The sequence below is a fragment of the Hylobates moloch genome, unplaced genomic scaffold (assembly GCF_009828535.3).
Source record: "Hylobates moloch isolate HMO894 unplaced genomic scaffold, HMol_V3 SCAFFOLD_9, whole genome shotgun sequence".
NCBI classification, from domain to species: Eukaryota; Metazoa; Chordata; class Mammalia; order Primates; family Hylobatidae; genus Hylobates; species Hylobates moloch.
Window position 1 is genome coordinate 96,994,125 of NW_026652284.1, and position 62,812 is coordinate 97,056,936.

Genomic DNA, 62,812 nt, shown 5'->3' on the forward strand with positions numbered 1-62,812 from the left:
ACAGCCTGGGGCCTAGGCCTGTGGCCCATTGCTCTTCCCACTGTACCACTCTGGTAACTCCAAGTTTCAGGACAGTCAAGAGACTGGATTCTACTGTCTACACCTAGGCCTTTGAATTCAAACACGCATGGTTCCGCTCTAGCTAAACATCATTTCACTTTACTCACTATGCCAAGCCATCTTTTAAATTTTAGCAAAAGCTCTTTATCATCTGAGAATCTTTTCTTTCTGAATTTCTCCCAGGTATGTGGCATGCTGTATTCTAGGCTCTCAGCACTTTCACATTAATCATAATTCTTTACTAGAGGCATCTATGGCAGTGAGCCCCAAATTCAAGCTGCTTTGGGTTTCAGGATAATTGGTGCTTAGTAAAATCCGATTTTTTTCTATTAAAAACAGCAACAAACTTACACTCAAATCAGGGTTTAAACCATAAAATCTCAGGGCTTTAAAGCTCATAGTGGGGGCTGGGGGGGGGGCAGGGGCAACAGGCCTAGTCAGAAGCTAGAATGTAAAAGTGGGTACATGTCAGGTTACTGAACGTCCTGGTTTTCAGTTAGGCTTCTCAGATTGACCCAGGTTATTTCTAGTACCTGCCTCCCCACCTAGCTTGTTTGGAGCACCAAGGATGTACACACATAGCATGTCAGTTTGTATGTACTTAGCAGTTAGATATATTTATGTCCCAAAGCTTCCTCTGTACCAGCCATTTGTTGGTTTCATTTTTACTCTTAATACCTTCACACATAACAATTATATATTTATTAAAATTTCAGATCACCTAGTTCTGTTAACAAACAAGGTTGGAGACAAACTAGTCTGTCTTCCATTTTTTAGTCTAAGACCTCTTTTGAAAAATTCATTTGGTTTGTATGGATAACTATTCTAGATAAGGCAAACAAATGAGGTGTTTGGCTCTACTAACTTTTTCAGCCAACTTTCCCTTGGGGACCACCACCAACTAAATAATGAATACTCAAAAAAGTACAGCTTATAACACAACTTTTATTAGAAAAGTTATACATAACATAGCATCAACTATTTTCAAGAACAATATTAAACCCGATAAGCAACAAAAACCAGACTAACAAAATGTGTAACAAGAAACTAATGACCTTTCTAAAATCAAACATTCAATTATCTACAATGTCTTTTTACAAACGGGGAAAACTCCTTGGTTTACAGGCACATCATATTGAATATAAAGCTGCAATAGCAATTTTATACAATTACCACTCTCAAGAAACTGAATCATTAAAACAGTAATTATGAGTTCACAAATTTAAAACATTTCACATAATTTTAAATTATTGGGTATACACTGAAGTCTGAGTTTCAAAAGTGATTTTTTTTCCCACAAAAGTTTCAACACTTAAGCTAGAACTTTCAGTGTTAACTTTGCCCTAAAAAGTTAAGACATATTCTGATAATCATAACAGTCACATGATTTCTGATGCTATCTGGTCTGTTAATAATAAAGTCTTTATTTGGATGTATTTTTCTTCAATTAAATTACAGGAAACTGGATACAGGATTTCGTTGCAACGCTATTAAAGTTCCAAACACAGGAGTGTGCAGCACTGGAAAAGGAGATCAGTACTAAAACTTATAATAAATATCAGAGAAGCCATTAGTTTTTACAGCATCGTCTGCTTAAAAGCTAAGTTGATCAGGTGCATAATTTCCCATCAGTCTGTCCTTGTAGTAGGCAGGGCAATTTCTGTTTTCATGATCTGAATACTCAAATATCTCCAAACATCTTTTTAAAACTTTGATTTATAGCTCCTAGAAAGTTATGTTTTTTAATAGTCACTCTACTCTAATCAGGCCTAGCTTTGCTTATTTTGGAGCCTCACTAAAATAACAGATTTCAGGATAGCCAAGTTCATCAGAAAGACTCAAATGGAATGATTTACAAAATAGAACACTTTAAACCAGGTCAGTCCTATCTTTTTGTAGCTGAAGGTTATCAGTCCTAACACAATCTCGCATACACCTCTGCTCATTATGGAATTACACTTAAAACGAATCTCAAGAGGGTGACCTTTGTTGTTTCAGATACCATCCCTAAGGAGAGCGGTTAACAAGAAGATTGCCAGTGTTACTGATGGAAAGACGTGTTTTTTTTTTTTTTTTTTTTCTTTTCTTGTCAAAGACTCACACCACAGTTTTAAATTAAACTGTCAGGCATTTTCTCAGACAGGTTTTCCTTTTCAATGCAGTAATGAAGAACTAAGATAAAAATCATGACTTTTGACTGCCACTCAACATTATTACACGCACCAATATTGCACACATCTGTTCTGAACTGTTAAAATCATCTTCTGAGTCCTTGCGGTGCTGTTTTCTCCTCAGAACACAAACACAACCCATCTAATCAGTTTCCCTCAAAGATGAAATTGACAAATTTGATGTACTGGAAAAAAATGAAGGAAAAAGGCAAAGACTTTGTACAGACAAAAATCTAAGTTTTCTCAAAGGGTTCTGTGTCCCCTACACATGGGGGCAATTTGTAAGCACTCTAGTGAATCAAACACTAGCTATAATGCTTCTAGCTCCTCATATAATATGGAACCTTGGTCCAGGTGTTGCGACGATGTCACTGTACGGTTCTTCCTGTGTCAGCTCAATAGCTTGCTGCTTTTTAAGAACCAAGAAGCTGTAGAACTTTGCGGCAGCTTGTTTTCTGTTCGTATTTCGACATAACTCAAGCAAACTGATAGATTCAGCTCCAGTTTTAGCAAGAGCACGCTGAAATAAAACCAAAAAAGGGTAACTTAATCTGTATAATAAAGTAGTAATTCAGTGAGGATGCTGATACAGTTTGAGAATTTCTCCCCTCCAAATCTCATGCTGAAATACTGATTTCCCAGTGTTAGAGATGGAGCCTAGTGAGGTGTTTGTGTCACAGGGTGGGGATGGGGGTGGTGGTGGATCCCTTATGAATGGCTCCCTGTGGCAATCAGTGAATTTTTGCTCATTAGTTAACACCACAGCTGGTTGTTTAAGAGCCTAGCCATCTCTCTCGTGCCCTCTCTTGCCATGTGACACACCTGCTCCCCCTTTGCCTTCCACCATGACTCTAAGCTTTCTGAGGCCTCACCAGAAGCAGATGCTGGTACTTCGCTTCTTGTATAGTCTGCAGAACTGTGAGCCAAATAAACTTCATTTCTTTATAAATTACCCAGACTCAGGTATTCCTTTAGAGCAACACAAAACAGACTAACACAGATGCTAATTTTGGTTACTGGAAAAAAACAAACTACATATTCTGCTCAGGACAAAGATTGCACTTTTTTAAATAGTATGTGATTCTTATGTTAATCAAGAGGGTAAAAGGCCAAAGTATGTTATGGTACATCTAAAATCCAAATAAGTCCAAGAAACCAGCACAATTGTTCTGACATGTATTATTAAAATAACCAATTTCTTTAGACAGCTAACGTAATATAGTAGTAAAATCTAGCCCTTATAGTTTTTAAAGTAAAATAAATAAATGTCAACTGTCCTATTTTAAGAAACCTTGAGCAACTTGCTTGGCATTTTGCAGACGTTCAAGATACCCTGTCTATGTCTAGGACATTAAAGCACGAGGAAAAGTAACGTCTGATGCTACACAATGACCCAATAAATTTAATGATTCAGCACATTAGATTTACTCAACGAATAACAAGAAGGTGCAGGCATACAAAGGAGTTGTGTAGTATGTCACCATGGTTCTGCTTTTCAGGAAAACCACAAGCATTCTCCTGCATGCTTTTCAGGCTTACTCTTGGCCTAACAGTTTATGTATTTAATTAAACATTTAAAAATAATGTAGTTTTGGAAAAAGTTTGACAAAGGTATGCTTTCTGTTTCCAGCATCTAACTTTTTTTTTTCAGGGAACAATGCCAAAAGCCTTTGATGAAGCATTTTCCTCTAAGACAACAGCAGCAATACCTGAAGACCATGAAGCATCTGCTGAGTCCTTTTGTTCCATCTTCTTTCTTCCTGATCTTGATCACCCCCTGATGCATCTTCATCCTGAATAAAAATGACCCCCAAAAAGCTGACAAAACAAGTCCAATGCAAAATGAAGTATTTCTACATCTCCTAAAAGCTCCTAAATTACCTTGAGATTGTATATTTTGAACTAATAGAAAACTGTACTTAATGCTGCTGAGCAATCAACTTAGCATCTAGAGTACAAACTGAAGAGTTTGTTTTTCTTAAATTACAAGGCAAAGTCCTCTGTTTACGTGCATGCAAACATTTGGCTGAAAGTATGCTTCTATATTGCGCTATAAGGATGCTATCTACACACACTATGTGGTCTGTGGACTGCTGCTGATCATGGAGCTTTTGGTTACTGGCCCCTCTTGAACCTCAGGATATAAATCAACTGTACCACTAAATATACTGTTTATTTCAACTAAATATACATACATAAATATTGCAACATGATTTTCTAGACGACTTATGTTCTGGCAGATTCCTAATCTCACTGTGGAGCAGTACCAAAGAGCATGCAGACTACCTAAGTTGAGGATTTATTATTGGTCTATATGGTGTTTTAAATTCAATGGGCTATAATCCTTATTATACATTTCACTTGAGCAACCTAGTTCTCAGCCACATGATGCCTAAATGACTTTTTAAAGTCCAAGGTGGGTACAAGGCAGCAGCTGTGATGTTCCCAGGCTATGGTGAAACTACATACCAGCCATAACGGAAACCACAACTATTTTAATACTCATTTACAACTAAGTCTGAGAAAATGGCACATCCTCACACATAGGTAGGAGAAGCTCTGAAGCTAATTTTGGCTTTAAAATAAGGTATTCATATTAAAGATAAGCACTATTATTAGAATTAAGAACAGATGCTAATGAAAATTTATCCAATCCATAACCTTTTTTGGTCTTGAAGAAATTTAAACAGCTTCAATGCTACCTAAAGGACACCTTATTTTAAATTTAAAGGTTTAAGTAACATATCCGATAGAGTATCAAACAGAAGAATAAGTTCTAAGTCTTAAACAACCACCTCAATGACCCAGAAATAAGGAAGAAGAAGAAAAAAGACCTTCAACAGTGTAAACATGCCCCAGGAAAAACAAATTGGTTCCTAAAACACCTCTTACTTTGTAAAAAGAAAAAGTCATTTAAGCCTTCACTCAGTCTAAGTGTTTTAGCAAAGTTATGCTTTACCCTGGTCCAAGTAAAAGAAAAACAAAAACAAAACCCAGACAAGTGGAAAACATATGGTTATCTGATTTCCAGGCCACCACAGATACAGAAAAGGTTATTATCAGAAGCAGATGATAACAGCAGTAAGAATCGACCACTGACCACAAGATAGTAAAAGCAGCTACAAGCAATTTAGAAGCCAAGCAAGAAATCAGTGTAAGGGCAATTCCATGTCCTTCAAAAGCCCAAAAGGGAGCCACTGAGTTACAGCACAGTGTAAAATTTGATGTTCCTAATGATGATCGATACTACAAAGAATTTGGTAAAATTTTTCTTATATTCTAACATTTTTAAATAACTCTGATGCTCAACATCAATTAAGTTAGCCCCAATATGAAAAATAAAAAAGCTGGTTGGAGGTTTTTGCTAAATCTGGAATGAAAATTATTAATTAGTTTACCTCTTCCTCTTCATCATCTTCTTTTTCCTTCTCTTTCTCCTTCTCTTTTTCTGGCAGAAGTTCTAACTCTGGTATTAGCTGACAGATATTTGGAGGTTCTTCTGGGGGAAGCTCTACAGGTGGTATTTCCATCTGCTCTACCTGCTGAGGCTTAAAGCAATACAAATAAGTCCATTTAAGATGTATGCTTTTAAAGTAGCTTATTTTAAATACGAAAATACACAGTGGCTGAAGTTTTCTAGTCGAAAAGAAATACTGAGATTGTGTCTCCATACTTCCCCACAGCAAAAATTTATTACAGTATATATCTTTTTTGATTTAAAAAACTACATTGAAGTAGCTTACCAAAGAAACTGACTGCTTATCCTAAACCACGTTTCATTTTCATACTTACTTTTTAGGAGTCAAATGCTTTTTAACTACTAAAGCTTCTGTAAGGTTATCATATTGTAACTTAAAAATCATAAGCTTTCACTCTGAGAGTCTTGAATGTCTCATGGCGGCAAATAATAGGAGTGAGGACATTGCTTTTCTGAGTCCACTTTCTATATTTATTTTCTCTCAGGCTTTATATAAAGAGTTAAGAACACTAAAACCAAAGTCTTTAAAAGAAACCAAAGAATTACCAGAAGGAGGGTGGTTATGAAAGTCACCTACTCATTACTGTGTTCCTATTCCTGAGCTCATAGAGAAAAATGCTCTTATTGACAACTCTTACCACCAGAGGGCACAGAAAACTAGTTCTTCAAATTGGCAGAGTATTCTTGATGGAGGCTGAACAAGAAGCCTAAGGTTATCTAAAAGCCTCCCTTTGCTCAAATTCATTTATTCTATGGACTTAAGATTGGAAAGCCCTAAACCAAACCCTATTTCCTCCTTCATAGTTGCCTAGCTTTCCTATCCTAGCTGAACTCAATGGTAGTCAAAGTTCGAATGAAGCAGACAGACACTGCTTTACATTTCCTCAGGTATTTGAAGTTTATTCTGATTACTTAATAAGATGACCTAAAACCGCCTAGTACTGAAGGTATGCAGGAATGTTTGCCAAATAATTAATCAGAACCAACTTCAGAGTCAAGGATGCTCCCTCTGGAGCACTCTAAAGCAATACTATTCAAAAAGAGTCAGGAAAGACTGCACCGACTCCCAGAACATATTCTCTCACTCGGAGTGGACTGTCTATATCCTGTTGCTCTTCTTCCTCTGGACTCATTCCTTACCATTTTCTGTCAAAACCAAGATACTTTAAAAGGCCTCCCTAAATACCACTTGCTACTGACTGTATGAATACCTTCAAATGACTTAATGGATAGATTTGCTTACTTACAGGCATCACAGGCTCTGGGTCAATTTGTCCAGCTTTTCGCTTAACTCCCTGAGGTGGTGGTGGAGGCATAGCTGACTCATCTACGTTTGTTCTGCTGGCCTCCATCACTGACTCCTGGAGGCGGCTTGGCTCTTCAATAATGGGCTCATCTGCAATTGGTCATACGAAGAGAAAACAGGTCATACAGTTTTGAACAGTATTATAGAACTATTTATTTTTTAAACTAGTACACTAAGACATACATAATGCTTTCTTTAATGAAGAAGGCCAGATAAAATTTTAGCTCCATAAAGATTTACTCAATTTTTAGCAATATACGTAAAGGGGAAGGGGATCTTAAAAGGACAAGTCCTACCCCCAGTACAATGTAGGACAATTCTTTAGCAGACTATCTACCCTGCCAGTTCTGAACCTTAAACCTCTGGAAAGACAGGAAGCTTCATATTTAAATAAGGCAATCAGATCCAATGCATTTCCCTGCCCAAACATTTGAGTATATCTTTGATTCCTCATTTCTTTCACTCTGACAGTATAAAGGTAAATTTTAAGCCAAATACTCATGTGAACTTCATCAAGGAACTATTCCAACAGAACAAACCGATAACATCACGCTGCTGATGCTGCTGTTGCTGGTCCTCTCTAGGAACCTCTGGATTTTCAAATTCTTTGAGGAATTCATCCAGATTATCTGCCTCTCCTCCTTTCCTCCTTTTTCTAAGGTCTTCTGGTACAAGCGGTGTAAGACAGCGTGTAAAGAGCTTTAAAAAAAAAAAAAGGAAAAATTTCAATTATAAAATCTAATTAAAAAGTCACCACTGATTTCTATCTTCCAAAGGTATGTTCTAATAAATGTAAGCGTATAATTTAGCATGGCTTTTATCATATTCACATTTCATTCCATCTGAAAACGATTTTCAATGAGTTTTCAAATTATAACTGCAGACATTTTAGATAAACTAAAAAAACTGTATCCATTATCTCACAACCTTAAGGGGTTTTCTATTTATCTGCCTGCAGTTTATTTTCATATTCATCAATTAAAACTCATCCTAACTGGTCTCATACAAAATAGCTTTAAATAGTGTTTTCTTCCCTTATATATGGTAACCTTATTAGCTATCATTTAAACTATTTTTTTTTTTTTTTTTGAGATGGAGTCTCGCACTGTCGCCCAGGCTGGAGTGCAGTGGCACAATCTCAGCTCATTGCAACCTCCGCCCCCCGGGTTCAAGTGATTCTTGTGCCTCAGCCTCCTGAGTAGCTGGGATTACAGGCGTGTACCACCACACACAGCTAATTTTTATATTATTAGTACAGACGGGATTTTACCATGTTGGCCGGGCTGGTCTCAAACTCCTGACCTCAAGTGATCCACTCGCCTCGGCCTCCCAAAGTGCTTGGATTACCGGCATGAGCCACTGCTCCTGGTCTCATTTAAACTACTTGTAATGGCTACATAATATTTCATTTTGAACCATTCCTCTACTTTTAAAATTATTTCAGGCTTCTCTCAAACTGTAAACAAAAATGTAATCAACATTTTCACAGAGATAGCTTTTCCACACTTTGAATTACATCCTTAGGAAAAATTTCTAATAATGAAATTACTGAGTCAAAGAATAAATAGTTTAAGGACCTTCTTAAAAATAATTATATGATAGTGCTTACAACAAAGAGCACAACTCTGTTGCTCTGGGATACTTTAGATTTAGAATACGTTACTATATTCTAAATACAAGGTAAAATCAATAGGTTCTGTGCATATCTCAACTTCAGACAGAATAGCCTAACAGCACTGCTTCATTCACCAGACACCTGTGAGTCTTATTTTGGAATACTGTGGAATGTGGGCAGAAAAGAGCCTATAAATGGAAAACAACAACAAAAAACAACCAAAAAACCTCCTGAAGCCAGAATTCTTTACTGTGGAAAAAGGAGAACCACTCATGTTTCATTCAGAAAACATTAAGAATTCAGATGTAAAACACACTAAGACGATATAACTAATAATTTATTACAGAGAGAAGTATTATTAAACACGTCAGTGGCTTTTTAATGTAAGGAAAATTCATTTTACATCTTTTAGAAATGCAGGTCTCACTTATCCATATATTTCAGATGAAGTTATGCCCAGTACGCTGTGATTTAAGGGAGAAAAAAGAAAATGTGCCATACAGTTGCAAAATACTTGATCAAAAATGATTCAAAGGTTTTAGAATCTTTTTTTTTAGATGCTCAAAATGTATATGAAGTAAAAATTTTGCAAACTGTATTACCTTCAGTAGTCTGTTATTCCACAAAGGCTGAGCAGGTAAAGAAAACAGTTTTTCTACTCCTCCTGTCTCTTTCCACATCATCAATTTCTTGGTGGGCGGTGCCAGATCCAAAGTAGTAACAATATCAGAATAATCACTAAGTTGGGCTCTAATTGTCTTGCTATCCAACTCTTTGACACTGTCAACAATTAGCTTCCTCTTCCTCTTGGCTTTTGTTTCTTTAACTGGAATGGTAATAAAAAATAAGATCATTTTCCTGAGAGGCCAGCATGGAACGCACAGCTACAAGATCTGGACTGACTATATTCCCCTGCTTTTCCACACACAGACTCTAGCAGAAAAGTTAAACTTCATGAGGACAGAATGTTTTAACTGATGTTTTCCAACCACCATTCAGAAGAGAGGCTGGAACACAACAGGCATTCAACAAAAATTTGCTGAATGAATGTATAGACTTTTAGCACAAAATAAGCAAAATGATGCAAGGGCCAATACATTTTTGCCTATGTAGTTTTATACTGTAAACAATGAACATATCATGCTCTTCAGAGCTGGGCTCATTTTCTCATTTGAAACAGGGCCCATCACTCAAACTCACAGATTGAGTTTTCTTTAATGATTGTAAATACTGTTATTTTTACTAGAAAAGTTATAATTCACATATGGCAGTTGTGGAAGCTGCTTGATAGAATGAAACAAGCCCAAGCCCAGTCAGACCTGTAACTCCATCCTAGACAATTTAAGAGTCATTTCTAATCCTTACAACTTACAAGTAGGTTGTATTGCCTCACTTGTTTAAAATGCAGAAAATCTCATGGGGTTAAATAAAATCCTCAAGATTTCACCCTGTCAGACATACCCCAAAGGTTTTTGGTTCAACACTTAAAAAAAAAAAAAAATACAAAAAGATGTTACACAGTAAGAGTCTCTCTCTAATCTCACAATCTAATACAGTATATATTTTACTTAATTGCCCATTTCCCTCATCAATGGGAAATCCAAAAGGGTAACCTTCTTCTACGTAAAGGTAAAAACTATGTCTAAATTACACTGTTATCAATTTCAAGTATTCTATCCCTACTGTCCTCATAAACCATCCAGAAATTGTTAAGTTTTATATCCCCATTATCTCCAATTGTCTGTCATTTGGAAGCAGCCTTCCGCAAATTAAATAATGTGTCTTGCAATATTACTTAAAAAAACTACAAGAAAAAGATTACTTATTCTAGAAATTTTGACATTTCCAGTTTTTAAATTAAAAAAAATTTCTTTATTCAGAATGTGTGGAAAAAGGCAAATTCTAAGAGTACATAAAATTTAAAAAAAAATTTCTTTTTGAAGAGACAGGTCTTAGTATATTTACTGCCCAAGCTGGTCTCAAACTCCTGGCCTCAACTGGTTTTCCTGCTTGGGCCTCCCAGAGTACTGGATTACAAGTGTGAGCCACCACTGGTGCCTCCAGTTTTGTTTTTTTAAAAAGAATACTTTTAGTTTTTTCCAGCTCGTAGCCCAACTGCACAGCATTTAGAATTGTACTTTATTGAAAAATGCTTTCCAATGTTTTCCAGTTGTTACACAAGTAAGCTGCTAACTTTTTGGGAACCCAGGAGACTAAGATATGCATTATCAGAAAGCTTGTTCTATACTTTTGTATTTCACAGCAACTTGCACAGACATTCTACAAAATACTCAAAATTATAATTGGATAGAAGAAAGACTATGACAGATGACTGTGACATAAAAGCAAGAAGCCCAGTTAAATAAGCAACAGTAGCAGATCAGTAGACAGGCCAAAAAAAAACAGAAAAAAGCAAAAAGCCTAGTTATCTAATACAACAGTAGCAGATCAGTAGACAGGCAAAAACCAGAAATAGGACCTTATGTTGCATGCTGTATAAATCTAAAGGTTCATATGCTCACCAGTTATATCAATAGGTTCCAATGCAAATGCTTCTTCCTCATTTGGAACAAGTGTTGTTTGATCAGTCATGGTTGGCATTGGTTCAACAGGATCCACTGAATCAGGACTATCAGGCCCACCCACTGTATTTAAAAAAAAAAAAAAAAAAAAAAAAGAGTCACGAAAAGCTTTCGTATATAATATGTATCCCACAAATGGGGAGGAGAAAAATCTTTTCATGAAATGGAAAGAAATCCTGTTATTACTAAGAAAAAATATTTTTCTAGTTAATGGGAAAGCCCTGCCAGACTTGGCCAAAAAAATGGGGAAGGGTGCAAGATTAAACATAGAATCAGAACCAGTAATCATAAGCACTGTACTTAAAGATATTTATAATTCATTAAAAACTACGACTTTTAGTTTGTCATCTTCTTTGTAAGTATCTTTTTGGATGCCATACAATCATCCCCAGAATCACTGAACATGAAATGCTTACTTGATACATTATCATCCTCATCCATATCGTCATGTGCAGGCTGCTCTGGCAACATCACCCCTGCCTCAGAGAGGGCAGGGGGATCATCAAAGATACCGCCATCATTATTACTAATAAGTTTGTCATCTGAAATAGGGAATGTAAGTTAGTTATAATTTGAAAAAGAAATGCCAAACCACAATAGCCAATCAATGGAAAAACAAAATTATGTTAAAAGGGATAAAATTTAAACATATATTCAATTTTTATCTGTTTCTCCTCCAGGTAGTTTATAAAAGTATAAAACACTTAGTTCTGCATTTGTACTTTCTAGTTCATTTATCTATTTTAAAAAATATTTACTTAACACAGCTATCAAACACAAACAGACCAGTTTTAAGTACTAATAAAATTTAGCATTCTGAGATAAGCATATTTAGGTTTTGTTACAACATTTTAAGAGGCTAGTTTTACCGAAATGTCTCATTGAACCAACTGATCACAATTCACTCATATATATCTAAAAGCTGTTCAAGACTCAGAATTAGCAACTGCTTCCAAAACTTTACAACTTAATAAAGAAATTCTGTTTATGTTCAAATAACCATCATTTTCTCACATACCTAATATTCCACCATCATTTCCTTCTCCAAAATTATCATCCTTATATTGATCTTCATATTCTAAATGGTTAATTTTCTCATTCAGATTGCTGGTGCTCTGTTCAGACTCTAATAGGAGGTTAGAAGTAGTAGTGCTTACTAACATGTCGTCATCCTCAAAAGCACTGCCTTCTCTCATTATCTCACGATCATCCATTCCAAAATCACCTAAACAAATTTTAATTTGTCATTAGTTTAGAAAGATTAGAAATAGCACTGTGATAAAAAGAAAACAGCTAATGATTTATTATAATTATGTCACATTTGCTTACTGAAGTCTTATCTTCAAATGTTAAAATATCTAGTTTAAACTTGAAATCTTTAGCATCTAAATTTTTTAAAATGACTCAATTACACACAGCTACAACACTGGGGCATGACTAGCAAATTCAAACTTAGATCTAGATTTAAATGATCCTAAAATATGTTTGATAAACTCTAAATATGTATGTAAGTTACATTAACAGTCACAGCTGAAACTTTCCCGTTATACTGTGTTTTATCAAGAAAAGAATCTGGTTCTGGGCACAGTGGCATGTGCCTGTAGTCCCAGCTACTTGAGGCTGAGGTGGGAGGATCACTTGAATCCAAGAGTTCGAGGCTGTAGTGTACTATAATCCAGCCTGTGAAGAGCCACTGCACTCCAGCCTGGATAACACAGCAGAGACCCTGCCTCTTAAAAAATATGCCTTGCTACTAGTTTTGAATACCTGTTTTTGAATAGCAAGTATAATAGGGAAACTAACTGTTCCAAAATGGTTGGTTTAAACGTGATCACCACTTCAGTGTTGGGACTCCTTGCAGAAATCAATATATAGGTTCTATGATTGTATATAGGAAGAAGAGTAGGTAAACAATTAGCTCTAAGTATGAAAATAATGCTTAATCTACTGGTAGAAAGCCAAATTCTTTTCTTGATGAAAATGCATTACATGAAATTTTAAGTCTTTCTGTCTATAGTCTGGTTTTCTTTTGAAATTGCTATTAGCAACACAATATAACATTACAATTAATGGCTAGTAATTTGTTTCTCTTTTACCAAAATCATTTTCTTGTAAAATACTGATGTTCCCAACTTCTTCTCTCATGGTTATCTCTTCCACTCTACTCTGATTCAAGCTGAACTGCTGGGCCACATCGATGTCACTTTAAAAGAAGGTCAAATACATTTTAGTTTCAAGTCTATTTATAAGAAAAAAAAAAATCCCAATTCTCTCTATAAGAGAAATTAAAAAAATATATATGTATAACCCACCAAGTTTTAGAAGCCTTAATATTTAATACTTTCATACATTCCAGTACAATCCAAGAATGTAAGTGATTTGGAAATTAACTTGTATTTAAATTTGAAAAGCATCAATAATCAGCAAATACAATGTAATATGCAGAAGTCACTAAATCAAGTACAGAGGGAAAAATTAGAAATGATGGGCTAGATAGGCATGGGTTTTCATTAGGACCCTGCAACTTACAGCCGGTGTAAACTCTAAAGTTCCCTGACTTCCCTGAGACTCAGTTTCTTTCTCTAATAAAGAATAATCTCTCATATAGTTTAAAAATACTAAATAAAAGTGTGTAATGCTAAACACCAATCTAAACACTATCAGCCATATCCAGAACATTAATACCTCAAAACAACTGACCAAGTCTGTACAAAAAATAGATGGCAAGGAAAAAAAATAGGAGGTGGCAAAGCTGTAATAGATTCTTAGGAGACCCATAAGCTATATCAACCAGATGCGGTTTGTAGACTTTGTTTAGCCTCAACTCAAACTGGGGGAGAGAAAAAAAAAAAAAAAAAAAAAAAAAAAAAAGCCGACATGTCAATTGGGGACATTTGAATGCTGACTGGCTATCATACAGGCATACCTTGTTTTACTGCACTTTGTTTTACTGAGTATCACAGATGCTGAGTTTTTAACAAACCAAAGGTTTGTGGTAACACTGCCTTAAGCAAGTCTGTTGGTGCCATTTTCCAATAGCACAAGCTTACTTCAGGCCTCTGTGTCACATTTTGGTAATTCTCATGCTATTTAAAATTTTTTCATTATTATATTTGTTATGGTGATCTTGATTAGTGATCTTTAAAATTTTTTTCCTTATTTTTTAGTAGAGATAGGGGGGCAGGATCTTACTATATTGCCCAGGCTAGTCTCAAACTCCTGGCCTCAAGCGATTCTCCCACCTCAGCCTCCCAAAGCACTGGGATCACAGGTGTGAACCACCACACCTGGCCCAGTGATCTTTGATGCTACTATTTTAATTATTTTGGAGTGCCACAAAGGATGCCCAAATAATATGGGCAAACTTAAGAAATGTTCTGTGTGTTCTGACTGCTCCCACCCTCCCCGACCCCTGCAATGTTTCTCCCTCTTCTTGGGCCTCCCTGTTCCTTAAGACACAACTACATTGAAATAAGGCCAATTAATAACCCTAAAATGGCTACTATTTGTTCAAGTAAAATGAAGAGTCACATGTATCTCACTTTAAATCAAAAGCTAGAAATGAATAAGCTCGGTGAAGAAGGCATGTCTAAAGCTGATTTAGGCTAAAAGCTAGGCCTCTTGCACCAAACAGCCAAGTTGTGAATGCAAAGGAAAAGTTCTTGAAGGAAATGAAAAATGCTACTCTAGTGAACATGAATAAGAAAACAAAACTACCTTATTGTTCATATGGAGAAAGTTTCAGTGGTATAGACAGACAGTTTGGAAGAAATTAACATTAACCCTGATGCATGACTTTGAGGGGTTCAAGACTTCAGTGGAGGCAGTAACTGCAGATATGGTGGAAAAAGCAAGAGAACTAGAATTAGAAGTGGAGCCTGAAGGTGTAACTAAATGGATGCAATCTTGGAATAAAACTTTAACAAATGAGGAGTTACTTCTTATGGATGAGCAAAGAAAGTGGTTTCTTGAGATGGAATCTACTCCTAATGAAGATACTGTGAATATTGCTGAAACAACTACAAAGGGTTTAGAATATTCCATAAACTTGGTGGATAAAGCAGTGGTAGGGTTTCAGATGATTGGCTCTAATTCTGAAAGAAGTTCTACCGCGGGTAAAACGCTATCGGGTAGCACTGTATGCTACAAAGAAATCTCCCATGAAAGAGTCAATTGATGCAGCAAACTTCACTGTTGTCTTATTTTAAGAAATTGCCGCAGTTACCTCAAACTTCAGCAACCACCACCTGTATCAGTCAGCAGCCATCAACACGGAGGCAAATCCTCCATCAGCAAAAGAACTGCAACTTGCTGAAGACTCAGATGATCACTAGCATTTTTTTGCAGTATTTTTAAGATAAGCTCACTGCTTTTTTAAACATAATGCTATTACTGCACACTTAATAGACTACAGTACAGTGTGAACATAACTTTTATAGGCACCGTGAAACCCAAAAATTTGTGTAACTTGCTTTACTGCGGTGGAACCAAACTCACAGTATCTCCAAGGTATGTCTACATTAAGGAATAACTGATAATTTTTTTAAAGGTGTGATGTGTCATGGAGACTTTAAAAATTCTTTACCTCTAAGAGACAAATATCGAACTACATACAGATGAAGTAAGATTATTGTTACTTGATTTAAAATAATCTGGTGGGGGTTGTGAGGTAAGCTGGGGAAACATAGATGTAATAAGACTGGCAATATACTTGTAACTTAAAAAGCTGAATAACTGACATATAAGGTTCATAATCCTAATTTCTCTAGTTATTAGCTATGTTTAAAAATTTCCATAATAAAAAATTTTCAAATAAAATGTCAAAAAGAGAGAAAAAAGTAAAATAGCTAGATAGAGCCTACAGCTAATCAACACACATGCAATAACAAAATAGGTCATAACAGTCTAATTAGAAGCCACAGATCATTTCAAAAAGCAGAGAAATCTGTAATGGTGTAGAGTTTCTTGGTTGTCAGTTATGCTAATAAGTCACTTGGAAAGCTATAGTCAAGTTCCAACATCATGGCATGATAGCTGGATTGTAAGGACTTGAGAAAAGGGAAACATACTACAGTACTCTGCTATAACAGCCATCTCTGTGTAACTCTCTCCTCTCAAATGTGTGTCATGGCAATGACCCTTTGTTGCTCTTCATAAAAAGTTATCTCGCATGTTCATTTACAACAAAAATAAAAACAAACCAGAACAGAATTATGGCTCTGAGTGTAGCCTGGCCAAACCAGTAGCTGACTTTAATATATAACTCTGAAAAATATCATGAAGCAACAGTTTACATTCCCTGCTATCATTATGTAACTAGCATATCTGACTGTTTCAGTTTACGTAAGCTTTGGCCTAAGCTTGTCAAAACTCTCACATCTTAGCTGTGTTAAAGCTGACATCCACATGATTTTCTTACAGAAGAACCACTTTCTAGGTTTTATGTTCCATATTTATATACTATCCTAAATAAACATATATATGCATTTTAGCTACCTGTTAATGTAAAACATTCCAAGGAAAACTATACATTTGGAAGCTAATACTACTGCTTATTGTAGACCAAGTCAACAATTTTTTTTAAAAGAAGACACATACTCTAAGTCAGGCAGTGGCTGATCAAAGTCATGAAATTCTTCAGGTAAAGTAATGGCATTGTAAGCTGCTTCCCGATTTTCCTCAGGCAGGTCAACCACACCTAGAAAAGAAATGCTAAGCTTAAATATCTAGCTACCCATAAATTATCTAGGGATCAGAGGGAGATAAGTAGGTATAATTTCCTAAGTTTATATTCTAATAGAAAGGTTGATAACATATGCAAAATACCTTGAAGCGCAAGTACTTCTCTTTTTCCATGATCATAAATCGTATTCCTTGCTTTAGGAAAAAGTCAAAGCACTAATTATGCATTAAGCTCATAAATGTTTAAACGGACATATCAACAAATAACTATTAATAGTTTCCTAATTAAACATATTGGGGGGGAAGAATGACTGCAAAAGAGTACCTTAAATGTTAAAAAGAGCTGGTTATTTTGGAGAAAGAATTATACAATTTTAATTTTCTTTGTATTTTTCCCGTACTTTTCAAGTTGTCTATAATAAATATGCCTTACTTTGAAAGACAAACAAAAAGCATGTTATTTAGATAAAATGTGCTTATTGGTCACATGTTAAGTATTGTAGTCTTTTTCTAAATATTTTACTTTTAAATAAAATCTTAGATCTCAGACATTTTACTGTTCACATATTGACATAAACTGAAGTACTAGAACGTATCCTCAGTAGAAACTGTTGTTTAAGGCATTTCTTAATAAAATACACATTATTTTAATTAGAATAAAAATTTCATCAGTGCTTTTAAAAATTATAGAAAGTATGTGAATTTAAATATTAATTATCTACTTAGATGGTGGTGTGGTTGGCAGACTCCAGTTTTATAACCAATCATTACCTAAAACAAAATAACAAAAAACTACAAAGAATATTTACTTAGGAAAAAAAGTTTAAAATCCTAAAATTGTCTTTTCTGAGGTATATTTTAAAAAATCATTACATAACAATTAGTTTTCAACATTTCAACCTCTTGATGACTCAGCCTATGTAAGCTGCTGAAAAAAGTATTAAAAAGGCAGCTCCAAAGGAAGAACAAAAGGGGGTGAGCTCCATTACTTCACAGGGAGAATAGACGCAAGCAGGTTTCCTCCCTTGAAGCACTGCCTCCCCAAGCCTTGCTCTATCTTTGAAGGGTTCCTTGTATTTCAATTATAACAAAGCATGTAGATTTAGAAAATGTGTTTGGCTACAGTAACACAAAAAACATGAGAAACTCCAAAGTAAAAAACAACAACAACAACAAAAACCAAACAAGTTCAACAATACCTGGCCGAAAAGCCATCTTTATCTTAATGAATGCTTCATTACAGTCTGCAAGAAGGTATTTGGCTTTCCTGTGATAGATTCGAACTACTCCCAGTAAGAGATGTCCTGATGTCCGTAATGCCATTTTCACCTATGAATAAAACATTAATCATATTCCAAAACCTGCATTTCGTGCCATTCATAGTCTTTATTTTTTTATCTTTTTCCTTTAAAGTTGCATTATGATCACATACATTTCTCACTGTCCTTACCTATAAATTGCCTGAATATCAAATATCCTGAAAAGACAGAGTGAGTGGTAATTCACGAATTAACACAAACATGAAGGAAGCTAGGAAGCAAGCACTAAACCATTCCATGAATTGTGTCATTAGCACATTAAGGAGCACGTAACACTTTTGGTTGCCAATCCAGAGCCATTGTTTCTTGCTGGCTGAGTCAATTCTGATTTTGTTTGAGAAGCAAACGTCCCCCACATTGACAGATGTCTCATTCCTCTCTGCTAATACCTGTTCTTCAGTGGGCATGAAACACAGTTCAGCCAATTGAGTAACAAGTGAAGTATGCCAGAGAGTTTCTGAGAAAGATTTTCCCCCCAAAAGAACAACGTCTCTCTCTTCCTTCCCTCTTTCCTGCTTTGATAGGTAGGGCTTGCTTGGTGCTTCATGCAGTCACCCTGTAAACCACAATGCTAAAGTATGAGGACAGGAAGCCAACACACTAAGGATGGAGAGTCCTTGGATGACATAATCAAGCTGCTGGACCAATCTCAGATCTCCCTGTTTCCAAAATTTTAGTTAATTAAGCCTGTTATTTCCCTTATTGTTTAAGCTACTTTTTACTAAGTTTCCATTAATTGGAAAGCATACTGATTTTAAAAAAAAGTTTGGAAAGCATACTAATTGATAAAGAACAATAGTATCCATAGCTTTTTTTCACCAGAAAATATACTCCCAACCTTTTTTCAAGGCAGATCTTGATCAACATTAATATGGGATACAGTATGTGGAAAAGCAGTAGTTGATAAAACAATGAGATAAGACTCCATCTAAACACAAGTATGCAAAATTCCTCTAGCCATAAGGAAAATTTACTGAAAGAACGAGGCAACATGAACTCAAACATCCCCAGATACTTTCCCAAACCACGCCATAAAACACAACTTCTAAGGTAACAAAAAAAGCTTTTAAACATTTGCTTAATGTTTAAATTATGATTAGTATATTGTTATTTGTAGAAGAAAATGTTGTATTTTAAATTTTACGTGTATTCTCTACAGCACTCTAGGACCCTACTTATGACTCTCAGGTTCTGTATTTATGAGCATTTTATGTGACTTACAGCATAAATGAGGAGTCTGTGGCCATACATTTTTAGACATCCGAAATTATACCAAATTCGTGATCAAATTCAGAATTTATCAGACAATGAATCCCTAATCTTAAAAAAACTCAAAGTAAAATGTTGCTCCTAATGGAAAAACAGAATCTATTTTTATGTGGTGTTATAAAATTTAAAATTTATATTGACTGAACCTGCACCTAAGAACAAAGGAGGGAAAAAAACCTCTGCTAACTATTATCTAGAACTAGCAACTTTCGAAAAGTGGTGTTTGGGCAAAAGCTTTCTTTCTGGATTAGTCTGGTTCAGAGTTTAGCCTAGGAGTAGGTAAAATGAGGTATGGCATATGTTTTTGAGCTAGTGTGTATTAAAGTGTAAACATAAATATAATGAAGATTCCAGGCTACATATTCTGGGAAAGCTCTGCAAATAGGGCCAGTGGTTCTTCCAATGGGGGCGTGGAAGAGAGAAGAGAAAAAGTATGCAAGCTTGCAGTTGCAAATGAGCCACGTGTGACACTTACGCTAAACAACTAAACTGACATTTTCACAAGAACTGCACACCAAAGCAAACATTAGAAATTTCAGGCCAGTTCACTCTGGAAATATCTTTGCATCCTGTTACCAAATAGATAAAAAGCTCAGTTAGAAATGGTTTAAAAAATTTGAAGAGAAATCACTTTCTCTCATAAACACATTACAATCTTTTACATTATTCCTGAACTGTCTGCTTTCCTTTGTGGCTGCTCGTGTATATGTTCAATTACCAGATTGTCTCATACTCTTTTGTAGTGTCCCTAAAGTGGCACAAAGTACTCGGTACGTATCATGAAGAAAATCCGTCATCCTTTTAAGCCACTCAATATTTGCTTACAGATGTTAAAGATTAGCCAGCCACACATATACTTTCCAGAAAAGAGTACAATTTCTACGTTTGCCATTAACTTATCCCAGTAAGCATATCTATAAAAAAAATTGAAAATACCAATGTTCTCATACAATTTGATCAGCAGTGCAAACTGGTATGATCTCACCAGAACAAACTGTTAGTGCATATCACAAATCTCAAATACATGCACATCACTTGGCCTATCAATTATAATTCTAAAAATAAATCTTAAGAAACACTTAAGGGCGTGAACAAACATTTAACAAGAAATGTTTACTAAATGGCTAGTCTTTAAAAAGAAAATAAAACAACCTGTAATCCTACCACCTACAGAAATCTGTAATAATCTTTTGGTATGCCTTCTAGGCTTTCCTGTGTACATGTACACAAGTTTTCTTTGTGTATATACATAAAAACTAACATAATGATTGTTAGAAGGCTACATCCAGGAAATAGAGCAAAACTTAGGAAAAGGCACAGATTTCTCATAAACACCCCCTTCCTCACACACAGATAATCTTCCCCACAATTGACACCTCCCATCAGTGTTTCATTTATTAAAATCGATAAACTTATATTAACACATCATTACCAAAAGTCTCTAGTTTACATCAGGGTTCACACTTGGTGTTATACATTCTATTAGTTTGGACAAATGTAAATGGCATTTGTTAACTATTATACTATCATGCAAAACAGTTTGACTGCTATAAAAAGAATAGTCTGTGCTCTGCCTACTCAACCCTACATTCTCTCCCCAACCTCCCATCTTTTTACTGTCTCATTTGTATAGTTTTGGCTTTTCCAGAATGTCCTATAGCTGCAATCATATAATATGTAGCCTTTTTAGATTGGCTTATTTTACTAAGTAATATGCATTTACAGCACTTTCACGTCGTTTTTTTTTTTTGAGACAGGGTCTCAAACAAAAGCTCCTCTAAGGAACAGATCAGTAAACAATATTTGGGCACTGCCCTGACTGATGCTTATTTGCCATTAAAAAATAGGCAAATCAAAATATATGCACTTAGAGATTTTTTTTTAAAGAAAAAGAGAATCATACCGTAATGATATCAAGTGTATCTACAGGTGATAAGGACTTCACATAATAAAGAAACACTTCTAAGGATTTTCCTTGCGCTCCAATGCCCCTACCTAAAAAAACTGTTTTAGAAGTTCTATTTCACATATCAATAATCAATCAACAAAGTGAATAAAAATGTCAACATCAAACATACCTTTGGTGAGATGATACTCTCCACGCTGCTCTCTAAATTACACTCGAACACATGGGCTTTGGTTAGCTTCTTATCCCAATGGGCCGCTAGCCAAATTTTGGCCAGAGGCCCTCTTTTACTGAGAACAAAATGTGCGTAGAACATTGTTCTGGCTGGCTATGAAAATAGAAGAAAACCTAAGAGGGGAAAAAAAGTTAATGTAAATATTATCTGACAATTTAAATACTTATCAAGACATAAGAAATTTAAAATTTTTGTTCTCTTTAATATAAAAACCATAAAATGCTTGAGTAAATGTTTAATATGTATTTTAAAAACAACAGATTTAAAACAAATCTATTGTTTTAATTTTGAGAGAGGAAAAAAAAAATAGACCCCAAAATACTACGAGCTGAAAGTAAAAGGGACAAGAGTCAAATTGCTTTCATGCCTTGTTTCATTTCTATCTTGACTGACAGTAGAAATAGTCTGTTTACTGGCCAAAAGCTAGAGAATATATTTTTCATGGCAAGAAAAGAAAATCTATGAAGAAAGATACTCAGGCACAGATAAAAATCTGTGGAAATTTCCATTTTTAGAATCCCATTAAAAATCACGATTCTGGGATAAATTATCTGTAAAATTGCTACTACACGAAAAGTACTGTACTAATAAGCATTTCATATTCCACCACGCAAAGCTAAGCAGGTGGGCTGGCCCCATTTTACAGGTGGGTAGTTTAGAAAAATCGACATTCGGCCGGGCGCGGTGGCTCACGCTTGTAATCCCAGCACTTTGGGAGGCCGAGGCGGGCGGATCACGAGGTCAGGAGATCGAGACCACGGTGAAACCCCGTCTCTACTAAAAATACAAAAAATTAGCCGGGCGTGGTGGCAGGCGCCTGTAGTCCCAGCTACTCAGAGAGGCTGAGGCAGGAGAATGGTGTGAACCCGGGAGGCGGAGCTTGCAGTGAGCCGAGATTGCGCCACTGCACTCCAGCCTGGGCGACAGAGCGAGACTCCGTCTCAAAAAAAAAAAAAAAAAAAAGAAAAATCGACATTCAAAAAAGGTAAAGAATTACATATATAGTTTTCTTAACTTAAGAACTTACAAAGCATTTATCTACTTATAATTTAAATATTAAATCAGTGACAATGGTACAGCAGATTTATCTTATGACTGAAAGTCTTGGAATCACAAATATGTTACTGACATTTTACTTTCTTTCAGCACTCTAATGTATTAAGAAAGGCCGCTTGAAAACCCCAGTTCAGAAGAGTATATTAACTGCAGGATATTTCCTTTATATCATTTAATTTCCCTCTTTCACAGATTTAAAACAAATCTACTTCAGCGAATGAATTTCCAGATTTAAAACAAATCTATTGTTTTAATTTTTTTCTAAAATGTCCATGACTAGAAAATGATATATGCCTTGCTTTACAGAAATAAAATCAAATACATGTACAATACATAAAAAGCACTTTAAAATTTTAATTTGAAATAGAGTCACAGGGAGTCATACAGATAGTAGGTCTCATGTACTTTTTTAAACCTAGTTTCTCCCAATGGTGACATCTTAAATAACTACAATATAGTATCAAAACCAGGGCACTGACATTGATTCAATGTGTCTACAGACTTTTATACCATTTTATCACATATGCAGATTTGTATAATCACCACTGCAAAAAGATACACAGCTATTCCATCACTACAAAACTCATCACATTCATCCCTCTCTCTCTGCCATTCCTAAGTCTTGACAAGCACCACCTGTTCTACATTTCTGATTTTGTCATTTTTTTTCTTTTAAGAGATGGGGTCTCATTCTGTCTCCCAGGCTGGAGTGCAGTGATGTGATCATAGCTCACTGCAGCCTTGAACTCCTAGGCTCAAGCAATCCTCCTGCCTCAGCCTCTCAAGTAGTTGGAACTACAGGCGTTGAGTCACCACACTGGACTTAATTTTGTTGTTTTGAGAAAATTATATAAATGAATCATATAGTATATGACTTCTTGAAATGGCTTTTTGCATCTAGCACAATGCTTCTGTGATCCAAGTTGTTATGTTTATCAATAGTATATTCCCTTTTACTGTTGGACAGCATTCCGTGAGATTCATATACCACCATATGCTTGAACATTCACCTACTGAAGGACATTTAGTTGTTTCCAGTTTTTGGCTATTACAAATAAAGCTGCTATAAATATTCATGTACAGACTTTTGGTGAACATTAAGTTTTCATTTCTCTAGGACAACTGTCCCGAAGTGTGACTACTGACAAATATTGTTAAGTATATGTTTAGTTTTTAAAGAAACTTTAATACAATTATCAAAATAAGTGAGTTTTTTTTACATTTATAGGCTTATCAAATTTATATGGAAAAGCAAATAAACTAAAAAAGCTAAAACTATTTTGGAAAAAAGTGAGAAAACCTAGTCTATTTGATTTCAAGACTTACTATATAGCCATAATACTCAAGATTGGTATTGGCAGAGGAAACACAGTCAATGTAACAGAACTGAGAACCCAGAAATAGCCCGCACAACTAAGTTCGACTAATTTTTTTTTTTTTTTTACAAAGATGCAAAAGCTATCTAATGGAGAAATGATAGATTTTTCAACAAATGGTGCTGGAGTGATTAAACACGATCTGAAGACCAGAAAACATGCACGCACGCACACCCCCCCTCCACAAAACAAAAAAGGCAAGGAAAAAACCCTCCACCTAAAATCTCACACATTATATAAAAATTCAAAATAGACAAAACTTTTTAAAAATGGCAGAGGGGAACCTTCAGTACCTAAAGCTTGGTAAAAATTTTGACACATCAAAAACACAACCCATGAAGGCAAAGTTCTTGCTCAATAAACTCGCCTTTATCAAATTAAACTTCTGCTCTACGGAAGAAATGCAAAGACAAGCTATAGACTGGGGAAAAAATATTTGTAAACCACACATCTGACTAGAACTCAGATATAGAATATGTAAAGAATTCTCAAAACTTCAGGGGTAAGAAGAAAAAAAAACTCCAATTAGAAAATAAGCAAAAGAGGCCAGGCATGCTGGCTCATGCCTGTAATCCCAGCACTTTGACAGGCCGAGACAGGCAGATCACTTGAGGCCAGGAGTTCAAGACCAGTCAGGGCAATTTTGCAAAACCCCGTCTCTACTAAAAAACACAGAAATTGCTACGTGTGGTAGCATGTGCCCGTAATCCCAGCTACTCAGGTGGCTGACGCAGGAGGATTGCTGGAACCTAGGCTGTGGAAGTTGCAGCGAGCTGAGATCGCGACACTGCCTTCTAGCCTGAGTGACACAGCAAGACTGTCTAAAAAGACAAAAAAAAAAGTGAGCCAAAGAACAGAAATTTCACAGAAGAGGTTTACTGATGACAAATAAGAACATGAGATGTTCAATTATCCTAGGCATTTGAGAAATACAAATTAAGGCCAAAAACATTATCACCACACACTTAATATAAGAGCTAAATTAAAAAATAGTGGCAACGTCAAATGCTGAAAAAGACACAGAGAAGCTGGATCTCTTACACCGCAGGTGGGACTGAAATCTCTTGAATTAGCTTTTTTCTGAAAGACAGAGTAATTGTTTTTCATTTTTTCACAGTCTGTAAATCTTAGAATGAGAATTTTGCTTACTGTACTTTCAATTAAAAATGTGCCAATTCTTTCCAATGATGTAGAGAAAATATATTTTAGTTAAGCGTATCACAGGCAACAGATTTCCTACATGTCAAAAATATTCGGGAGGGTGGGGGGCTGTGGTGCAAGAATACTGCAGTCAGGTTTGCCTTATTTCCATTTCCATCACTTAACAGTAAAGAGTCTTGAAATTCTCATTCTCTGAATCTAATGTTCCCAAAGGATTATTAATTCATACTAAAAAAACTTTTTCTCAAAAGAAAAAAAACCAGGCTTTGTCAACTGTCTAATGTTGTAAACTCTTCCTCCTAAATTTGGAGTTAAGGAAGGAAGAAATTGGCTAGCCGTGGTGGCTCACGCCTGTCATCCCAGCACTTTGGGAGGCCAAGGTAAGAGAAATGCTTGAGGATAGGAGTTCCAGACCACCCTGGTCAATATAGCAAGACCCTGTGTTTATTTTTTTAAAAAAAAGAAATTAAAGAATGAAGAAATACTATATTCTATACTAAGAACTCAGACAAAATATTCCTAAGGTACGAGCATTAAATAACACCTCAAAGGTGCTTTATTTGCCCTTTGGTATTTTATAGATTAAAACATGCTTCCCATACTGGAAGAGAGCCTCCTATGTTTCAAATCAGTGCCTACTTCAAGCCTTAAAATGTTATCACAAAACTTAAGCTGCTCCTACTATGTTATAAATAAAATCTAGAGAACTTTACAGAAATCCAACATAGCAGCATGTTCTGAGAAATATAATCGCTGTTGTACAGGACAAGCCCCAAGTTCCACTATGGAAGCAAGCAACTGTATCCTAAACAAAAAACTCCTTAATATTAAGCTTCTAGAATACTATCCGTCACATGACAATTACTAAATATGTGCTTAATGAATAAGTAAATAAGATCTACCAAATGATCTCATAATTGGCATATGTAAAAAATTTTAGACGTTTTAAAAATTAAAACTACTGACATTTTTCAACAGGTGTCAGTAGCTCTTGGCCAGCACTTCAGCTGCTGGTCAGAGCACCGTGCCTAAAATATCCCAGCTATGCAGAGGCAGAGATTCCTAAACAGAAGCCTGTTTGGCATAGGATGGGGCTAAGGAAGGCAGAGTGATGCTAAAATTAATGTGGGAAACAATTAGCAAGAGGAAATCACTCTAATAACTAAAGGAAGCCAAAGGAGCAGTGGTGGATTGACTCCTGGTGTATATCTGAATGAGGAGAAAGTGTAATTATAATTGCCTTTTAAGACACTTTTTTTTCCTTGATAATACCAAACTTTATCCAATCTTTAAAAAAGTCGATTAATCTCTTTAGGTTTTGAAGATTCTATATTCTGCTAAATCCTCTATGAAAACCCTGTGCAGAAAATCTGCATCTGATACCAGAGCACAACTTAGCATTTCATGATTTGAGAATCATTTTTTTCTAAAGCGGCAAGCAATTTTTTTCAATTGATCCTAAAAAATTAAAGTCTGATGTGAAACAGCAGAAAGATTGCTATTTTAGAACATATTCAAGAATACAAAAAATGGCAATTTAAGACTGTTTCAAAGAATCAAACTGAGGCTCATGCTTCTAGGATAGTATCAGTCATTACCAATATTTCACTCATTAGAAAGCATAGCAGGACAGTGGTTGGGTAAACTGGTGCTGTCTTCTCTGAAGGACAATATGATAACATTTTATAAAAATTTCACTTACACTTTCTAGCCAGAAATTGCACTTTCAGTAACCAATACAAAAGATATACTTGGAGATGCATATTACTAAAGACAAAACCAAAAAACCAAACACGAAAAAACCCAAAGAAAACTTACTAAGCACTACGTGTTTTATGTACCCAACCTCTTCATGACTGTCCTACAGAAGTAAATTACTGGCCCATTTTACAGATGGAGAAAACAGATGAAGATAAGTAAATGTCACTAGTATGTAATGGAAATGGAACTTGAACTTCAGAATCCACACTTCTAACTACACCACTATGCTGCCTTGCCAGAGCAGAACAGAACATTCTAAATAACCTACTTGGCTATCAATAAGTGATATGAAAAATTAATATACCCAAACAACGGAATATAGTCGGTCCTCCTTATCCATGGCTTCTGCATCCATGGACTAAACCAACCCAGGATCAAAAATTGTTGGAGGGGGAGACAAAAAAAACACAACAATAAAAAATAATGCTAATAAAAAACTATAACAACTATATTAACTATTAACATAGCATTTACATTGTAATATTATAAATAGAGATGATTTGAAGTATATGGGATGTTAGTAGGTTATATGCAAATACTACACTATTTCATATAAGCGACTTGAGCATTCGTGGTTTTGGTCCTGGAACCAATTCCCCTTTAATATCAAGGGACAATTGTACAGTACAGCTTTAAACAAGAATACAACATTTGTACTAACATGGAAAATCTACAGGTTAAGTGCAGAAAAGTTGGAGTTTTAAAAAAGAATGCTCTTTCTCTATATATTTACGAGTTCTTGAATAAGCTTAAAATACCTGTGGCGTACACATGAAACTGGTGATATTGGTTACCTCTAGAAAGTAGGTTTGCAGGGCAAGTGAGGCCTACTTTTTTGTACCGTTTGTGTATATACACACACACACACACACACAATTTTAACTCGGGACATACATGTACACCACCTATTCAAAGTAAAAACTACTATCTCAGAAGTAAAGACATAATCCTGTTATTGTCATTAACTAGCAGGTTAAGCTGCCTAACCTTTATGCAGTTCAGTTTCCCTACTATGAAAACCTGAAAGGTTGAAATCTGGTGGTTTACCTAACCTTTGAAAACATCAATACCTAACTCAGATCAGAATGGAGCTACCTCTTCAGGGGCGTGGGGTGAAGGATCTCCGAAGATATTTCTAATCCTGCACACTAGAAATCTCCTCTGTTTTGGTTCTAACATCCTTTGACCAAGAGTTTTACAATCAGACAGTCGTAGGTTCTAATTCAGCTCCCTCTTTGCTCAGTTGTTTTGTAACGGTGAATAAGTTTTTTCTCAACTATAAAGTGGGACAATATTCACCAAAAAAGATTATGAAAATTAAATACAAGGTCACACCTAACATAGTGCCACTGCTGATGTGAAGAGTAACTCTGAAGACAATCTTGCAGCAAAACATTAACCAGCCAGTACAATCACACCTAACAACTCTGGTTTGACATTTAAACTAAAAACACAACCTTATTTCTCAAGAATTAGAAAATTTCCATTCTGTACCAAACTGTAAAAGACAGACTTTCTTAGAATTTGTATGTTTCACAAAATAATTCACCAGAAATTCTTTTGTAATTCTGACTTGTGTATAAAAAAAGCACTATGTCTATTAGTTATGCACTGCCGTCACCTCAACTATACAAACTGTTAACTTATTTGAAGATCAGATATGGCGTATGTCCTCATCAATGCTTTTCCAAAAATAATTAGTTGCCTCCGACATTAACAAAGGTATTTAATGACTTCACGATTTCAGAAACCTTCTCCTGCCAGTCTCCAAAATTCTACAGACTCGCACAGCCCGCTGGCATTTACACCCAACTTAAGAAAATAGAAATTTTTGCCTGAAAACCAATTACTCTTCTAACCAGTATAATGACAGCAAAGATTAACTTTCCCTTGCAAAAAGAAGCCGATAAACACAAGCCTTTCCCAGAAACCCTTCACACAAACGCTGTTTTTTTTTTTCACGCTGAAGACACTAACAAATCAGAGTGACCAAGTAAACCCCCCAGCGTTTCCCTCTTACAAATTTGAAGAAGGCCGCTAAGTCTGGCAGCACAACCCGACAGTGTCACCCCACACTATCAGAGCGGATCATTCGCAAAAAGCCTTTTTCAGCGACGAAAAGGGCACCAAGCATTTATCAGAAACACGTACCTCCCCCAGAGCGTCTCTACAACACCCGATATCCTTAATCACTTTAAAGAATGATTGGAAAAGTTGAGGGGAAACCCAATTATGCAAATATCCTTGGAAAAAGAAGCAACTTCCCTCCGTCGCTTTTTCCACGCGTCTGTGCAATATTTAGCATTCCCAACGTAAAAATTATCTTTTTAAAACCGGAGGGCAGCAGCAGTCACTGGCCGAGGGGCACCCGCCGACCCCCCCACCCCCAGCCCAGCCTCACCAGATCCGCACGTTCTTGAGCCCCGCACCCGAGTTCGGCGGAAGGTTGCTGCTCCCGGGGCTGGCACCGCGGGCGGCGGGCCCGCCACCGCCTCCTCCCAGACAGCCATTTTTACCCGCGGAGTAGGCGGCCCGGTCCCCAGAGCGGGCTCGTTCAAACCTCTTCCCCTCCCTCCGCAGCCCAGGGTTTCCCCGGTCTCCTGGGGGACGTGAGATGGACCTGCAGAGTAACAGCCTTTGTAGATCTCAGAATGGATCAGAATCATTTGTTACCGAACAAGCGACGATGCGGGCCCAAGCTGCATGGGTCCGGGCCGAGGGCGGGCCCGGGGCGAAGGGGGCTGGGCGGGTGGCGCCGCCGCTTGGGCGCCGGGAGGGTGGCAGCACGCGTGGGCGCGGCGAGGGCTGCCCTCTCCCTCGCCCTCCTGCCCCCAAGAGTCCGGCTCCCCGACGGCTAAGCGGCGGGGAAAGGGTGGGGGGAGGGAGCTAGAGGAAAAGAAGGGGTCGGCCAAGTCTCTTACCTTGCTCTCCGCTGGGAGTTAGGCGGGCTGGGTGGCCCGGGGAGGGGAAAAGGGTCGGGGGAGGGGGCGGGGAAAGGGGGGAGCCCTTGCAAGGTGTAGCTTCGGAGCAGCTCCCGCCGCCGCCACAGCCGGCGCCTCCTTTCCGATTCACTCAAACAAACAAGATGGCTGCCGTTACGCCGCGGTTCTTCCTGCCGCCCAAATCCTCGGTTCAAATCGGCAGGATGTTTACGGTCAAAATGGTACCTGTGCGCCTGCGCAGCCAGCCCAAGCCCCCCCCCGCCGGAAGGAGCGGCGCAGGCGCAATGACTATTTCCTTTTCTTTGGAACCCGCCCTGTTTGTGGACTTCGCAACTGAGCAAGCGCAAAGGTGATTCTCTTGCGAGAGGGTCTTTGAGAGTTGCGGTGTTAGCCAATAGCGTAGGATAGCGCACGCGCAGTGTTTTCCAGTGCGGTGAATATTTGCATTTAGCTTTATTCTTGTATTTGTTTTGAAGAAAAAAGCTGTCGTGGTGCAATTTTGTGTGCCCCCACCAAAAAATTCATTTTATGGCTCTATGGGGTTGAAGGTGACATAAAAACCTCAAACTAACTCCGTAAAATATAGGGCTTCATTTATTCAGTCAACCTATATTATAGAGGGTCTTCTGTTTGCTACACTTTGGGATCTGGATATAGTGATTAATATAACATAGATAATAACGGTCCTTTGGAAGTTTTCAGTATAACTTGGGAGGAATCTTAAAAGTTCTTATCTTAAAAGACTTACTTGTAACCATGAAGAAATTTACTTCTGTTTTTATTGTAGAGATCTTTACAGTGATGAAAGAAATTGAAGAGGACACACAAAAAATGGAAATATATTCCATGTTCATGGATTGGAAGAATCAATATTGTTAAAATTTCCATACTACCCAGAGCAATCTACAGATTCAATGTAATCCCTATCAAAATATCAATGGCATTCTTCACAGAAAGAGGAAAAAAATCCTAAAATTTATGTGGAACCACAATAAGACCCAGAATAGCCAAAGCAATCCTGAGCAAAAGAATAAAGATGGAGGCATCACATTACCTGACTTCAAATTATACCACAAAGTGATAGTAAATAAAACAGCATGGTGCTGGCATGAAAACAGACACATAGCTAATGGAACAGAATAGAGGACCTATAAATAAATCAATACATATACAGTCAACTAATTTTTGACAAAGAAGCCAAGAACGTGCTTTGAGAAAAGGACGGTCTCTTCCAAAAATTGTTCTGGGAAAACCAGATAACTATATGTAGAAGAATGAAACTAGATCACTATCTTTTGCCATATTAAAAAAAATCAAAACAAAATGGCTTGAAGACTGGAATCTAAGATTTGAAACTACTGAAACTACTAGAAGAAAACGTTAGGGATATGCTCCAGAACCAAATATTTCTTAGTAATACTGACCTTAAAAGCATAGGCAAGCAAAGCAAAAATGGACAAATGGGATCATGCCAAGCTAAGAACCTTCTGCAAAGCAAACAACAAAGTGAAGAGACAACCCATCAAGTGGGGGAAAATACTTGCAAATTACTCATCTATCACAGGATCAATAGCCATAATATATAAGGAGCTCAAACAATATAATAGGAAAATAATCCAATTAAAATTGAGCAAAAGACCTGCATGGATATTTCTCAAAAAAGACATACAAATGGCCAACAGGTATATGAAAAAATGCTTAACATCACTAATCATCAGAGAAATGCAAATCAAAACTGGGATGAGGTATAATCTCATTCCAGTTGAAATGGCTTTTATCCAAAAGACAGGCAATAATGAATGCTGATAAAGATGTGGAGAAAGAGGAACACTCGTACCCTGTTGGTAGGAATGTATGTTAGTACAGCACTGTGAAGAACAGTATAGAGATTCCTTAAAAACCTAAATATAGAGCCACCATATGAGCCAGCAATCCCACTCCTGAGTAAATAACAAAAAAAAAAAAAGAAAAGGGAAATCAGTACAAAATCAGTACATCAGAGTGGTATCTGCCCTCTCACGTTTATTGCAGCAAGATTCACAATTTTCAAGATACGGAATCAACGTAAGTGTCCATCAGTGGATAGATGGGTAAAGAAAATGTGGTACATATACACAAGATAATATTTTTCAGCCATAAAAAAAAGTCCTTTCATTTGCTGCAACATGGATAGAACTGGAAGACATTGAGTGAAATCAACCAGGCACAGAAAGACATTAGTGTGAATGTTCACACTAATATATGGGAGCTTAAAAAAAAAAAAAAAGAACTCATTCAGATAGAAGGAAGAACGATGGTTACCAGAGCCTGGGAAGGGTAGTGGGGAGGGGGCAGATAAGTACAAAATCTGCCCCCTCAAATTTGGTACAAAAATACAGTTAGAAAGAAGGAATAAAATCTAGTGTTTGGTAGCACAATAGGGAAACTATAGTTAATAACTTACTGTATATTTCAAAATAACTAAAAGAGTGGAATTGGAATGTTTCTAACACAAAGAAATGATAAATACTTGAGGTGATGGATACCCCAATTACCATGATTTGTTACACATTCTATGCTTGTATTGAAATGTCAGATGTACCTTATAATTATGTACAACTATTTTGAATCCATAACAGTTAAAATGTTTTTTAAAAAGAAATTTTGTGTCCAGTTTCTGAATGTATTTTCATTTTAAAGTAAAACACACAAGAAACAGACATTTAAGTCCATATATTCCTCATTGTCAGCAACCACTACTTCTGGACCTATTTGTTACACATTGTATGCTTGTATTGAAATGTCAGATGTACCTTATAATTGTGTACAACTATTATGAATCCATAATAATAAAAACGTTTTTTAAAAAGAAATTTTGTGTCCAGTTTCTGAATGTATTTTCATTTTAAAGTAAAACACACAGGAAAAGCAGACATTTAAGTCCATATACTCCTCATTGTCAGCAACCACTACTTCTGGACACTTCCAGGTTTTAATGACACACAGAACAACTCACTTTTACCCTTCTTATGCTGCTATAGGAGGTGGATAAGAAAGTGGACAGTCTTGTGCTCCACTCACTGTGGGTCAACTGTGTTTGGGTTGGGGCAAGGGTCGTCTCACTGGCTGGAGTCCATTAGCTAAGTGGCCATACTGGCCAGAGCTCAAAGCTTCATCAAGTGAATTCCTGTTTTAGTTAGCCAAATATTTTATGTTCTTTTGGTTTGTTTTTAATGGAGACTTTAAGAAGTTGGCATTAAGGATAGTTGTTAAAATCCCAAGCTGGGGAGTGAAGGAGTACAAGCACTTTTAACATTTTAAACATGCTTTCCCTCGACCAATATAGATTAGATGCTCAAAGCACTTAAATCCTTCCTGCTGGTGTGGCTTTAAGCAAACTCAACAGTGGCAGTTGTTGCATCATCTCAAAAAAAAAAAAAAAAAATACACGCTCATTAACAAACTCCTTGCAACAGAAATTAGATTTCTGCCAGTGAACAATTGAATTCTTCACTTCAAAATAATCTAAGTGTATCAGCTGCTAAATGACCTCAAAACTAATCATGTGGGAAAAGTCTGTCAGGTTAAGAATCACACAACAATGTTGCGTGGTGATGATGTTGTCGTTCATATTAAATTTCAGTTTAAATCAATCTCAGCTTCAAACTATGGCCAGGTGAATATGCATTGCCGCTTCCTCTCTTTCTTATATTACATTAGCTTTTAGAGTTTTTGTTCAAGGAACCATATATTTTTCCTCTGTATTTGAATAAAAACAATTCTCTTTTCCTCATTTCTAGCAGCAAGTCTGATTCTAATATTTAAATCAACAGGCTTCCCTTTTTCTTAAGACATTTATTTTTCTACTTTTGGGGGATGGTTATGAACATGGGCTTTGGGTTCAAATTCTTCTCTTCCACCTCCCAGCTGTTTTAACATGTGCAATTAATTTCTGAGCTTTGATTTCTTTATTTATAAAATGAGGATAATACTTGTCATGATGTTTGAAATAATTCAATAGGATCACATATACAAAGTGCTTAGTATAGTGCTTGGAACTGAGTAATTAATAAATGGCAGCTATTACTCTAGTTTTATCTGCTTTCTGAGTAATAAGACATCCAGCAAGGTATGGGAAATATTTATCAGATATTCAATTTATAAGAACATCAGTAAACACCGGGATATTCTGCCCCATTCTGACTATATCCTGTTTTATGTCTATATTTGAAAATTATTCTCTCTCTCTCTCTGTCTTCTCTCTCTCTTTTCTCTCTCTCTGTCTTCTCTCTCTCTCTCTCCTCTCTCTCTCTCCATCTTTCTCTTACATGCTGTTCTCCTACCCCAAGTTACCCCCCAAAGTACTACATTTCTTTTCTCTTGAACTATTTATTCTTACTCAGAGCTCTGAACTCTGAGCCTACCTTCCCATTCGTAGATTTTAATATAATTTCTTCACATACAATCCTAATCCCCTAAACGGCTGGATTTGATTCTTTTGAACAAGGTGTATGTTTTATTCTGGCTTGGAGTCTCCTCTTATCAACATACTCATCCACCTCCTTGTATTAAAATGTCAAGTTAAATTTCTTATTGCAGGATTTAGCTGCAGTATCTCCTCTCCCTGGAAATACTTATCTGATGAATGTGCATTTGTCAAAATTAGTAATTGTGAATTTGTTTGACTAAAACCATAAGAGGACAGATTTCAATTACAGATTTTGTCTTTCTTCAGTTGCAAATGGTATGCTTTCCTTTTCTGATTACTCAGTTGATGACTTGTATGATTTGGGGAAATCACTGAGAAACTGGGTGTTGCCACTGTCTTGAGTATATCTATAAAAACAGCTGTGTTCTGTCTATATCATGTTATTTTATGATGACACCCCCCCACACACACACAACTGAGAGTTTTTTTGTGAGATAAAAACTGTTATAGCAAAAAACAAGAGAAAATATACTGTTATAGAAAAAAATGATAAAACTTACAGTAGCAGATTTGTTTAAGATTTACATATACTGTTGTAGACTTGTTCTTCTGAACTGGCAAACTTTTAAAACAGGATTCTCTATAACATTAAAATAATTATAGAATCCCAGCACTTTTGGAGGCTGAGGTGGGTGGATCACAAGGTCAGGAGATCGAGACCATCCTGGCCAACATGGTGAAACCCCGTCTCTGCTAAAAATACAAAAATTAGCTGGGCATGGTGGCGCATGCCTGTAGTCCCAGCTACTCAGGAGCCTGAGGCAGGAGAATTGCTTGAACCTGGGAGGCAGAGGTTGCAGTGAGCCGAGGTCATGCACTCCAGCCTGGCGACAGAGCAAGACTCTATCTCAAAAAAAAAAAAGTATTATTATTATTATAGTAAGTAGGAGGAATTAGGTGAAGGGAAGAATAAGACAAGAAAATAGATATTTCAATGTTTGGGAGGATGGGTATTATATGGTGCACCAGATTTTTAAAAATTTTTATTTAAATAAAAAAGTATAAAATATGATGATCAAAGAAAAGTTCAGAAACAGTGAATAGTCTCTTTAAGGTTGTGGGCTAAGCAAAGAAAAACGGACTGAAAGTGACTTAAAAAATTGTAGATTCTGGCTTTCCTTCTAGCACCAACAGTATCTTGTCTATCCTTACAAGGGGTTTTGATCAAAAAGGGAATGCATTTTAAGGACAAAATTCAAGGAAGAAATGTCATAATCAGACATAAACATTATATGAGATGTAGAGGAATTAAGGACAAAATGTCATTATTTGAAACAATTCCTAATTCACTAGATATTAATTAAATTAGTGATAATAGTGTGTGCATGTGTGTGAGAGAGAGAGAAAAAGAAAGAGAGAAACCGAGAGAAAGAAAGAGTTTTGTAAGCCTTAGAAAACATAGGTTTCATTCACAGTCACATCCTCAACTTCAAGCAGAAGCTGAGGTTTGAGTTTTAACGTTTGAGTTGAGGTTTGGGGTTTGAGGCAGGACTCCAGAGAGCTGCTGCAAGCATCCCTATTATGGCTGGGCTAAGGGTCTGCTCAGGCAGGTATGTATCAGCAATGGAAAATCACCAGGGGCTAGGAGTGGGCCCAGGGATAATAGGGGGTTGTCTTTGGGCCAGATGGAAATGTGAGTTTATCAAGGACTGAAGTGGAGATGAGGGGAAGCCTCAGAGGCAGAAGCTGGGTCAAGGTCTTATGTTAATCACTTGGACTTCTCTCAGAAAATTTCATTATGCTAATATTTCAATACTGGGAGCATTTTTAACTCTAGCTGGGAATTTTTCTCAGTGACTATTTTGATGCATTCCCTCTATTTTAAAGCCCATCATATCTTCCACAATTGTGCCACATCTTTGAGAATAATGAATATTAGCTAGATAGGTAGTGTGCACCTGTAGTCCTAGCTACTCGGGAGGATGGCTTGAGCCCAGGAGTTCAAGTCCAGCCTGGGCAACATAGCAGACCCCAACTCCAAAAACAGAAAGAAAAAATAATGAGTGCTTTCTAAAAGCAGAAGGTTAGTGTTTATTCTGAAATCCTCTCGCCATTCCAGAATGCAGACATTTTTGTTTTAATACAGTATACATTGTTCCTTTCATTCTGCGAAATTGCTGGGAAAAATTATTGGGAAAACTCAGGAAAAATGGGGTTGAGATAGATTTCTTAAAACCAATGCAACTAACAAAAGTGCTAACAATCCCAATAAAAATTATTTTTTTTTTTTGAGACGGAGTCTCGCTCTTTCACCCAGGCTGGAGTGCAGTGGCGCGATCTCGGCTCACTGCAAGCTCTCCACCTCCCGGGTTCACGCCATTCTCCTGCCTCAGCCTCTCCGAGTAGCTGGGACTACAGGCGCCCGCCACCACGCCCGGCTAATTTTTTTGTATTTTTAGTAGAGACGGGGTTTCACCGTGGTCTCGATCTCCTGACCTCGTGATCCGCCCGCCTCGGCCTCCCAAAGTGCTGGGATTACAAGCGTGAGCCACCGCGCCCGGCCCAATAAAAATTATTAAAGATATGTTAAATTGCCACCAATCAAGGAAATAATATAGCAAATATAGTACTTTTACCACAGAGAAGGTGAAAGTGCTTGGAGAAAGGAGTGTAACAAAAGGTAGAAGTTACTGAGTTATGAGAAAAGAGTCAAATGCAGAGATTAAGTGCTTGCTGCAGTAAGCAGTTCAAAGACACAACATGGAGATAAAGTGAGCCAAAAGCTAACTTGAAGTGAATGGGCACCATGTGCAGTACTTTGTTCTCTGGGGCTAGATATCAGCTGTGTTAATGTGTTTTACAGGAATGTGATGGGATCAAAAAGTTAATGTGCTGGGAAAAAGAGTCACACCTGAGTCAAGGTAGCTTCCATGCCGTTTGGAAATCATTCCCCAATTTGTTAATGACATATGAGGAATTAGTGTTATTATAGAAACTCACACTGCAACTTAGTCCCTTTGACTAAATTGGGGTTTTATTATCAGTGAGATCTGATACATTTATGGTAGGGTGGTAGAGAGTGATATTTCTCCAATTATAATGGGCTATTTACCTTGGGGTCTTGGTTAAATCAGGTTCAAATTTAGTAGTTTGGGGTGGGGCCGGGGAGTCTGCTTTTTTAACAGCTTCAGGTAATTCCAAGGCTGCTGCAATGTGGACCACACTGAGGATTTCTCTTTGATTTAATTTTAAATCATGTTTAATTTATTTTTATTTTGTTTTATTTATTTTATATTAAATTCTTTATTTTTATTTTATATTGTTCTCTAACCCTCATAGATGAAGAGGATTTTTGAAAAATAGACTTTGGAATCAAGTAGAACTGGGTTTACATCATGGCTCTTCTATCTAGTAGCTGTGTAACCTTCAGCAAGTTGCCCAACCTCTCTAAGGCTGAGTTTTCTTATTTGTAAAATCAGGTTAATTGTATCTACCACCTCAGTGCTGTGTTGTTTATGTCATGCAATGAGGTATATAAAGCATCTAGCATAGTGGTTAGCATGTTATGTGATCTCAGTAAATGATGGTTAAAGAGCACCCACTCTTTTGCCCAGGCTGGAGTGCAGTAGCAATCACAGCTGACTCTAGCCTCGACCTCCTGTCTCGAGTAATCTTCTTGCCTCAGCCTCCCAAGTAGCTGGGACTACAGGCATGCACCATCACGCCTGGCTAATTTTTCATAGAGACAAGGTCTCACCATGTTGCCCAGGCTTGTCTCAAACTCCTGAGCTTCAGCAACCCTCCTACCTCTGCCTCCCAAAGTGCTGGGATTATAGGTGTGAGCTACCACGCCCAGCTCTAATCACATACTTATTTTCCTCAACATATTTACTATTTTTTTCGTCCTAAAATGTACTTATTCTCTCTTTTCTGAATCGATCTTTATTCTATACTGAGTTCTATGGCAAAAGCTGAGAATTGTTTCCCAACATCTTTGTCTTTTTTTTTTTGTTTTAGTTTTGCACATGGCACCCAGCTAAATGATTACATTTTCCAGTGTCTCTTGCATCTAGGTGTGGCCAAGAGAATATGTTTTACTCAAATTTTATGTGGCCATTACTAGAAGGTATCTACAAAATGGAGCAAACTTTCTTCTCATTCTTTATTTTGCTGCTTGGAATATAGATGAAATGGCTGGTGCTCCAGCAGCATTTTGGGCAATGAATGAAGGCAAAGGTTAAGCTAAGGATAGTAAATCGATGATATGGACAAATCTGAGTACATAACAACTTTGTAGAGCTGTCTCATAAACCCGCAACTGGCTACCTCCAGACTTATTTTATGTAAATGAGAAATAAAGTCCTGTCTTGATTTTTTTCCTGTTATATGTAGCTTACTCTAATCCTCACTGATACAAGCACTTACCCGGTTCAAAGAAAGATGAAATACAGGGGGCACAAAAGTTAATATCTGATCTCTCCTGGCAAGTAGTTCAACCTTCTATGTCATATCAGTTGTCTTTCATAGAGTACTATTTTATAACTTCATTGAGAGAATTTTCCCTCCTATAAACTTCACTTCCAAATGCTCTTCCTCCCTTATTATTCTTTTATTTTGATCACTCTGGTAAGTCTCCCACAAAATGTGTTCTTCCAAGTCTAATCACACATTCCATTCCTCTTTAAAAACATAAACTACGGGGAAGAAAATCAGGATCTGTAAATCAATACTTGTATGGCCAGTTTATATGATGTCTTTTATTTTCAGAGTCAGTACCTTCACAGTTGAAAAACTGAATTTACGTGTTTAATCTCAAAACTTGCAGTTCCCTAACATCTGGAGACTTTTGGCTTCCTGAAAGTGTGCATTTCCTCTAAAGGCAGCATTTCATTTTATCTGAAATGGTTAGTCTTTGATGAATTTAATGAATCCTGGAAAACTCTCTATTATCTCTCTCCAAGATGCTGCCCTTAAAACCAAAACGCATCTCTCTTTGACCATGTCAAGTCCATATAGGGCAATTGTTGAACATCTCAATGAAATGCTCAGGATATGTGGTGGGTGGATAGAATTTTCTAGCTAGCACCTTTCCTCTTTGATACACTATTGAGTATAGGTAACTATAGCCTTTTTCTCTGAATGTTCCAGAATCAATCACCCTTCATTGGCTAAGTTGCATCTGATATAAAACATTTTTCTTATGAACTGTGCACTTCTTGTCTGAAATTAACTGGATTCAATTTATGTCAGTGTTACTTCAACCACTGATAGAATTTTAAGTTGCAGAATATAAGTTTTCAAACTGGACAAACTTTGTCAACTAGATAGTGGAAGGTCAGGTTAAAAGGGATGATATTTAGCAATTATTATTTATTTTTTATATGAAAATGGTATGGTGGTTTTGTTTCTAAAGAATGGCCTTATGCTTAAAAGATACATACTAACATAGTTACAGGTAAAATGATACATTATCTGAGATTTACTTCAAAATAATCCCCAAGAAGTAGGAAAAGGAGTGGATGTAGTTATAAACAAAACAAGATTGGCTGTGGGTTGATAGTTGTTGAACTTGGGTGATACACATACGGAGGGTCATTTTAATCCTCTTTCTACCTTTGTATATATCTCTGTTTACCTTTGTATCTCCATAAAAAAAGGATTTAGAAAAGTAAGATAATCAGATGGAGATATGAATACTAATTTTAATAATTTAATAATAGGAATCTTCAATAAGCATATTTCTAATGATTCATAGAATATTTTCAATCCACATTTGGAGTTTATCAGAGCATATTTATATGCAACCATCCAGTTCCGTGAGTTATTCATCTGATATATTCACCAACAATGTATCAATAGGAATAGGATTTCTCATTCATACAACTGGCTATTAGCACACATGAGTGAGCTTTAGCCACTATCTCACTAGGGGAAGACAAATCGGGGTGAAATCTAATTGCTTTTCTAAGCAATGCATGAGTTAGTTTCTATGGTCATCTATATTTTATATTGCTTTCCTAGTGCCATAATTCATTTCTTTAGCATAGTGAGGCCATGAGTGTCAGTGGAAAAAGCGGGTCATGATATCATCTGTTACGGCTCTAAAGATTCAATGTCAGTCTTCATCTATTCATCCTGAGGTGAACTCTGACACTCTCTATGCCTGTTTGGTAGCCATACCTCATTTATTCATTCATTCAACAGCATCTACTTAATAATTATAAAATGCACCTATCTTCAATATTTTAAAACCTTTCCCTTTGCTCCATATCCACTGCACCATTTATCAACTCCCCCTTACAGCAAAAGTTCTGAAAGAAATGTCCATGTTTTCCCTCTCTAATTCCTTCCCTCTCATAATCTATCTTTTTATTACAGTACAAAACACATAGTATAAAGATCACCATTTTAACTGTTTTAAATTGTACAATTCAGGGGCACTTAATACATTTACAACTTTGTGTTACAGTCACCAGCATCTAGTTCCAGCACATGTTCCTTACCCCAAAAGGGAACCCTCTACCCATTAAGCAGTCCCTTCCTATTTTCTCCTCCCTGTAGCCCCTGGTGACTACTTTTCTATGGATTGATCTATTGAGTATATTTCATATAAATCGAATCATACAATATGTGGTTTTTTGTGTCTGAATTCTTTCACTTGGTGATATGGTTTGGATCAGCGTCCCTGCCCAAATCCCATGTCGAATTGTAATCCCCAGTATTGGAGGAAGGGCCTGCTGGGGAGTGATTGGATTGTGAGGATGCATTTACCCCTTGCTGTTTTCATGATAGTGAGTGAATTCTCATGAGATCTGGTTGTTTAAAAATGTGTAGCACCTCACCCTTTGCTCTCTTCCTCCTGCTCCAGCCACATAAGATGTGCCTGCTTCCCCATCACCTTCCGCTATGACTGAAAGTTTCCCAAGGCCTCCCCAGAAGCCAAGTAGATGCTGCCATGCTTCCTGTACAGCCTGCAGAACCATGAGCTAATCTTCTTTTCTTTATTAATTACCCAGTTTCAGGGTATTTCTTTATAGCAATGCAAGAGTGGACTAATAGACTTAGTGTAATGTTTTTTAGATTCATCCACATTGTAGCATGTGCAGCATGCTGCTCTAAAATATATAACATTTTAGTTTCATCCACACTGAAGCATTGCTTTTTTATGGCTGAATAATATTCCACTAAATGGATCTACCACATTTTGTTTATGCATTCATTAATTCATGGACATTTGTGTTGTTTCTACTTTTTGTCTAATATGAATAGTGTTGCTAGGAACATTTGTGTGCAAAAATTTTTGTTTGACTATCTGTTTTCAGTTCTTTTTGGTATATGTCTGGGAGTAAAATTGCTGTATCATATGCCAATTCTATGTTTAACTTATTGTGGAACAGCCAAACTCTTTTCCACAGCGCTGCACCATTTTACATTCCTATTAATAATGTATCAGGCTCCAGTTTTTCACATGCTCACCAACTCTTATTACTTTCTGTTTTTTAAAATTAAATCCATCTCAGGCCAGGTGTGGTGGCTCACGCCTGTAATCCCAGCACTTTGGGAGGCCGAGGTAGGTGGATCACCTGAGGTCCGGAGTTTGAGACAGCCTGGCCCACATGGTGAAACCCTGTCTCTACTAAAAATACAAAAATTAACCGGGCATGGTGACGCAGCCTGTAGTCCCAGCTATTTGGGAGGCTGAGGCAGGAGAATCGCTTGAACCTGCGAGGCGGAGTTTGCAGCCAGCTGAGATTGAGCCACTGCACTCCAGCCTGGATGACACAGTGAGACTCCATCTCAAAAAAAAAAAAAAATATATATATATATCCATCTCAGTAGATGTAAAATGGTATCTCGTTGTGGTTTTAATGTGCATTTTCCAAATGACTAAATAATGTTGAGCATTTTTTCATGTGCTTGTTGGCTATTTGTATGTCTTCTATAGAAATATGTCTCTGCAAGTCCTTTGCTCATTTTTAATTGGGTTGTCATTTTGTTATTGAGATGTATGAGTTTTTAATATGTTTAAAATGTTAGACCCTTATCAGATTCCTTATCAAATATATTATTTGCAAATATTTTTCTCCACTATTAGTCATTCTTGAGAAAGAATAGCACAAACTTAAAAAATTTAAATATTCTGATATTCAATTGTGTGGGTTGAAAGTATATAGGTTAAAAGAGTAGTTTGTCTATATGCTCACTCTTAGTAGAAGTAAAAAATATTTCAAACTCTTGGGCTGTAAGCAACAGTAGAGTCTACTTCTGGTATCCAAACACTTCCCCAAACATTAAAGCATTTAGATGTACAATTTAATTCTCAGGCTGATCTTCAAAATCATGTCTTAGAGACACAATTAAAATACATGCTAATTGATTTAAGGAAGTCTACCCTAATAGAAGTTCAATTTCTTTGAGACTTTTCTGATTCTTGGATCTTTGCAAAATAGTATATGTTGATTAATTAATGTGCTAGATTATTTGGCCTTACATGCCTGACATAACCACATATAGGTTAATTTAGTTTTAGAATGTGGTAAGCTCCTGACATTTGTGACAAAAAAGAAACCCCATGCAGAATTCCTATGAACCTCCTAGAAATGTTGTGTCAGTCAGGGTACAGTCAAGAGATAGAAACTACTCAGTAACTTGAATGGAACATTTCAAATATAAAGAATTATTATAATGAACTAAGAATTAATTAATATAGGATTAAGTATGAAGCAATAAGGAGAACTCTACAGAATACAATCGTAGCAGATATTGGAAGTAACTATTACCTGTGTAGCTGAGGCCAAGTACCCATGGAGGGAAAAGACTTCCAAGAAGGCCAACATTGAGATCTAAACTCCTATGGAGATGATGTGGCCCACTTCATGGCAGATAAGTTTGCTGAGGTCGCAAAGGTCGGGGTGGCTGGAAACTGCCTGTTGGGGTTACCAGTGAACTAACTGGGAATCAGGCCTCTGGAATGCTGGTGAAACTCACTGGAAAGCCACCCTCTAAGGAGCTAACAAGACTTTTCAAGGGTGCTGGCAAAACTTGCTGGAGGACGATTGCCGCTGGGTGTTCCACACACTGCTTGCTGTCAAGTGCTACGGGGGCAAAAAGGCACACAAAAATCAGGAAAAGTCCCTTCGTCCTGCAATGTCCCTTTTCTGCCCTCTGTTGACAAAGCCTAACATTGCACCCTCTGATAAAAAAAACTTTACATAGTCCAGCTCCTGTATCACAAAGCAAGACAAAGGTGAATTTGGAACTGGGATGCTATAAATTGATAAATGGCACAGATGGCGATTTGTGATTATTTGAGGGAATAATCCAGAAAAAAGATGGTTTATGAGGAAAATTTCAGAAGTGGTTATTTACACAACACAGGGTAGCAGTGTGATTACTTTGAAGACAAAAGCTTAATAATGGCTAAGCCAAAAAACCTGGTTTAAATTAAATAATTAAAATTATTTTAATTTCAATGATCTAATTAAATTAAAAAACAGATATGTTGAGGATAATCTGAATCTATGAGCCAAAAAATTTCCAAATCAGAAAATTCTCTTAAAGCAGATCCCAAAGACAAGGTCAAAGGTAGGTCCTATACTATCAAGTGAGAATTGATACCACAAAGTGATCTATGAAATGACAAATTGCAGATATAAGCAAACAAGTGATTTTATTTGCTTGTTTTGTTTTGGGCTGCTGTGGTGAAGGAGCCATCAAATCAGAGTGGGTATATTTTTGAGGATCTTGAAAAAATAAAAATTCCTCCTTTTAGAAGTACATCAATAGAAGTACATAAGTTAGGTGCTGCATTCACTGCCATTACTAAAAATAAGAAAAGAAGAGAAAAAGAAATATATCTATTAGGAATGCTGTTTGCTGTATATAATAAATGACCTGAATAACAGAGATTTCAGAAATAAAGAATAAAAACTTTTTTTTTCTTTTGAGATGGAGTCTCACTCTGTTGCCCAGGCTAGAGTGCAGTGGCACGATCTTGGCTCACTGCAGCCTCCACCTTATGGGTTCAAGTGATTCTCCTGCCTCAGCCTTCCCAGTAGCTGGGACTATAGGTGCACACCACCACACCCGGCTAATTTTCGTATTTTTAGTAGAGACAAGGTTTCACTATATTGGCCAGGCTTATCTTGAACTCCTGACCTCAGATGATCTGCCGCCTTGTGAAGTGTAATCCCAAAGTGCTGGGATTACAGGTGTGAGCCACTGCATGGACTAAAAACAGTTAATAATCTCATATAACAAACGATCCAGAGGAAGCAGTTCCTTGATTTCTTCAAAGACCCACCTCTTTTGCATCTTTCTGCTCTAGTATGCTTAGACTACTGTCTTGTTGCTTCATGGTCAGAACATGGTGTTTCTTGTTCTTTCACCATTTAGACAAGAAGAAGGAAGAAAGGAGTTAATATGCGCATCTGTGTTTATGAGTATCAAGCTGTTTGACAGATATTAATTGAACCATCATTTTTGTGTGTGTGTGTGTGTGGCAGTGTATCTGGCTGTGGAATTTAATAATTAGTCAAAGCATGTACAATTTTGGCCCTTTAGCAAATCTTACAGATCAAAACATGAGACTTCATCTTAGAAATTTCTTTTTTACCTTATACATGCCTGACTACACAGAGGGCCATTCCCCAACTCCTGCACACTCATAGCAATTCTTCTGCTCTGAATCTTCCTGGTGCATTCTAGGAGTTATCCTACTTATTTATACTTACTACATAATACATTGAGGATGACATTTTATGTAACAGATTTTTTTCTGGTGCTATAATTCTCTAATATAAAATCCTTAAAAATATAATATATAGGTAACAAAGATTTTATTCTCTTTCTCTAGTTTCCCTCTCTGCTAAATCTAATAAATGATTAAATAATAGGAAACTGCAGTTCTTAAAGGGCATTCTCTTTGTTGTTAGGATCTGATTTCCATTTGAGCAGTGGAAAATTTAATGTTGCGATTGCAAAGAGAGAATCTCTCTTTTATTAACTTTTATACAATTTCTCATTATCTAATTTATAACTTTGAAGGGACTATTCATTCCTTCTGTACTTTTTGGACCACTTTTTAAAAACTTATGAGATAACTCTTTAAATAAATAGAAAAAACACAAGGTCAAGTGCAATGGCTCATGCCTGTAATCCCAGCACTTTGAAAGGCTGAGGCTGGTGGATCACTTAAGCTCAGGAGTTCGAGACCAGCCTGGGCAATGTGGCAAAACCCCATCTCCACCAAAAATACAAAACAAACAAACAAATAGCCGGTCATGCTGGTGCATGCCTGTGGTCCCAGCTACTCAGGAGGCTGAGGTGGGAGGATTGCTTGAGCCTGGGAGGCAGAGGCTATAGTGAGCTGAGATTGCACTCACAATGAAACAGTGTGATAAAAGTATAATAAAATTAACCCATGTATTGTTTAATAACTTTGCATTGCTAACTTTCAAATATTTCTGAAAAAAAAAAAAAAAAAAAACCATATCGGGCCTATTCATCCTCTGCTCTCTCCAACTTCATTTTCTTTCTGCATTGTGAAATCTCCTGTTTCCAGATTTAGTTCTTCAGAGAAGCAGCCTGTCCTTGGCTTGTCTGTTTGATGTTATGTAAATAATGGATAGAATTTTCCCTGTCCATGTTTTTTCTGAGATGGTTTTCTCAAAAAAAATTTCCATTTCAAAAGCAAACTCCACAAATACACAAAAAATAACTAAACATGGAAAGAGGTTTAGTTGCCTTAGATTGTACAAAAGACTAGAAGTAACCACCAAATTCTCAGCCCCTGATTGTCCCAAATCACACGTCATCAACTGAATAACCAGAAAAGGAAAACAAGCCAGTTTCAGATGAAAGAAGATTTGATTCTAATATAGATTGTAAACCCACAATGACTGTTTTATAAGCAAAGAGCCACTTTTGTGACTGAATTTGAGTTTTCCACTGCAATGTTTCTTGAAAATTCCTAAAATATCATACTTTATACATTATGCCAAACACTCAACTATTGAGCGGCAAGATTTTATTGTCTTTGGGAGCACTCTTAACAGGCATTGGTAGGAAATGCAAAGAATTCTAGAAACAGAGATGGACTGGAAAGAACATATTTATCATTAGTTCCAAAAATCTATGTTTCTTAGGATTAGAAGAGGAATTTCTTGGACTGAGTAGGTTTTGAATATTCTGAGCCATTGGCAGAGGGAGCTAGGATTGTTCTGTGATGTTGTGAAATACATATTTGATCTTCGTTCCATTTCCTGGCGTACAGCTCCTAAAATCCTTGGAATCTCCTGAGTGATAAGAGTTTTTTTTTTTTTTTTTTTTTTTTGTATGTTACTGAGATAACAGTGGCTAAGAGCACCTAGGCAGTTTCAGGATGGGGGTCACTGGAAAGACCAAGGCATGATTAGAGAGTTGGGAGTTTCAGCCTCCCCAACCCTACTCCCCAATCCCTGCAAGCAGCAGAGAAAGGCTGAAGGTTAAGTTGATCACCAATGGCTAATAATGTAACCAATCATGCCTATGTAATGAAGCCTTCATAAAAACCCAGAAGAACAGTGTTCAGAAAGTCTTCTGGATTGCTGGACATGTGGAGGTGTCTGGAGGGTGATACGCCCACAGAGGGCATGGAAACTTCACTTCCCTTTCCACATACATTGCCCTATGAATGTATTCTGTCTGGCTATTCATCCATAGCTTTGGTAATATCTTACAGTTCATTTTGTTTGTGGGATCATATAAACTTGGGCTTGGCTTATCGTTGTCATTTTATTTTCCTGATACTTTGTTTTCTTGTTGTAAAATGGGGATATAATACTTTATTAGTTGGGGCTTAGTTGTAGGTGACAGGAAACATTAGGATAATCAGAAAAGAAAGAGGTTAATCATGGGGAAGAGCTGGTTTTAGGCTATGTCTCCGGGATTGACTTCCAGAATGTCAACCAAGAACCAGCTCACCAAAGAAAGGGCTACTTCTGCAACCTTCAGAAAGCTGGGGATTCAGGAAGACACTATCCCAAACTCTTGATTCCAGCATCGCACCACCTTAGCTATGAACTGGAGTAAGAAGCTGCCACCAGCAGTATAGACTCAGAGCCACATGGTGCATACAAATCCATTCAAGCAAAATGTATGTCACTGGCATCCTTACTTTCCTTCCTTTTATTTACTGATTAATGCAATACATATTTACTGAATTGTAATAAAGAAGTAAAATATGTAATACATTAGAAAGCGATAAATGTAATACATTAGTAAGGGATAAATGCAATGAAGAAAAGTAGTGTAGGAAATGGGAGTACAGAAAATTGAGGGCATCGGCCTTAGTATGTTTGTGTTGCTATAAAGGAATACCCGAGGCTTGATAATTTATATATTTAAAAAAGAGGTTTATTTGGCTCATGGTTCTGCAGGTTGTACAAGAAGCATGATGTCAGCATTTACTTTTGGTGAGAGTTTCAGAATGCTTCCACTTGTGGCAGAAGGAGAAGTGGAGCTGGCATGTACAGAGATCACATGGTGAGAAAAAAAGTGAAAGAGAAAGAAGGAGGTGTCAGGCTCTTTTTAACAACCAGCTGTTATAGGAACTAATAGAGCGAGAACTCACTCATTACCTCAAAGATGGCACCAAGCCATTCATGATGAATCCACCTCCATGACTCAAACACCTCCCACTAGGCCCCACCCTGAACATTACAATTATATTTCAACATGAGGTTTAGAGAGGTCAAGTATCCAAACCATAGCAGAGTCAAAGAAGACCTCCTTCAGAAGGTGATATGTATGTGAAGATCTGAAGAAGGTGAGAGGATGAACTATGTGAGTCTTTAGGGGAGAAGTGTCCAAGAGAGGGAGGAGAAAATGCAAAGGCTCTGAGACAGGAGATTCCCTGGAAGGCAAACAAAAGCAATGAGGCCAGCATGGAAGGAGTGGAGTGAGTGAGGGAATGAGCCTGCTGTCAGAAATTCACATTTATTTCAAAGTAGAAATTTCCTAAGTAACCTATTGCTTGACTTTCTATATAGACAGTGTATAAGTATTTTAAACTAAAATATTCAAAGATTTTGATATAATTTAAACGAATATATGCTCCTTTAAATGAAAGGACAGAGCTACCAGTATCACTATATTTGAAGCTACTGTTATTTTAAATAATAATCTGTGCTATTAACAATGTCATTATCTGGTTTGGTTTTTCTTTTTCCTCTTTTGGAGACAGGGTCTCACTCTGTTGCCCAGGTTGGAGTGCAGTGGCATAATCACAGCTCACCACAACCTCCACCTCCCTCCCACCTCAGCCTCCCAAACAGCTGGGACTACAGGCACACGTTACCACATCCAGCTAGTATTTTTTGTATTTTTTTAATAGAGACAGGGTTTTACCATGTTACCCAGGCTGGTCTTGAACTCTTGAGCTCAAGCAATCCACCTGCCCTAGCCTCCCAAAGTGCTGGGATTACAGGCATGAGTCACCATGCCTGGCCTCTTTTCCTTTTTTTATAAGACATTTTTTTTATCATTAAAAAAAGTCTGTCTTTGATGTGACTTTTTCATGTAGAATTAATGAGTTACATGATTGACTTCTACCTTTTGAAAGATTCTTACAGGCTTCATCTTTATAATAGCACAGTTATAATAGCTGAAAAAAATCTGAGTATAGCTTGTCAGATTCATCACTGAAATATGTTTTAAGGGTGCAGAATAATAAGTAGGCTGGCTTTGACACACTGCTTTTTTTCAATGGAAGGCTAAAAGTGAGAAAATAAACTCATTTCTGTAGGAGATAGAGACTTACATTTGTTTTCCTTTGACAAAATACTCCATTCTCACACATTATACACCATTTTAAGAAGGCTAGTATTTGTCTGAGACAAAGTGATCTTAGACTTTCAGTTTAAATGGTGGCATAGAAGCAAGCTGGTCTTATTACCCCACCTTCTTGCCAGAAAACCAAAAACAAATATACAGCAACAACCCAGAATCAAGTATGAGGATGAGACAGATCCTGGGGACACAGAGAAATGAGAGTACTTTGAGCAGATGGTGGGAGAATCAGACTTTCACATCCATGACACCCCATACTCCCATTCTGCCTGGCAACTAGCACCTGGAAAATCTTCTCCAACTCATGGTTTCTACAAGGGAAGAAGTGAGATTAAGATGGCCAACCAGCTTTTCTACCAGCTTGGATTTCTTGGGAGGAGACCTGTTATTGTCTTAACCCAAGGGAAGCATTGTGGCTGCCTGAAGGGAGAAACTTCCCAGAGGACAGGCGGAGACAAAGGAGGGAAGTGGAACTACCACCCCCAGCCCTGGAAACTGCTCTGCAACTTCACAAAAGAAGACATCAAATCAGAATGGCTGTTCAGAAGCATCACACCATAGAAAGTACGTTTCATAGTTTCCTTGGACATAAACTTCTAGCTAGCCTTCTAACAGTGCCAGGTCCCTTTAGGACCTCACCCATTCAAAACAGACATCACTCTGATCATTTACCAAAGCCAAGGTGAACCTGGACTTAAGACACACCTAGGGCCAAAAAGAAGGCTGCAACATAATGGTAAAGATTTGCTAGGCAAATATATCCACTAAAAAACAAAACAATCCTGTCAGAGGAAATTTGAAAAAATAATTAATCCTTCAATACAAAGGCATAGATGTATCCAGGAGGGAATGGAATGACATTTTCAAAGTGTTCAAAGACAAGAAAAATCTGCCATCCAAGAATATTGTGTCCAGCCAAATTATTCTTCAACTATGAAAGAGAGATAAAGTCTTTCCCAGACAAGCAAAAGTTGAGAGAATTCACCACCAGCAGATCTGTCTTACAAGAAATGCTGAAGGGAGCTCTTCAATCTGAAATAGAAAAAAAAAAAAAAAACGCACAAAAAGAAAACTTTTCAAGGTGTAAAACCCACTGGTAGAATTAAGTACGTAGACAAACCAAGAATACTCTATTCCTATAATGGTGGTGTGCAATCTACTCACAACTCTAGTAATAAAGCCCAAAAGACAAATCTGTCAAAAACAATAATAGCTACAGCAACTTATTAAAAGATATGGAATGTAAAAATATGTAAATTGAGACAACTAAAACTCAAAATATGAGGGTGATAGAGTTAAAGTGTAGATTTTTTTGTATGTGTGTTTTTTGCCTTTATTGCTGGTCTTTATTGTGTAATCTAAGGTAAATTGTCATCTATTTAAAATAACTTGTGATATCTGTGTTTTTTTTGTAAGCCTCATGGTAACCATCATGCAAAAACCTATAATAGATTCACCAAAAATAAAAACCAAGAAATTAAAACATATTACCAGGGAAAATCACTTAAACACGGAAAAAAAAAAGACTGAGAAAGGAAGAGAGTAGTCTCAAAACAACCAGAAAATAGGCAATAAAATGGCAGTAGTAAGTCCTTACTTATCAATAATAACACTGACTATAAATGGTCTCAGTTCTTCAATTAAAAGTCATAAAGTGACTGAATTGATAAAGAAACAAGACCCAACTATATGCTGCCTTTAAGAAACTCACTTCACCTATAAAGGCACACATAAGCTGAAAGTGAAGGGGTGGAAAAAATATTCCATGCAACTGGAAACCAATAAAAAGCAAAAGTAGCTACACTTATAACAGATAAACTAGAGTAAAAAGCTAAGGTTATAAAAAATCACAAAGAAGTTCATTATATAATGATAAAGGAGTCAATTTGGCAAGAAGATATAAAAATTATAAATATCTATGCACCTAACATCAGCGCTTCCAAGTATATAAAGCAAACATTAATAGATCTAAAGGAAGAGATACACTGCTGTATAATAATAATAGGATATTTAACATCTCACTCTCAGTAATGGACAGATCATCCAGACAGAAAATCAACAAAGAAGCACCATGGTTAAACTATACGCCAGATCAAATAGGCCTGACTGACATTTATAGAACATTTCACCCAATTGCTACAGAATACACATTCTTCTCATCAGCACATGGCACATCCTCCAGGATAGACCATATGTTAGGACACAAAGCAAGTCTGAACAAATTAAAAAATATATAAATTGTATCAAGTGTTTTTTTCTGACCACAATGAAATAAAACTAGAAATCAGTAGCAAGAGGGGCCTCAGAAAATACAAAAACACATGAAAATTAAACAACATGCTCCTGAAAGACCAATGGGTCAATAAAGAAATTAAGAAGGAAATTTTTTAAATTTCTCAAAGCCAATAAAAATGGAAATACAACACACCAAAATCTGTGGGATACACCAAAAACAGTCCTAAGGGAGAAGTTTATGGCGATAAATACATTTATCAAAAAGTAGGAAGTCTTCAAATACACAACCTAACAGTGCACCTGAAGAAACTAGAAAAGCAATAAGAAACCAAGCCCAAAATCAGTAGAAGGAAATAAATAATGAAGATCAGAGCCAAAATAAATAAAATTGAGACAAAATTTACAGAAGATAGATGAAACAAGAAGTTAGTTTTTTGAAAAGAAAATTGACTAAACTTTAGCTAGACTGAGAAAAAAAGAAGACCCAAATAAATAAATTCAGTAATGAAAAAGGAGACATAATAAATGAGACTTCAGAAATACAAAGAATCTGTGGACAGTATTATGAACAACTATATACCAACAAATTGGAAAACCCAGAAGAAATGGACAAATATCTGGACATGTACAATTGATGAATATTGAACTATGAAGAAATAGAAAACCTCAACAAACCAGTATTGAGTAATGAGATCAAAGGCATAATAAAAAGCCTCTCATCAATAAAAATTTCAGGACCTGATGGCTTCACTGCTGAATTCTGCCAAACATTTAAAGATAATAAACTAACACCAATTCTACTCAAACTCTTCAAAAAAACTGAAGAGGAAGGAACACTTCAAGACTCATTCTATGAGGCCAGCATTATGCTGAAACCAAAACCAGACAAGTACGCAAGAAGAAAAAAATAAAATTACAGGCCAATATCACTGATGAACATAAATGCACAAAATCCTGAACAAAATACTAGCAAATCAATTTCAACAACAATAAAAAAGATCATTCATCATTATCAAGTGGGATTCTTTCCAGGGATGCAAGGATGGCTCATCATATGCAAACTAATAAGTGTGACACATCACATTCACAGAATCAAGAACAAAAACCATATGGTTATTTCAAGAGATGCCAAAAAAGCATGTGATAAAATTCAGCATTCTTTATGATGAAAATCCTCATCGGAATGGGTATAAAAGGAACACACCTTAAAATAATAAAGGCCATATATGACAAACCCATGGCTAACATTGTACTGAATGGGAAAACATTGAAGGCCTTTCCTCTAAGGAATGGAACAAACACAAGGATGCCCACTTTCACGACTTTTTTTCAACATAACACTGGAAGTCTTGACTAGAATGACTAGGCAGAAAAAATCAGTAAATTTGCAGGATACAAAATTAACATATAAAAATCAGCAGCATTTATATATACAAATAGTAAACAATCTGAAAAAGATATTAGGAAGGTAATTGCATTTACAATAGCAACAAAAAATATAAAATACCTAGGAATCAATCTAACCAAAGAAGTGCAAGGTCAATACAAGGAAAACTATAAACCTCTGAAAAGAAATCAAATTAATATAATAATTGATATTGTTAAATTGACAGTAATACCCAAAGCAATGCACTGATTCAATGCAATCCATATCAAAATACAAATGACATTCTTCACAGAGACAGAAAAAAAAATTCTACAATGTATCTGGAACCACAAAAGACCCTGAATAGCCAAAGTAACACTGAGCAAAAAGAACAAAACTGAAGGTATCACACTACCTGATTTCAAAGCTTGCTATAAATTTATAGTAAAAAAAACATCATGGTACTCACATAAAAACAGATACACACAACAACGGAACAGAATAGAGAATCCAGATATAGATACACACATTTACAGCCAACTCATCTTTGACAAAGGCACCAAGAAATAAAATGGAGAAGGGACAGTCTTTTCAGTAAGTAGTGCTAGAAAACTGGATATCCGTATGCAGAAGAGTTAAACTAGACCTCTATCTCTCACCATATACAAAAATTCAGTCAATATGGATTAAACACTTAAATCTAAGACCTAAACCCATGAAACTACTAGAAGGAAACATTGGGGGAAAATCTCCAGGACACTGGCCTGGGCAAAGGTTTACTTTGTAAGATCTCAAAAGCACAAGTAACCAAAGCAAAAACAGACAAATGGGATTACATCAAGCTACGAGGCTTCTGCACAGCAGAGGAAACAATCAGCAAAGTGAAGAGACAACTTACAAAATGGGAGAAAATATTTGCACACTATCCATCTGAGAAGGTATTAATAACCAGAACATATAAGAAGCTCAAACTATTTAATACCAAAAAATTAATCTAATTAAAAATGGGCAAAAGATTGGTATTAACATTTCTCAGAAGAAGACATACAGGTGGCCAACAGTTACACGAAAAAATATTCAGCATTTGATAAGGTTTGGCTGTGTCCCCACCAAAATCTCAACTTGAATTGTATCTCCCAGAAGTTCTACGTGTTGTGGGAGAGACCCAAAATACCAAGAGGGAGGTAATTGAATCATGGGGGCTGGTCTTTCGCATGCTATTCTCATGATAGTGAATAAGTCTCACGAGAACTAATGGGTTTATCAGGGGTTTCCACTTTTGCTTCTTCATTTTTCTCTTGCTGCCACTATGTAAAAAGTGCCTTTTGCCTCCTGCTGTGGTTCTGAGGCCTCCCAGCCATGTGGAACTGTAAGTCCAATTAAACCTCTTTTTGTTTCCAGTTTTGGGTACGTCTTTATCAGCAGCATGAAAACAAAATAATATGGTAAATTGGTACCAGTAGAGTGGGACATTGCTGAAAAGATACCCAAAAATGTGGAAGCGACTTAGGAACTGGGTAACAGGCAGAGGTTGGAACAGTTTGGAGGGCTCAGAAAAAGACAGGAAAATGTGGGAAAGTTTGGAACTTCCTAGAGACTTGTTGAATGGCTTTGATGAAAATGCTGATAGTGATATGAACAATAAGGTCCAGGCTTAGGTGGTCTCAGATGGAGATGAGGAACTTGTTGGGAACTGGAGCAAAGGTGACTCCTGTTATGTTTTAGCAAAGAGACTGGCAGCATTTTGCCCCTGCCCTAGAGATTTGTGGAACTTTGAACTTGAGAAAGATGATTTAGGGTATCCAGCGGAAAAAATGTCTAAGCAGCAAAGCATTCAAGATGTGACTTGGGCGCTGTTAAAAGCATTCAGTTTTGAAAGGGAAACAGAGCATAAAAGTTTGGAAAATTTTCAGCCTGACAATGTGATAGAAAAGAAAAACCCATTTTCTGGAGAGAAATTCAAGCCAGCTACAGAAATTTGCATAAGTAGCAAGGATCCTAATGCTAATCCCCAAGACCATGGGGAAAACGTCTCCAGCTCATGTGACAGACCTTCATGGCAGCCTCTCTCATCACAGGCCCAGAAGCCTAGGAGAAAAAAGTGTTTTTGTGGCCTGGGCCCAGGGTCGCCATGCTGTGTGCAGCCTAGGGACTTGATGCCCTGTGTCTCTGCTGCTCTAGTCATGGCTGAAAGAGGCCAATGTACAGCTTGGGCTGTGGGTTCAGAGGGTGGAAGTCCCAAGCCTTGGCAGCCTCCACATGGTGTTGAGCCTGTGGGTGCAGAGAAGTCAAGAATTGAGGTTTGGGAACCTCTGCCTAGATTTCAGAAGATGTATGGAAATGCCTGGATGCCCAGGCAAAAGTTTGCTGCAGGGGCAGGGCCCTCATGGAGAACCTCTGCTAGGTCAGTGTGGAAGGGAAATGTGGGGTTGGAGTCCTCACACTGAGTCCCTACCGGGGCACTGACCAGTGGAGCTGTGAGAAGAGGGCCACCATCCTCCAGATCCCACAATGGTAGATCCACTGACAGCATGCACCGTGCACCTGGAAAAGCCGCAGACACTCGACGCCATCCCATGAAAGCAGCCAGAAGGGAGGCTGTACCCTGCAAAGCCACAGGGGTGGAGCTGCCCAAGACCATGGGAACCCACTTCTTGCATCAGCTTGACTTGGATATGAGACCTAGTGAAAGGAGATAATTTTGCAGCTTTAAAATTTGACTGCCCTGCTGGATTTCAGACTTGCATGGGCCCTGGAACCCCTTGTTTTGGCCAATTTCTCCCATTTGGTATGGCTATATTTACCAATACCTGTACCCCCATTGTATCTAGGAAGTAACTAGCTTGCTTTTGATTTTATAGGCTCATAGGTGAAAGGGACTTGTCTTGTCTCAGATGAGACTTTGGACTGTGGACTTTTGGGTTAATGCTGAAATGAATTAAGACTTTGGGGGACTGTTGAGAAGGCATGATTGGTTTTGAAATATGAGGACATGAGATTTGGAGAGGCCAGGGGTGGAATGATATGGTTTGGCCGTGTCCCCACCAAAATCTCAACTTGAATTGTATCTCCCAGAAGTTCCACGCATTATGGGAGGGACCCAGGGGGAGGTAATTGAATCATGGGGCTGCTCTTTCCCATGCTATTCTCATGATAGTGAATAAGTCTCACGAGATCTGATGGGTTTATCAGGGGTTTCTGCTTTTCTTTCTTCCTCGTTTTTCTCTTGCTGCCACAATGTAAGAAGCATCTTTTGCCTCCTGCCATGATTCTGAGGCCTCCCCAGTCATGTGGAACTGTAAGTCCAATTAAACCTCTTTTTGTTTCCAGTTTTGGGTGTGTCTTTATCAGCAGTGTGAAAATGAATTAATACATCATCACTAATCATCAGAGAAATGCAAATCAAAATCACAATGAAATATCATCTCATCCCAGTTAAAATGGTTTGTATCGAAGAGGCAATAACAAATGCTGGTAAAGATGTGGAGAAAGGGGAACCCTTGTACATTGTTGGTGGGAATGTAAAATAGTACAGTCAATATAGACAACAGTATGGAGCTTCTGCAAAAAACTAAAAACAGAACTACCAGCAATTCTAATACTGAGTATATATACAAGAGAAAGGAGATCAATATATCAAAGAGATATCTGCATTCCCACATTAATTGCAGCACTATTCACAATAGCCAAAATATGGAATCAACCTAAGTGCCAATCGATGGATGAATGGATAAAGAAAATGTAGAATATACACATAATTATTCAGCCATAACAAACAATGAAATCCTGCCATTTGCAACATGGATGGAACTAGAGGCTATTATGTTAAGTGAAAGAAGCTGAGCATAGAAGGACAAATATCACATGTTCTCACTCATATGTAAGAACTAAAAGAGTGGATCTCATGAAGATAGAAGATTGTTGGTTACCAAAGGCCAGGAAGAGTAGGAGGGAGAAGGGTTTGAAGGGAAAAAAGAATACAAATGGAGCCATTACCACTTAATTGTACACTTAAAAATGGTAAGAATAATAAATTTTATATGTATATTTTATCTCAATAAAAAACCCACAAAATTGCAAAAATTACTGCTTTGTAATTATAAGCATGTACTAGCCTAGGGATTAGAAGGAATACATGGTGGTGGGTTGAGGAGAAAACTACACCAAAGACGTGTCTAAGAGAGCAGTCTTAGAAAAGGGTTTCTTAACCTTTGCATTGTCATTAGGGGTGGACAATTTTCTGTTGTGGGATGCTATCTTCCGCCTAGGATGTTTATTAGCAGTAATCCTGGTATTTACGTGCTAGATGCCAGTAACATCTCCCCTCAGCCCTCCACCCCTGCCCTGCCCTGATGTAATAACCAAAAATGGCTCTAGACATTGCTAAATATCTCCTGGGGGCAAAATTATTCAGGGCTGAGAACCACTAAGTTGGAGTCAGAAGAGTGAAACAATTTTAAAAATTAGCTGGGTGTGGTGGTGCATGTCTGTAGTTCCAGCTACTCAGCATTGCTTGAGCCCAGTAGTTTGAGGCTAGACTGGGCAACAGCTCTGTATATTGTATAGAGATATAGACACTGAAAAAAGAATGAAAGAATGAAAGAAAGCAAAAAAGAAAGAAAGAAAGAGAAAGAAAGAAAAAAGAAAAAAATTGATCTAATCTTGGAATGTGAAGGAGACATCTCACTGCACAGAAACATAGAAAATTTAAAACTGGATCTTGGGGAAAATTTTAGTAATAATTACAATTGTAGTTAAACAACTGTTTGTAATAATTATTAATGTATATTTTCTTTGCTAGATTGTAAGATGCCCGAGGACAGACTGTGCCTCTTATTTTTATAGTCAGATCATAATCTGAAAGTTAGTCAACAGGTGTTTATCGCACTGCTATGGGTCTAGCAATGGGTTATGTGCTTTTGAGGCAGGATAGGTAGTCAAGGAAGTGACCATGTTGCCAGGACGCAGTGATCGTGGTGGCCATACAATCAACACAGGCCTCAGCGTTTGCAGTATAATTGAGCTCATTCAAGCAAAGCTATCTGCAGTGGGGACTTATCCTTCTATAGAACATGTGCACTTGGATTTTACCAGTCCTCAAATTGACGCTTTGCTCATTTCAATAGTGAAAAATACACTCCTGGGTGGAGATTTCAGATGCTAATGAGACACATGATGCATGAACAAGCATGTGCAGCTACTGTGCACGTGCACCCAGAGGACCACCCAGAACATACCTACTAGTAACGCCTCTTCCCACCTTCTTATGAATTCTCATGTCAAACTCCCATAAAGGTAGTCTCCCTAGTGCCAGTCTTTGCTGGCTTATCCTTATGGGCAGCCCACCCTGAATCCTCTCTCTCTGAGGGTGTCCTGTCTATTCTGTACCTACCTTTCAAAATATTCTTTTTCTCTTGCAATAAATCACTCTATGCTGCACCTTCTTTGCCAGGTGCTCTTATTTAAATTCTTTTAAACTAAGGAGACGAGAACTGAGGTCTCACAGCAACCATCAATATTTTGGAAATAAAAGTGAGGATTTAGAACTGAGTCTGTTCTTAAAGTGCTTCATGGCTTATTTTCTAATTGCTTATTATACACTAGCTCTTTTCTATGCTACTAGATAACAAAACCTATAGTACTAAAAACCATGTTCTTTTTCAAAGAATGCAGAAAAGAGTATGCAGTAGAGGAAGTAGAGGAGGAAGTAGAATTAGAGTTGATTCTTGATGAATGGACTAGTTTTCAGTGGGTGGAAGAAAAAAATGAATGAGGGATTCCAGATGTGGTGAACAGCATAAGCAGAGCTATAGAGTTAGGAATTAAAATCATTTTGGTGTTGAGAGCAAGCAACTATTTTTTTTCTCGAGTACTTACTATGTGTCAGTTACTCTGTTAACTGGTATGTATATATTATTTCATTTATAGGACTCAGCCAGTGAACGCATGAAAGTGTTAGAATCATTTTAATGGACTCGATTCAAATGAAGGTAGGGAAGTATAAGTAAAAGTCAATCCAAGATATTGTCTCAGCACCTGGAAGAGTGGTTCCATTGATGGCATGGCTGCTTGGAAAAGTGGTCAAAGTTTATTGGTAATAGGAATTTTCTTTTTGCATTTTAGAGCTAAAAAGGGGCCTTCAGTGTCATATTTGAGTCTGGCAACAAAACAACCAAAAAAAGATATCCTCTATGTAATAGGAAATATGAGATCAGAATACCTGCGAGAGGACACAGGTAATGATGTAAGTTTGGAAATCATCTGTCAGGGGAGTGGATGAAACGGCTAAATGGGTAAATCAAGAGAAGCGCTGCTTGCCAAAATGAGAGCCTCAGCGGACACTACCTATTAGAACACCTGACAACAAAGAGAAGGCAAAGAAGAAGAAATCAGAGAGGAAGGAGGAGAACCAGGAAAGTACAGGGTCGAAAAATATTTAGAAAGGAAATGGATACATGATTATTAGGATTTCCTACCACTCTGAGATGTAAAAAGAGGCAAAGTCAGTTTGGGGAATTCTTCAAGTCAAGAAACCTGGTTATCTTCATTCAGAGAATGGAAGAGTTCAGCCTCACCTTTCAATTCTCATTGGCTCTGAAACATCATAGGGGTGGAGTGGATAAGTTACTTTGCAGCTTTTATTTCTAGTTGTGGCTATGATCTGGGTTGTTTACACTTTGTAAATAATTTTACAGAAATATAACGAAATTAATGTTTTGAAAAAGGAATTGCTATAGGAGAGCAAGTGTGGAAGGATAAGACTCACAATGGAATCCAACGTGGATTAGTAATGAAGTTCTTTAAACTTGTCCAGCATGACAATGATCTAGAGCAACAGAAATGTCTTCTTGGATTCATTCCATGCGATCTAACTTGGCCTCCATACTCCTATTCCATTGTTCCTAGAACATAACACTCATTGTCCATGCACTTGCTGTCCCATCTACTCAGGAGGCTTTTCCTCCCAATATCTACAAGGCTTACTAACTCACTCTCTTCAGGTCTTGCTCAAATGTTACCTTATCAAATCAGCCTTTCCTAACCACTCTTTTGAATACAGTAACTACCATTTTTACCCTAGACAGTCCTTACTCTCCTTACTGTGCTCAAGGAAATTAGGATAGACTTATTACCATCGGATACACTACGCATTCTCTTATTTATATGTTTATTGTCTGATCTACCCTTACCCCTGTGCACATACCAGCAAATTATCTCTATCATGATGGAGATCTTTTATTTTATACTTGCTGCTACATCCCCCATGTTCTAGAACAGTTGCAGGTACTCAATAGATGTGGAATGAATGGATGAAAAGGCACTATCTTTATAATACAGTGTAGTGGTTAGGACAGATGACTTTGAAGCAATGTTGCCTGGGTTTCAATCCTGGCAGTACCACTGATTCTAGTTGTGTGGCAGGTTAGTTAACTTCTGTGTACTTCATTTTTATTGTCTCTAAAAAATACCATAATAAAAATATCGTAAGATTGTTTAGAGAATTAAATGAATTATTTCAAGTAAAGAACTGAGGATAGTGCCTGGTACAGAGTTGTTGCTCTGTTAATGTTAGCTATCACTATTTTTTTTTTTTTTTGAGACAGAGTCTTGCCCTGTCACCTGGGCTGGAGTGCAATAGTGCGGTCTCAGCTCACTGCAACCTCTGCCTCCCAGATTCAAGCAATTCTCCTGCCTCAGCCTCCTGAGTAGCTGGGACTACAGGTGTGTGCCAGCACACCTGGCTAATTTTTGTATTTTTAGTCAAGATGAGGTTTCACTATGTTGGCCAGGCTCGTCTTGAACTCCTGGCCTCCTGACCTGCCCGCCTTGCCTTCTCAAAGTGCTGGAATTACAGGTGTGAGCCACTGCACCCAGCCTTAGCTATCACTATTAATGTGGTTCTGTAATGTGACTGAAAAGTGTATAGTACTTTCAAATCTGGATGTATAAATACATGCTATCCAGAGGTCAGAAGGGAAGGGATTGTTGGGGCCAGAGAGGCAGTGAGGAGCTGTAGTAGACTGAATGCAAGAATGGTCACCATCAATTCCTTCTACCGTACACATGCCATTTCTCTATCAACAGATGGAGTCTATTTCTCCCCTTCCTCTAAATCTGGTCTGGCAAAGAGTGCAATGGAAGTGATGTTTTCAGACTTCCAAGGAAGATCATAACAAACTTTTCAGCATCCTATGGGGCCTCTTAGAATGCGCCAAGTAAAGCCAGTCACTATCTAAAAAGTTTAACTAGTATGAACCACCATTATGTAAAGACGCTCAAACTAGCTATGTAGGAAAACCGTATGGAGAGAGAGTGATGCAGGTCAGCCCCTAGCTGTTCCAGCCATTCCAGTCAAAGAACAAGGAATGTGAGCAAAAAAGACATCTTGGACGTTCCAGCCTCAGCAGATGCCATAGGGAGAAAAATCAAGGCCACTGTCGTATGGCCCCAATTTAGTTACCTCATCCCTCTTCAGTCATTTGTGCTACCCTAGATGAGGGCCCAGATATTTTGGAGCAGACATGAGCCATATCCATTTTCCCCCAACCAAATTTTGTATACAGAGAATTGTGAGCATAACAGACTGATTTTTAAATGAAAGTATATTTTAGGGCAGTTTGTTACATAGTAACATGTAATGGGAGCTGGAGACATTCAGTTTGCAGAAATTAGGAAAACTTTAAAATGCTCTTTATATTATGAAAACAATAATAATGAAGATTATGATAATGACAACAACATTGGTAGGCATATTTTATTAAAGGCCTAGTACATCTTGGGCACTCTAATTTCTAAATGCACTTCTTTTTTTTTTTTTTTTTGAGACGGAGTCTCGCTCTGTCGCCCAGGCTGGAGTGCAGTGGCGCAATCTCAGCTCACTGCAAGCTCCGCCTCCCGGGTTCACGCCATTCTCCTGCCTCAGCCTCTCCGAGTAGCTGGGACGACAGGCGCCCGCCACCACGCCCGGCTAATTTTTTTTTGTATTTTTAGTAGAGACAGGGTTTCACCGTGGTCTCGACCTCGTGATCCACCCGCCTCGGCCTCCCAAAGTGCTGGGATTACAAGCGTGAGCCACAGCGCCCGGCCCTAAATGCACTTCTTAAAAGTTTGAGTAGTGTATGTGTGATGGTTAATACTCAGTGTCAATTTGATTGGATTGAAGGATGCAAAGTATTGATCCTGGGTGTGTCTGTGAGGGTGTTGCCAAAGGAGATTAACATTTGAGTTGGTGGGCTGGGAAAGGCAGACCCACCCTTAATCTGGGTAGGCACAATCTAATCAGCTGCCAGCATGGCTAGGATAAAAGCAGGCAGAAGAATGTGAAAAGACTACATCTTTTTTTTTTTTTTTTTTCTCTAAATTATTATTATTTTTTTTCTTTTTTATTATACTTTAGGGTTTTAGGGTACATGTGCACAATGTGACAATGTGCAGGTTTGTTACATATGTATCCATGTGCCATGTTGATTTCCTGCACCCATTAACTCGTCCTTTAGCATTAGGTGTATCTCCTAATGCTGTCCCTCCCCCCTCCCCCCACCCCACAACAGTCCCCGGAGTGTGATGTTCCCCTTCCTGTGTCCATGAGTTCTCATTGTTCAATTCCCACCTATGAGTGAGAACATGCGGTGTTTGGTTTTTTGTCCTTGCGATAGTTTACTGAGAATGATGTTTTCCAGTTTCATCCATGTCCCTACAAAGGACACGAACTCATCATTTTTTATGGCTGCATAGTATTCCATGGTGTATATGTGCCACATTTTCTTAATCCAGTCTATCGTTGTTGGACATTTGGGTTGGTTCCAACTCTTCGCTATTGTGAATAGTGCCGCAATAAACATACGTGTGCATGTGTCTTTATAGCAGCATGATTTATAGTCCTTTGGGTATATACCCAGTAATGGGATGGCTGGGTCAAATGGTATTTCTAGTTCGAGATCCCTGAGGAATCGCCACACTGACTTCCACAATGGTTGAACTAGTTTACAGTCCCACCAACAGTGTAAAAGTGTTCCTATTTCTCCACATCCTCTCCAGCACCTGTTGTTTCCTGA

The 62,812-nt window shown here is 37.4% G+C and overlaps 1 protein-coding gene across 2 annotated transcripts; it reads right to left on the reverse strand.

Moving 5' to 3' along the window:
• Positions 1-985: 985 nt before the first annotated feature.
• On the reverse strand, positions 986-30,083 carry RAD21 (RAD21 cohesin complex component). Of its 2 annotated transcripts, none has more exons than XM_032760302.2 (14): positions 29,899-30,083; positions 21,561-21,736; positions 18,094-18,223; positions 16,811-16,910; positions 13,309-13,415; positions 12,231-12,437; positions 11,629-11,754; positions 11,153-11,275; positions 9,233-9,456; positions 7,555-7,714; positions 6,957-7,105; positions 5,630-5,779; positions 3,941-4,024; positions 986-2,751 (listed from the first exon to the last, which is right to left on the reverse strand). In XM_032760302.2, the coding sequence occupies exons 2-14, from the start codon at positions 21,702-21,704 to the stop codon at positions 2,560-2,562; spliced, it is 1,896 nt and encodes a 631-aa protein (XP_032616193.1). In that variant the 5' UTR covers positions 21,705-21,736; positions 29,899-30,083; the 3' UTR covers positions 986-2,559. The 2 variants fall into 2 exon arrangements, with proteins under 2 accessions (XP_032616193.1, XP_032616195.1); XM_032760304.2 differs by lacking the exon at positions 29,899-30,083 and adding an exon at positions 29,379-29,530.
• Between the last annotated feature and the right edge of the window lie 32,729 nt (positions 30,084-62,812).

What these genes read in the sequence shown, in the direction of transcription:
- RAD21 (XM_032760302.2), bottom strand. Translation starts at nt 21,704, where the DNA reads ATGTTCTACGCACATTTTGTTCTCAGTAAAAGAGGGCCTCTGGCCAAA. An exon ending in AAATGATGGTGGAATATTAG is followed by an intron (nt 11,755 to 12,230) that starts GTATGTGAGAAA and finishes TCCCTATTTCAG; the next exon opens with ATGACAAACTTATTAGTAAT. An exon ending in GGAACCTATTGATATAACTG is followed by an intron (nt 9,457 to 11,152) that starts GTGAGCATATGA and finishes TTACCATTCCAG; the next exon opens with TTAAAGAAACAAAAGCCAAG.